The sequence below is a fragment of the Ranitomeya imitator genome, chromosome 2 (genome assembly GCF_032444005.1).
Source record: "Ranitomeya imitator isolate aRanImi1 chromosome 2, aRanImi1.pri, whole genome shotgun sequence".
Taxonomy (NCBI): Eukaryota; Metazoa; Chordata; class Amphibia; order Anura; family Dendrobatidae; genus Ranitomeya; species Ranitomeya imitator.
Window position 1 is genome coordinate 125779065 of NC_091283.1, and position 72089 is coordinate 125851153.

The following is a 72089-nucleotide window of genomic DNA, read 5'->3' on the forward strand; positions in this document are numbered from 1 at the left end:
CTGACAGAGTTCAGGCCACAGATGTAAAGATCATGAACCTGAAACACTGCTGATGACTATAGTTTCGAGTTCCAGCAGTGGTCATCTGAAGTTTTGTGGAATGATACTGCTCTCAAGTACTAGTTCCCCAGAGGTCTTTTTGATACTCTTAATGGCGCTCTGGCTCTGCATACTCTACTTTGTTCCCTGGGGAAGGCCATGAGTCAGGCCATTCGAATGGATTGAAGAATTTAGGAGTGAGATGATGAGTGACAAGGAGTTTCAGTTATTCTTCCCAAGTCTTTCCACTTATTTGAGGCGGAACCAATGGAGATTTACAGCTTCCAGCTGTTGGTCCATTGAGAGTAGACGTCGGCACGATCTCGGACTCTGCCTTTATTGTGGTAATGCTGGACATTTCTTGTTTGGTATGCCCTCAAGCAAGCAAGCCGACAGCAAATGCCAAAGTCTGGGTGATTGTTGAGGAGGTCACCCATACTCCCAAGTAACTTTTTACTCCTCAAACAAAATACTGATAAATGTGAAACTACTTTTTAACAACCAATGGTTATCTCCGTTAGCTTTCATTGACTGTGGGTCTGCTGCCAATTTCATTGATTCTGGGCTGCTTCTGAAAGTAGGGTTAGGGATAGTTAGGTTAGAAAGACCATTCAAATTTTTGCCATTGACAGGACACCGTTACTCCAGAATCTTGTCCAGATGGGAATGGTGGAGTTCACATTTAGAGTAGGAACATTTCACTCTGAGTCCATCTCCTGTAATGTGTTGGACAATTTACCTGCTGGGTACTGGGTCTTTCATGGCTGTTTATTCACAATCCTGTTATTGATTGATGTTGGATGGATATTGTTAAGTGGAGCCCCAATTCTCATGAAATTAAAATGTCTTAGTTCTATTCAAATATGGTCCGCTAGCCTGGAGTGTCTGCCGAGGTACCTGAAAGACTTCAGAGATGTGTTCTTGGAAAAAGAGTCAGAGATTTTACCTACTCATCGTCCTTATGATTGCGCTATTAACTTTGTCCTTGGTGCTAAATTACCTAAAGCTCGTTTATATAATTTGTCAGGACCTGAACGCATTGCCATGGAAGAAAATTTAAATGAAAATTTAAATGAAAGTTTATGGACGGGTCATATCAATCCCACCTCCTCGCCAGTGGCTGCTGGATTTTTCTTTGTAAAAAAGAAAGATGGAGTCTCTGTCCTTGACTCGATTTCTGTGAATTACACAAAACTATGGTTAAAAATACCTACCCACTTCCACTCATCCCTAACCAATATAATCAGCTTGTGGGGGATAAATGGTTTTCTAACTTGGATCTTAGACAGGCTTATAATTTGATACACATCCGGGAGGAGGATGAGTGGAAGACAGCGGTTTTAACATCTGAAGGCCTTTTTGAAAATATTAAACAATCTCACTTTGCTCCATTAGGGTTACCAAAGTTCTGACTTTGGTCTTGATAAAACACAGTGGACCTACACCAGCAGATGACATGTCTCCCGAAACCATCATTGATTGTGGATAATTCACACTAGACCTTGGAAATTAAGGTCCCAAAGTCTGGAGGAAGAGTGGAGAGGCCACAATCCAAGCTGCTTGAGGTCTATTGGGAAGTTTCCACAATCAGTGATGGTTTGAGGAGCCATGTCATCTGCTGGTGTAGGTCCACTGTGTTTTATCAAGACCAAAGTCATCGCAGCTGTCTACCAGAAACAAGCTTTTTGGGGACAGAATTTTCATTCTCCAGCAGGTCTTAGCACCTGTCCACACTGCCAAAAGTACCAATACCTGGTTTTAAATACAACAGTATCACTGTGCTCGATTGGCCAGCAAACTTACCTGACCTTAACCCCTGTGATGCAGCAATCACTAATGGGTTTGGGGAATGCTCGCTTGGCAGCGATATAACACACAGCAAAACCGTGTATTCTTTCAAAGTTCAACTGGGTTGATTACTCCATAAACCCCAGCAGCACACACACAAAATAACAGCCTTCAGATCTGGCAAAACAAAGTAACAGTGTTCATAACATGGCTCTGCTCGATCAGGACTGTGACTACTTGGTAGAGTCCAATATTAAGGCTCGTTCTGGAGCCAAACACACACAGTCTGGATTACCTGCTTTACAGCGTTGGAGGTTTTCACCAGCTGGCATCACACAGGTCCTGACCTCTGGAAAAGCTGACTTACGGGGATCACCAACTTTCCTGGCAGGCACACATTAGTCAGTTCCAGACGCACCGAAGGATGGTAGCTTTCCCAACACAGTAGGCGTCTCCGGCTCTGTAGATCCATGGCCTCACCTCGTGATTATTATTTATTTTATTATTATTATACATTTTTATAGCGCCATTTATTCCATGGCGCTTTACATGTGAATACGAAGCAGATATAGATAAATACATTACACACAGGACTTCCCAAAACAGAGGCCACTCAGGATCACGGCTTCACCAGGTGCTCTTCAGGGATCTGGTCCACACACGGGACCTCCGAACACCCAGGCCTTTCCTCTCACAGGACCTTACAGCCAAGAACCATTCAGATCCATACACAGGAACTATGTGACCCACACCCTGGTCACATTACATACTTGTAACTACTCCCATAGGTGGGAGGTGTGTGTGGTGTTGTGAATTCTGTTGTCGAACTCCCTCCTGTGGTCGTGAGTGGTGCTTCGGCGAGTTCTGTCCATGGGCTCCCTCTGGTGGCTGTGAGTGGAGCTGCTGCTTCTGAGGTTCCTTCCACAGGTGACGTGATTTATCCTTTGGTTGGCTGCTCTGTTTAACTCCACTCAGATCGTTACTCCATGCCAGCTGTCAATGTTCCTGCATTTGTTCAGTTCGCTCTTGGATCTTTCTGGTGACCTGTCTACTCCAGCAGAAGCTAAGTTCCTGCCAGTTATTATTTGTTCATTGTTGCCTTGTCCAGCTGGATATCATGATTTTGCCTTACTAGCTGGAAGCTCTGGGATGCAGAGTGGCATCTCCGCACCATTAGTCGGTGCGGAGGTCTTTTTGCACGCTCTGCGTGGTCTTTTGTAGTTTTTTGTGCTGACCGCAAAGATACCTTTCCTATCCTCTGTCTGTTTAGTAAGTCTGGCCTCCCTTTGCTGAAACCTGTTTCATTTCTGCGTTTGTGACTTTCATCTTTACTCACAGTCAATATATGTGGGGGGCTGCCTTTTCCTTTGGGGAATTTCTCTGAGGCAAGGTAGGCTTTGTTTTCTATCTCTAGGGCTAGCTAGCTCTTAGGCTGTGAAGAGGCGTCTAGGGAGAGTCAGGAACGCTCCACGGCTATTTCTAGTTGTTGTGATAGGATTAGGGGTTGCGGTCAGCAGAGCTCCCACATCCCAGAGCTTGTCCTGTGTCAGTTTAACTATCAGGTCGTGCCGGGTGCTCCTAACCACCAGGTCCATAACAGTGTGGTTAGCCAGACCTGCCCAGCTCTCTAGCTAACCCTGCAAGCTTCCCTTTAAAAACTACACAAATAGTTGTGTTACTACAGGTCCCAGAGCAATATTACTTCAGGCCTACAGCGCAGATTATCTTCCTCTGTGACACACATACCGGCCGGACGTTGTCTCATCACCACAGTTATGCCTGCGACTGCCATACATTCCCATGGCCTCAATACACCTCCGTACATATTCTGAGGAGACCATGCAGCGCCCCCTACCTGTAACAGGGCCACTGCATCACACACCATAGAGAATATATGGAGTATTGTCAAGAGGAAGATGAGCGACATCAGACCCAACAATGCAGACGAGGTAAAGGCTGATATCAAAGCAACCTGGGCTTCCATAACACCTCAGCAGTGCCACAGGCTGATCGCCTCCATGCCACAACGCATTGATGCAGTAATTGATGCCAAAGGAGCCCCGACCAAGTATTGAGTGTATTTACTGAACATACATTTCAGTAGGCCAACATTTTGGATTTTAAAATAATTTTTTCAAGCTGGTGTTATAAAGTATTCTAATTTACTGAGATAATGACTTTTGGGTTTTCATTGGCTGTAATCCATAATCATCAACAATAACAGAAATACAGCATTCTGTAATGACGCTATATAATATATATTTCACTTTTTGTATTGAAAAACTAAAATAAGTTAGCTTTTGATGATATTCTAATTTTGAGAGATGCACCTGTATTTAACCCCTTTCTGACATCGGACGTACTATCCCGTCCATGTGGGGTGGGCCCCTATGACCATGGACGGGATAGTACGTCCAGCGCGATCGGCGGCGCTCACGGGGGGAGCGCCGCCGATCGCGGCCGGGTGTCAGCTGCCTATCGCAGCTGACATCCGACACTATGTGCCAGGAGCGGTCACGGACCGCCCCCGGCACATTAACCCCTGGCACACCACGATCAAAGATGATCGCGATGTGCCGGCGGTGCAGGGAAGCACCGCGCAGGGAGGGGGCTCCCTGCGGGCTTCCCTGAGCCCCCCGCAGCAACGTGATGTGATCGCGTTGCTGTGAGGGTCTTACCTCCCTCCCTCCCTGCTCGAGCCCCGGATCCAAGATGGCCGCGGATCCGGGTCCTGCAGGGAGGGAGGTGGCTTCACAGAGCCTGCTCAGAGCAGGCACTGTGAAGCAGCCTGCACTGCTCTCAGATCGGTGATCTGACAGAGTGCTGTGCACACTGTCAGATCACCGATCTGTATTGTCCCCCCCTGGGACAAAGTAAAAAAGTAAAAAAAAATTTTTTCAAATGTGTAAAAAAAAATAAAAAAAAATATTCCAAAATAATGAAAAAAAAAAAAAATATTATTCCCATAAATACATTTCTTTATCTAAATAAAAAAAAAGAAAACAATAAAAGTACACATATTTAGTATCGCCGCGTCTGTAACGACCCGACCTATAAAACTGGCCCACTAGTTAACCCCTTCAGTAAACACCGTAAGAAAAAAAAAAAAAACGAGGCAAAAAACAACGCTTTATTATCATACCGCCGAACAAAAAGTGGAATAACACGCGATCAAAAAGACAGATATAAATAACCATGGTACTGCTGAAAACGTCATCTTGTCCCGCAAAAAACGAGCCACCATACAGCATCATCAGCAAAAATATAAAAAAGTTATAGTCCTGAGAATAAAGCGATGCCAAAATAATTATTTTTTCTATAAAATAGTTTTTATCGTATAAAAGCGCCAAAACATAAAAAAATGATATAAATGAGGTGTTGCTGTAATCGTACTGACCCGAAGAATAAAACTGCTTTATCAATTTTACCAAACGCGGAACGGTATAAACGCCTCCCCCAAAAGAAATTCATAAATAGCTGGTTTTTGGTCATTCTGCCTCACAAAAATCGGAATAAAAAGCGATCAAAAAATGTCACGTGCCCGAAAATGTTACCAATAAAAACGTCAACTCATCCCGCAAACAGCAAGACCTCACATGACTCTGTAGACCAAAATATAGAAAAATTATAGCTCTCAAAATGTGGTAACGCAAAAAATATTTTTTGCAATAAAAAGCGTCTTTCGGTGTGTGACGGCTGCCAATCATAAAAATCCGCTAAAAAACACGCTATAAAAGTAAATCAAACCCCCTTTCATCACCCCCTTAGTTAGGGAAAAATTAAAAAAATGTATTTATTTCCATTTTCCCATTAGGGCTAGGGTTAGAGTTAGGGCTAGGGTTAGGGCTAGGGTTAGGGCTAGGGTTAGGGCTAGGGTTAGGGTTAGGGCTAGGGCTAGGGTTAGGGTTAGGGCTAGGGTTAGGGCTAGGGTTAGGGCTAGGGTTAGGGCTAGGGTTAGGGTTAGGGCTAGGGTTAGGGCTAGGGCTAGGGCTAGGGTTAGGGCTAGGGTTAGGGTTAGGGCTAGGGTTAGGATTAGGGTTAGGGCTAGGGCTACAGTTTGGGTTGGGGCTAAAGTTACAGTTAGGGTTTAGATTACATTTACAGTTGGGAATGGGGTTGGGTTTAGGGTTAGGGGTGTGTCTGGGTTAGAGGTGTGGTTAGGGTTACTGTTGGGATTAGGGTTAGGGGTGTGTTTGGATTACGGGTTCAGTTATAATTGTGGGGTTTCCACTGTTTAGGCACATCAGGGGCTCTCCAAACGCGACATGGCGTCCGATCTCAATTCCAGCCAATTCTGCGTTGAAAAAGTAAAACAGTGCTTCTTCCCTTCCGAGCTCTCCCGTGTGCCCAAACAGGGGTTTACCCCAACATATGGGGTATCAGCGTACTCAGGACAAATAGGACAACAACTTTTGTGGTCCAATTTCTCCTGTTACCCTTGGGAAAATACAAAACTCGGGGCTAAAACATATTTTTTGTGGGAAAAAAAGATTTTTTATTTTCACGGCTCTGCGTTATAAACTGTAGTGAAACACTTGGGGGTTCAAAGTTCTCACAACACATCTAGATTAGTTCCCTGGGGGGTCTAGTTTCCAATATGGGGTCACTTGTGGGGGGTTTCTACTGTTTAGGTACATTAGGGGTTCTGCAAACGCAATGTGACGTCTGCATTCCAAATAGCGCTCCTTCCCTTCCGAGCTCTGCCATGCGCTCAAACGGTGGTTTCCCCCAACATACGGGGTATCAGCGTACTCAGGACAAATTGGACAACAACTTTTGGGGTCGAATTTCTCCTCTTACCCTCGGGAAAATACAAAACTGGGGGCTAAAAAATAATTTTGGGGGGAAAGATTTTTTTTTTTAATTTTCACGGCTCTGCGTTACAAACTGTAGTGAAACACTTGGGGGTTCAAAGCTATCACAACACATCTAGATGAGTTCCTTAGGGGGTCTAGTTTCCAAAATGATGTCACTTGTGGGAGGTTTCTACTGTTTAGGTACATTAGGGGCTCTGCAAATGCAATGTGACACCTGCAGACCATTCCATCTAAGTCCTCATTCCAAATGGAGCTCCTTCCCTTCCGAGCCCTCCCATGCGCCCAAACAGTGGTTCCCCCCCACATATGGGGTATCAGCGCACTCAGGACAAATTGGACAACAAATTGTGGGGTCGAATTTCTCCTGTTACCCTTGGGAAAATACAAAACTGGGGGCTAAAAAATAATTTTTGTGGGAAAAAATTTTTGTTTTATTTTTACGGCTCTCCATTATAAACTTCTGTGAAGCCCTTGGTGGGTCAAAGTGCTCAGCACACATCTAGATAAGTTCCTAAGGGGGTCTACTTTCCAAAATGGTGTCACTTGTGGGGGGTTTCTACTGTTTAGGTACATTAGGGGCTCTGCAAACGCAATGTGACACCTGCAGACCATTCCATCTAAGTCTGCATTCAAATGGCACTCCTTCCCTTCTGAGCCCTCCCATGTGCCCAAACAGTGGTTCCCCCCACATATGGTGTATCATCGCACTCAGGACAAATTGGGCAACAAATTTTGGGGTCCAATTTCTCCTGTTACCCTCAGGAAAATACAAAACTGGGGGCTAAAAAAATAATTTTTGTGGGAAAAAAATTTTGTTTTATTTTTACGGCTCTGCATTATAAACTTCTGTGAAGCACTTGGTGGGTCAAAGTGCTCACCACACCTCTAGATAAGTTCCTTAGGGGGTCTACTTTCCAAAATGGTGTAATTTGTGGGGGGTTTCAATGTTTAGGCACATCAGTGGCTCTTCAAACGCAACATGGCGTTCTATCTCAATTCCTGTCAATTTTGCTTTGAAAAGTCAAACGGCGCTCCTTCCCTTCCGAGCTCTCCCATCCGCCCAAACAGTGGTTTACCCCCACATATGGGGTATCAGCGTACTCAGGACAAATTGTACAACAACTTTTGGGGTCCAATTTCTTCTCTTACCCTTGGGAAAATAAAAAATTGGGGGCGAAAAGATAATTTTTGTGAAAAAATATGATTTTTTATTTTTACGGTTCTACATTATAAACTTCTGTGAAGCACTTGGTGGGTCAAAGTGCTCACCACACCTCTAGATAAGTTCCTTAGGGGGTCTACTTTCCAAAATGGTGTCACTTGTGGGGGGTTTCAATGTTTAGCCACATCAGGGGCTCTCCAAACGAAACATGGCGTCCCATCTCAATTCCAGTCAATTTTGCATTGCAAAAGTCAAATGGCACTCCTTCGCTTCCGAGCTCTGCCATGCACCCAAACAGTGGTTTACCCCCACATGTGGGGTATTGGCATACTCAGGACAAATTGTACAACAATGTTTGGGGTCCATTTTCTCCTGTTACCCTTGGTAAAATAAAACAAATTGGAGCTGAATTAAATTTTTTGTGAAAAAAAGTTAAATGTTCATTTTTATTTAAACATTCAAAAAATTCCTGTGAAGCACCAGAAGGGTTAATAAACTTCTTGAATATGGTTTTGAGCACCTTGAGGGGTGTAGTTTTTAGAATGGTGTCACACTTGGGTATTTTTTATCATATAGACCCCTCAAAATGACTTCAAATGAGATGTGGTCCCTAAAATAAAATGGTGTTGTAGAAATGAGAAATTGCTGGTCAACTTTTAACCTATAAACTCCCTAACAAAAAAAAATTTTGGTTCCAAAATTGTGCTGATGTAAAGTAGACATGTGGGAAATGTTACTTATTAAGTATTTTGTGTGACATATCTCTGTGATTTAATTGCATAAAAATTCAAAGTTGGAAAATTGCGAAATTTTCATAATTTTCGCCAAATTTCCGTTTTTTTCACAAATAAACGCAGGTACTATCAAAGAATTTTTACCATTGTCATGAAGTACAATATGTCACGAGAAAACAATGTCAGAATCACCAGGATCCATTGAATCGTTCCAGAGTTATAACCTCATAAAGGGACAGTGGTCAGAATTGTAAAAATTGGCCCGGTCATTAACGTGCAAACCACCCTTGGGGGTAAAGGGGTTAAAGTACAGGAAATGGTTTTCTTTATGGTTATTAGCACCTTACAAGATCACTAATAACAATCTGCACAATGCGGAAATAATATTCTTTAAGCACTCATTTTTAAAAGGAATTTGTCATAAGAAAATTACCCATTGTTGAAAATTGCAAGATTGCGATTTTTTAATAAATATCAGAATATGAAAAAATATGAATTAAAAAAGTACCTGTAACACTAAAATGTGATTTAAACAATAAGTAATTCTTTTTGATGATAGCTTCCCTTTAACAGGCAGATCTTGTGGGTAACTACAAACATGCAAATGACTTGTGCATATGGTTATATAGTAGAACAATCAAACAATAAATTAACTAATCTAACTAATGATATCAATAATGGTAAATATTATCTGCAAAATGAAAAGTGATAAGTTATCTGGCATTCATTTGTATGAGCTGCATCACTGATTGAGATCAAATGTGACCAGCCTGTATTGGGAGTTGTCAGGATCTGGGGCAGGTTTCCGCAAGCTCGGGTGGTGATGAACATCAGGTGTCTACTGGATTCCACACATCTATTCTGCTAGTCACGAAACACCTGCGTCTCACAGATGGAATAGATCAGGATTACTAGACTGGAAAAATATCTAACACATCGGTGCAATAAAATAATAAAAAGTTCACTCTTCTATTAGAAAACATTGGTGTATCATGTTCTTTAGCATCCTGGAAGATGTGGTCAACCATCATCCTAAGTGACAAAATGTATTCATCACTGCTCTAACCGATACATCTGTCTCCTGTCTGTGGCAATGCTGTGTCTGATGTGACCTAGAACCGTTGAGTATTGTCAGGCCGCCTCTGGCACAGCGCTCTATACCCGGCATGGATGGAATATTTCTACTCACTGAACTGTCCCCCAGAGGCTGAGCGCGCCTGAGATTTATGTCCTGACTGTTATTAGAAGGTCAAGCTGCATGGTTTTATAGGGCATGTGTGGCATGTGAGCAAACTAAAGTCTATTCCCTCAGCAAATAAAATCTATGAGGCAATAAAACATAAAACTATCTTCCAACACATTAAACCCATTAACATTATCATAAGAGCCACCCAATAAATCCAATTACATAATAGTCACTCTGGGATCAAGGCTTTAACCTAACTGACACCGGCTTCCTCTATATATGACTATGTGCGTGCTGTGGTGTGTAATGTGTAATGTGCTGAAAGCACCGTGTGCTCTCACTATTAACACTCTTTTATATGTTTTAATTAGGCTTCATTCACATGGTCATTTTATGTTTTTTTGTAATGGAGCCATAATAGTGCATTCATTGGGACATTGTTAATCTGTCCGGTGCTCGCATTTAGCTGAATGCTGCCGGGAAAAAAATGAACGTTGCGGTTTCAGTCACGGAGGCAGTATCCGCGGGGGTTCAGTCACAGCTCTGAGAATACAGTGCGGTGGGAATAACATTTGACTGACTGCCGGCCATAATGAATGGGGGTTTGGCTACAGCCTTCGCTCTGTATACTCAGAGCATCGAGTGAACCAGCGGCGGTGCCACCCCATGACTGAAACCAGAATGTTGTCGGGAGAAAAAAGTAAGTTTTTCTCCCTGCAGCGTTCGGCTAAGTGCAGGTGCTGAGGTGGTTATTAACACTATTAACCTGCAGATTAACCCTATATCTGTAGGTTAACAGTGTTTTTTTCTGGTGACAGGTTAGCAGCTCTCCTCCTATCAAAATTTTTATTCTCTTTATATAGTTCAGTCATCATATTATATAGCCCTTTGTACTTACAATTGCTCATTTTGCCATTCCGCCCCGCTAATTCTTTTATTTTCCATTAGATCAATGACATTATGTGATTAAAAAAAGACAAGCTGAATCTTTCTAAGCTCTATGTAGAAACAGGAGGTCAATTTTCAATGCATGAGTGATCATTGCAAAAAACCCTGGCAGGGGGTTTGAGCAGCATAGCAACAGCTGGGTGAGCAGTTAAAGAAGGGGATGAGTCATGCAAGAAAAAAGATTTCCTGTTTCTACATAGAGTAGAGAAAAGAGAAGAATTAATTAGGTAGAAAGGCAAAATGAGCAATTGTAAGTACACATTGCTGTACGATAAGATGACTGCAATATATTAAGAGGATACAAACTTTGATGATAGGAGTGCTTCCTTAAATATATGCCTGTGTTTTTGTAATTTGTAATTACTTTTTTATGTTATCACTAGGTATTTTACACTGGGTTTATGGAATAGATTTTCTTTTAGTCTATGCCTGATGAAGAGACCTGCGTAGTCTCGAAAGCTTGCAATTTGTTACCATCTTTTCAGCTAGCCATTAAAAGGTATCAACCACTGAGGACTCTCAATTCTAAATATTTTTCTATCTGCTGGCTAACACAGTACCAAGATATATATCTTTCCTGTATGGAAATAGTTAAGTTACAGTTGAGTAACAGCCCCGTCACTCCCTATTCTTGTTCTCGCACACGCGCCTCACTGCCAACCTCAGAGAAAGTCATGTCTTTAGCTACCTCTCCATCCACCAGTACCACTCCTCTTCTCCCGAGGTCTTTTCTGCAGACCTCTATGTTCATCCATACCACTCCTGCGACTGGGATGGGCAAGTGATTGGCCACCATAAGTTTGATGACAGGGCCCCATTCGGGCCGTAGCGCCTCTGTGAAGTGACGACAGAAATACCTCTCAGGCATGGGGGTCACTTGTGAGCCGGTATCTATCAGGCACCGCAATGCTCTTCCATTGATTTCTGCCCAGAACAGAGGGCACGTGGAAACAAGGCTGTGGGGACGTTTACTACTCCTCCTGTGTTATTCACGCTCCGAGCGGTGCCCCTCGAGCTCAGAGCCACCTTGTTTAAAAGAGGACGCGGGGATGGTCGGCTCTGCCGGGGACACCATCGGGCAATGTGGCTGGGTTCTCCACAGGTGTAGCATGTAAGAGGGCTTCTCCTCCTGGTAGTTTCACCCTCCCTTCGGGGGGCAGCTTCTCTGTCTCGCACCAAAGTGCCGGGTCCTTCTGCCAGAGTTTTTCTGGAGGCCGCCATTTCTTCACGGACCTGCCTAATCTCCATTCTCAGGTCCTCCACCCACTGGGGGATATTGTCTGCGGTGGTAGTTACCTCCCCGCTCCGCACCCTTCCCACCAGCCCCGTCACTCCCTGTTCTTGTTCTCGCACACGCGTCTCACTGCCAACCTCAGAGAAAGTCATGTCTTGCTTTACTCGCACGAGCTCTCGCAGTGCCTGTTTCATCATTGCTTCACGCAGCCCTGTCACCAGCTGATTCCTGAGCACCACATCAACTTCGGTCATGGTCTCCCCCTCGCGTTGTACCTGGTGAAACAGTCGCATGCGAAGTTCCCCTACGTTAGTGAGGTCCCCATGCGTCTCCTCAAGTATGCGCAGCACTTTGTCCAGGGTATCTCTCTCCCAGGGGGACCTATGCATGACAGAATCTCGCGCCTCCCCCTCCAGGGCCATCAATGCAATTTCCGCCTCCAGGGCTGGTGTCATGGGATACATCCGCATCATTTCCCGGATACGCTCCGTCCAACTCCATAGCATTACATTGTTCCCAGTGAACCTTGGCAAATTATTCAACATGGCTTCCAGGGAAATGCTAGACCTGGGAACTTCCCCAGCTGCTTGGTCTGCCTTTTCTGCGCTACCGTGTGACATCCTGCCGACTATGGCAAATTTAATAGTATGCAGGTACTGAGTGTGTCACCATGGAACAGACAGACCAACAGTTGAGGGGTTTATTAACATGAATCAGGTTCTCCTCGCAGGGAGGAAGCAGTGGAATATAACTAACAATAAAACAGTGCAAAAATATTTGAGTCAAAGAGTGTAACAGACAGAAGTAAGCAGGATTTCTTGAGAAAAAGACACTTATCAGTCTGATGAGGACTTGCTTGAAGGGTCGTCTTCTCCAACGTAGGCGCCAAGAAACAGCGGCACTTGTCGTCCCTCTGTTGTCCGTGGGCTGAGTAGCCTCTAGGAACCCGCTGCCTGGGGTTTTGGGAGTTAATGTGATATGCACAGGCTCTGAGACTTTAGCTCTTACAGCACAGCCTATCCCGGGAAAATGATGGTCAGTCTATAATGAAGTCTCTCACCAGGAATCAAGGGATCTGCAATGATACCGTGGGTACCAAGGGTCACAGTCTCTGCACTGATACTGTGGGTACCAGAGGGTCACAGTCTCTGCACAGGCAATGTCTCTGCACGGGTCTCAAGGCGCCCCTCTCCAGTCACAGCAGAGTTCGCTTTCATGTACTCACAAGATGCAGTCTTTCTGGGCAATCTCCTTGTATTTGTCCTCTGACCGGGAGCTCTCTCTCCCGGAGTGCAGCTGCACCCTGCTCTGACCGCTGCTCACGCTGCTCTGACCATTGCTCGCACGCCTTTCCCGCCCTCTGCCCGACTTCCTTCCTGTCCCAGTCTCTAAGTCTGCCCCCTAGGGAACCTGTAGCACAGCTCAATGGTTCCAGGCAAAGAGCCGAGAAGGTAACCGCCCCCGGACTCTTCTTGTGCTTCACCTGCTTACATATGCATGCAGTTTGTATTGTAAAATCTGGTGCAGATCTGCTTTATCTCTCTCAACTCTGCCTGACACTTGATCAGCTTAGAAGAAAGTTCAGGAGAAGAGAGATAAGAGTTACAGACTTTACCATCAGCACCAGGTCACTAAAGAATTCACTGTTAACTAATGCAATATGGTATGCCTTTTAGCCAAAAATGTCCCCAAAAGTGTCCATATGTTTTAAAGAGTAATTGTCGTTTTAATTTTTATTTCATAAATAAATAATAAACATGAAAATAAACAAGTTTGTAATTTATCTTATCAGAGAAATCTGCTTCTTTCTTTGATAAAATTGATCAGTTATTATCAAAATTATCAATTTTGCAGTAAAATCATCTGTATTCAGTGAAGACTTTCCCATTACTGAGATAGGAGATGTCAGCTGCTAAAGATATTTTATCTAGATAGTGGGGGAGGGGGAGGGAGGAGCTCTGTCTCTAGCACCTCCCCCTCCTATCAATATAGGATTGTATTAATACCAGCTGCCATCTCCCATCTCAGTAATGGGAAAGTCTTCACTCAATACAGATTTTACCTTAGAATCGAGAATTTTGATAATGACTGATCAATTTTATCAGAGAAAGAAGCACATTTTTCTGCGAAGATACCGTAACTTTTGGATCATAAAACATACTTTTTTTTCTTTAAAATTTGGGAGAAAATGGGGGTGCATCTTATAATCCAAATATAGCTTACCAGGGGGAACGGCTGAGGTAGAGCGGCGGTGGAAGGAGTGGAGTGATGATGCGGGCCCCAGGCTGAGAAGAAGGGATCTCCCGGCTCTGCAAGGCTGTAGGCCCTGGGCTGCCAGAAAATGTTAGAGTCTCCTCACTTCCCGTTGATTTCCCTGTGGAGAACTAAATGTCCACTGGACAGCCCAGGGTCCAAGCATTGCAGTGATGGAAATTCCCCTCCTCCCAATCCTGGGACCACAGCAGCTACCCCTGCTCCACCACAGCTGCCCCCTAAGCTACCGTAAAATCGGACTATAAGACGCACCATCATTTTATTAAAAAAAAAATAAAATTCCTTCCCAAATTTCGGGTGAGTCTTATGGTGCGATGTATGTTATAGTACGCAGAATACGGTATATCACAAAGTTTCTTATTTTCATGTATACTGCTGATTTATAAAATAAGAATTAATATGACTGTTACTCTTTAACCTGTACACGACATGTAATGTATATTTGCACCGTATATCATGTCCCCAGCTTTGATGTGGGCTTTGGCGCTAAGCCTGCATCTTTCCCCACAAATGACAGCTGATTCAATAAGTTGCCATGTGCCTTTAAGAGCTGTGGGTGGATTGGAGCTCCACCCGCAGCTGTTAACCAGTTAATCCCTGACTTTGATGTGGGCTTCAGCACTGAGCCTGCATCTTTCCCCACACATGACAGCAGATTTAATAAGTTGCCATGTGCCTTTAAGAGCTGCGGGTGGATTGGAGCTCCACCCACGGCTGTTAACCAGTTAAATCCTGCTGTTATTCACTGACAGCTGGATTTATCACGTGCCAGAAGGAAGCACATTACAAATTCTCATGACCAAGGGGGGTGTTGATGGGTTGTCATGACAGCTGAAGGTTTGCAGAAGACCCCTGTGCCTCTTATTGTGAATATCCTGTGAATGCCAGCTCGGGTGAATGCAAAAATGGTAGAAATAAAAACATCAGCTCAGGATGCAAAAAATAAGCTCTCACCCAGCTCGGGATCTTGAAAAATGGAAATGTGGAAAATTGCGACAAACGAAAAAATGTAGCATTTTTTTTGCAAGTTCACGGCACTTGGAGTTTGTTACTTTTTAACCCATTGCCATGTCTCTGACTTTGATACGGGCTCAGGCGCTGAGCCCGCACCTTTCCCCACACATGACAGCTGATTTGATTCCTGTTTTCCAGTACACCACATGGTAAAATCAATGGTGTAATTTAAAGGAACAACTCGTTCTGCAAAAAACAAGCTCTCATATGGCTATATTGATAGAAAAATTAAAACTGTATGGCTCTTCGAAGAAGAATAGGAAAATTTGAAAGCGAAAAAATGAAAAATGTCCGTAGCGTGAAGGGGTTAAGCTCTGCTACTTCCGCATTTTTTTGGGGGGGGAGATTTCAGCAATGTCATACTGCAATGACCTATTTTAACTGTGCGGTATTCTTCTAATACACAGACGTTTGTATTTCCATGCACATGTTATTTCCTCTTCTCTCTACATAAAACGCTGCACTATTTTGGTGCTACTTGAAAATGGAGCCATTAATGGCACAGACATAATGAACTCTGACATAGACGCAACAGCTGGCATTTACTACCAGGAACTACATTTAGAAGCCAAAACTCTGTTTGTGATTTCACTGTTAGGCTGAAATCCTTTTTTTTTCTCCATTTTGCCTTGCTCTAAGCAAAGTAATTACATTTTTATTTGAGAAGTTTTATCTCCCTGTAACATATCCATCAATCACTGCTGAATGAGTGAGGTTGTCACAATATTGCTTATGGAGAAGAATTATGAGGGAAGCTATTACAAAGAATTGTGTATAGAAATCAGCATTTTATATATGTTACACAGAATATTAAGCAATCTAGCCGTCTAACGAAAACTCTAAGGGGATGTACCCGAGGGACTACCTACATGTGGAATCCTTGTGAAATGCAGATTCCTTACTGCACATTTCACCGCTTTGCATGGCAAAGATTGAATTCTGCAATGATATCTGCCCAATAAATTGACATGCTGAAAATCTTAGGATTGAGATGTTGTCTACAGCATGTTAAAGAGATTTTCATCTATTTTTCAAATTCGACCTGCAAGGACTAAAAGGTGCTAGAGTTTGTCCGAGGCTTGTACCGGTAATTTACCTCCTGGAACTGAAGTGTTTATTTTTGAAGGAACTATACTTCACCGTAACTTCAGACTAAACGAGAGAGGAAAACACAAGTGACACATGCCTGAAGCAAACACACGCGACTGTGTGAACGACACAATTTTACCCTGTTACATGGGACTAGCGCAGGTCTCTCCCCCGCCTCGAGGAGCGTCTCCAACTCCATTCTTCACCTCTCACTTCTTGCATAAGAGTGCAATCTGTGTGACATACCGTACAGCCAAACTGAGCTCACCTCGAGGCAGCACAGGCTGCTTATTATTGCATTACATGCAGGTTTAATCATGTGTTCCAAGTCTACATTCATTCATAATACTTTGTATTAGTGGTTAAGGACAGAACACAACCTCATGGCTCAGAGAGACGTCTATGTTCTTAGAGGAATAGACTTAAAGGGAACCTGTCAGCAGGATTTTGCACAGTAACCCACACACAGTGTCAGGTCAGTGCCGTTATACTGATTAAAATGATACCTTGGTTGATAAAATCCGTAATGATATGTTTGTGCTCCAGGACGGCCAGGAGAGGGTCTTCATATGGTGCTCTGATTAGTTATTCACCAGTATGGCTTCTGAGAGGTCAGATCCCTCAGTGTGATCACATATGTAATGTGTATATAATTCATTTGTTTGATGTTCTCCTGAAATTCATAAAAAAACAGTTTGCTGGTAAACAAGCTGCTAGAAAATATACAGGTGCTTCTCACAAAATTAGAATATAATCAAAAAGTTAATTTATTTCAGTTCTTCAGTTCAAAAAGCGAAAGTCATATATTATATAGAGTCATTACAAACTGAGTGATCTATTTCAAGTGTTTATTTCTGTTAATGTTGATGATTATGGCTTACAGCCAATGAAAACCCATAAGACATTATCTCAGTAAATTAGAATAATTAGCAAAAAACCTGCAAAGGCTTCCTAAGCGATTAAAAAGGTCCCTTAGTCTGTTTCAGTAGGTTCCACAATCATGGGGAAGACTGCTGACTTGACAGATGTCCAGAAGGCAGTCATTGACACTTCACAAGGAGGGTAAGCCACAAAAGGTCGTTGCTAAAGAAGCTGGCTGTTCACAGAATGCTGTATCCAAGCATAATAATGTAACTTGAGTGGAAGGAAAAAGTGTGGTAGAAAAAGGTGCACAAGCAACCTGGATAACTGCAGTCTTGAAAAGTCCATTCAAAAATTTGGGGGAGATTCACAAGAAGTGGACTGCTGCTGAAGTCATTGCTTCAAGAGCCACCACACACAGAAGTATCACGGACTTGGGCTACAAGTGTAGCATCCCTTGTGTTAAGCCACTCATGGCCAATAGACAACACCAGAAGCGTCTTACCTGGGCCAAGGAGAAAAAGAACTGGAATGCTGCTCAGTAGTCCAAGGTGTTGTTTTCAGATTAAAGTAATTTTGCATTTCATTTGGAAATCAAGGTCCCAGAGTCTGGAGAAAGAGTGGAGAGGCCACAATCCAAGCTGCGCAGCCATCTACCCGTAAATTTTAGATCACTTCATGCTTCCGTCTGCTGACAAGCTTTTTGGAGATGGAAATGTCATTTTCCATCAGGACTTGTCACCTATCCACACTGCCAAAAGTACCAATATCTGGTTTAAAAACAACAGTATCACTGTGCTTGATTGGTCAGCAAACTCACCTGACCTTAACCACATAGAGAATCTGTGGGGTATTGTAAAGAAGAAGATGAGACACCAGACCCCACAATGCAGACTAGCTGAAGGCTGCTATCAAAGCAACCTGGGCTTCCATAACACCTCAGGAGTGCCACAGGCTGATCGCCTCCATGCCACGCCACATTGATGCAGTAATTGATGCAAAAGGAACCATGACCAAGTATTGAGTGCATTTACAGAACATACATTTCAGTAGGCCAACATTTCGGATTTTAAAATCATTTTTTCAAGCTGATGTTATAAAGTATTCTAATTTACTGAGATAATGACTTTCATTGGCTGTAAGCCGTAATCATCAACATTAAGAGAAATAATCACTTGAAATAGATCATTCTGTTTGTAATGACTATATAATATATGAGTTTCACTTTTGTATTTAATAACTTAAATAAATTAACTTTTTGATGATATTCTAATTTTGTGAGAAGCACCTGTAAAAAATGTACAAGAATCCGAGTTTCTTGATGCAGGGAGTAATATGCGGTTTATTCTCAATGTGTTTTAAAGTCTATCTGACTTTTTTCTCAGGAGAACCACAAATGTTGCACTGGTCTCCTGATGAAGAAGTCAGAAAGACTTTGAAACACGTTGCGAATAAACAGCACAATTCCTAACATCAAAATATTCTGATTTCTTATTTATTTGCCAGCAACGCAGCACATCAACTTCTCCCCTTTTTAGCTTGAGCCCTAAATATTCGTAGATCTCACAGATCCAAACCATAAGACGTGTCTGTATGTATCCCTTTTATTTTTCATAATGCTCTTACCTTGAGTATATGTCTTTTTGTTATTTTATCTTTTTGTTATATTAAAGGGAACCTGTCACCTGAATTTGGCGGGACTGGTTTTGGGTCATATGGGCGGAGTTTTCGGGTGTTTGATTCACCCTTTCCTTACCCGCTGGCTGCATGCTGGCTGCAATATTGGATTGAAGTTCATTCTCTGTCCTCCATAGTACACGCCTGCACAAGGCAAGATTGCTTTGCGCAGGCGTGTACTATGGAGGACAGAGAATGAACTTCAATCCAATATTGCAGCCAGCATGCAGCCAGCGGGTAAGGAAAGGGTGAATCAAACACCCGAAAACTCCGCCCATATGACCCAAAACCAGTCCCGCCAAATTCAGGTGACAGAGTCCCTTTAAAATCTAAAATTTTATGCATGCTCCTCAATGCTTTAAATGCCCATAACCTCGAAGAGGGAAAGTAAAGCCTGTTTGTGTTAACCTGTGTATTTCAGAGTGGAAGTAGTGTATCTGTAAGGTGCATGGGAAAGCTGGGCCTAACAAATCGGCAAGTGGTGGCAGGAAGAATTGTGAGAAGATTTGTGAACTGGCTGTGGACTTGGTTTTTCTAATTGTCAGCACTAATCCTATTCAGGCACTTTGCAAGTTACTCTTAAGGTACCATCACACTGAACGATATCGCTAGCGATCCGTGACGTTGCAGCGTCCTGGCTAGCGATATCGTTCAGTTTGACAGGCAGCAGCGATCAGGATCCTGCTGTGATGTCGTTGGTTGCTGCAGAAAGTCCAGCACTTTATTTCGTCGCTGGACCTCCTGCAGACATCGCTGAATCGGCGTGTGTGACGCCGATTCAGCGATGTCTTCACTGGTAACCAGGGTAAACATCGGGTTACTAAGCGCAGGGCCGCGCTTAGTAACCCGATGTTTACCCTGGTTACCATCGTAAAAGTAAAAAAAACAAACACTACATACTTACCTACCGCTGTCTGTCCCCGGCGCTGTGCTTCTCTGCACTGGCTGTGAGCGCCGGCCAGCCGGAAAGTACAGTGGTGACGTCACCGCTCTGCTTTCCGGCCGCTGTGCTCACAGTCAGTGCAAGAAAGCACAGCACCGAGGACAGACAGCGGAAGGTAAGTATGTAGTGTTTGTTTTTTTTACTTTTACGATGGTAACCAGGGTAAACATCGGGTTACTAAGCGCGGCCCTGAGCTTAGTAACCCGATGTTTACCCTGGTTACCGGCATTGTTGGTCGCTGGAGAGCTGTCTGTGTGACAGCTCTCCAGCGACCAAACAGCGACGCTGCAGCGATCGACATCGTTGTCGGTATCGCTGCAGCGTCGCTGAGTGTGAAGGTACCCTTACTTATTGGGGACGCGTCGTAGTTCTTTTCATTATTGTGGCGGTCCAAGAAGGCTGAGCCTAAATTATATCTTATTGATAATCCACCACTTGCTAAAATCGGAAAACCTCTTTATCTTGAATTTTTCTATCTCAAAATTCTCCTACATATCCGATAGAACTATGTGTCGCCCCATGTACAGTATTTTTACATACAGTAGCCATGCTATGGGACTATAATTGCAAGGCTATCTTCTCTTTAGTATTTCTTAATTTACAGCTATGAATTCAGCACTGGTATAATAAATATAGTGCTATTTTTAATATTTTCATTATAGTAGAGGTTAAATGATCAAGCAGATTTATTGTGTTAGCTCTAAATAAACACATGGCAGAGAGACTTCCTACTCGTACAGGCTAAGGGTGAGTCAAAAGAACAGGAAAGGGGGATACGAAAGAGCAATGAGGAGGAGGGGAGCAAGACAATGATTTTCCAAAAATAACCATTCTCTAACTTCACAACATACTTAATCCTCATCATCAGCTGTGAACAAAGAACAAACCCTGATACAGATTTAATCATTTCTCAATCAATGTTCCTACAAAATGTTTTAAATAGAACTCTACTATAATTGTAATGAATGTCATGTAATACTATATAATGTGTAGGTAACTAAGAATACATTCAGAAATAGATCATGTGTATAAGTGCGCTCCCACAAATTCCTCCGTACGGGTTTATTCTCATCATAAAAAGTTATCACAAATCCAAAGGATAGGTAATAACCTGCAGATCATTGAGGGTCCGACCACCACATTGGAATTGGATGTCGCCCTGCATCTACACCACCGCTCCATTCATCATGTGTGCAACTGCAAGAAAAGAGCAGAGGACTGTACTCTCCAGTAACTAACAAATAAAGTAGCACTCTGTAGCGTTATAGCATGCAAAAATGAAATATATAAAATTGCAATTACATTATTATTCTAGAAAATAGGAAAAAACAAAGATACTTAGTGCAAAATTTGGCCAATCCATGTGGACCAAGCAACCACAACAAAGCGATCCTCTTTGCTGGGAACCAAATCTAATGTGATTCCTCTACTGGGCTGCTAGCCTACATTTATATGTATACTCTTAGTATGCATCTGTTCACACCTGTTTCCTGTTTGGACGTGACGGTAAGTCTTTGATATTTGTACTCACAGTAGATTGCTCTCGGTGGGAAAAGCAAAATAATAATCTTGTAGTTACGATACATTCTAATGGCTAACAAAAATAAAATAAGTGATGTTGCAAAGCAAGCTTTCCAGACTACTTGGGTCTCTTCATCGGGCACAGTATAAAAAAGTATCTGAACAAACTCAAATGTATTCACAAAAAGAGCAGAGGCATGGCATAATAAATGGACATTTAAATTAAAAAAAGAAACTGAGCTTAGAGAGTGAATCCTTAATTAGAATAGATAAGTGGTGTGAAAGTGTTTATTGTCCAAATATCCATGTAAGATCAGAGACCTGGTGCCCTCACTGTCTCTGGAGCAGATTCCTCAGATACTGGAGTGAATCATAAATCCTCCTTACAGATTTAGTCCTGTGTGGAGGGAATCAAAGACTCTGATAAGTTTTCATTCCCAGACTCTTCAATGTTTTTGTGATTTGAAGTTGCCTTTTAACATGTCAACTTTCATATTGTTTATGTTGGGTCCTGGACCACAGAAATGTTTGGCCACAAGTAATTTTTTTTGTCTGTAATTGTGTGGCGATGAGAACCCATACTTGCTCTCAGTTTCTGTCCTGTTTCTCCAACGTAGAGACCTCCAATAAGACATATAGTACTCAGAATTAAGTACACCACATTGGAAGAGGAACATGTGAATGTCCCGAGAATATTATAGTCCTGCTGTACATTGGGGATCTGTATCCTGTCTTTAGTCTCTACATGAGTGCAGATTTTGCAGCTCTTCCCATTGCACAGATAAGCTCCTCTTATCTCAAGGCATTGAACTTCAGATCATGATGTTTCTTACATTAGGAGGTTGCCTGTAGCATAGCAAGTGAAGGTCGTTGAATATTATTTTTAGCCGGTTATCTTTGTGTACTATATGGTGAAGTTTTCTAGCAGGTTTTCTTAGTACCTGCTCCAGAGACAGGAGGGCACCAGGTCTCTGATCGTACAGGGATATTGGGACAATAAGACATTCACACCACTAATCTAATTAGGGATTCACTCTCTGAAATGCTGGCACCTCCGGCGAGGAGTTTTGTGTATGCAGTCAGGGACCTGGCTGAAATAAGCCCCTAGAATGCTGGCACCTCCGGCGAGGAGTTTATGTCTGAATTCAGGGCTGGCTAATAGCCATTAGACTTCCGGCTCCACCGGAGAGGAGCTGCGTGTTGGTTGGACTTCATAACCACTGCTGGCTCTACACAGTAGCTGTGTCCCCTGTGAGCTAAACAGGGCACAGCGTTCTCTTTACTACGGGCTCTGTGAAGTAACAGAGTTCGTTTGTACTAATTTGCTTCGCCGCCTTGCTTAGCAGCAGGTTCTTTCCTGCACGGTGGATCCCGGGTTGCGAACGCACTTATCTCATTTAATAAATATATTCGGTGCGTTCCGCCAACCCTAAGGGTATGTGCACACGTCCGGATTTTTAGCGTTTTTTTGCGGAATTTCACCATAAAAACGCTATAAATCCGCTAAAAAAACGCTAACATTATGCATCCTATCATTTATAATGCATTCCGCATTTTTTGTGCATATGTTAGCGTTTTTTTCCGCAAAAAAAAACGCATACCGCAAAAAATCCGGACATGCTCTATCTTTTTGCGGATTTTCTGCGCATTTCCTATCAAAATGGACATTCCGGAAAAATCAGCAAAAATTCCGCAAAAAATCAGCGCAAAAAACGTGTCAAAAACGCGCAAATTCCATGAGAAATCCGCGCGAAAAAGCACGCGGATTTCTGGCAGAATTCTCCAGATTTTGTCAGGAAAAAATCCTGACATGTGCACATACCCTAACAACTGGGACCCCTAATAATCAGTTCTTATCTTTATGGGATCCAAGAGCAGGGGTTTAATGCCTCTGCAGCACTAATGAAGGAGAAATGGAGCGTTACACAGTGCCCACTAGGGCTGATAGACTGTCCATTTCTTGCATCGATGTGACGGGTCATCCTTAGGAACAAACTCTCTTTATTCTGATGGTTAGAGTGGTGCATTTGTTGTTTCAGGTATATGGCTGCAAAGAGTTTATTGTTGGGTTACCTACATGTCATTTGTGGATATAGGGTGCATTGTATAAATAGGGATCTATATACATATCCCGTTTATATTGATGGTGTGCAGATAAAAATACAAGTCACCCTTTTCCATTGTGCTTTCTAACAGCCATCATCAACATCTCATTGTCTGATATGATTGTAAATTCCCAGAGAACTCATCTAAAGATCCCTTCATCTTGTGTTATTATTGTACAATACTGTGGCTGTCACGTTACCTGTGTATTTTTCCCAGATGGCATTAACAGAAGTTATTGAATTTTGCCTCCCTTGTAGCAATGCTATTCATAGCCAGTGTTGCCTCCCATTGCACAGTGTCGGCTACAACAGGAAGTTGTCACATTGTCTGCAGAAGAATGGACATCGTGGAGCGGGGCAGAGCACACAGCTTGTTTGGTTTGTAGTATTCCTGTAATTCCAACATCTTCAGTCTCTCAGGGAATTCTGTTCTTTCATGTGTGTCTTTTGTTGTCTGCCATTTCCAGTATCTGACATTGTGAAGCCTGTTTGGAGAAATGGGGACCTCCGGACAATATAGATGGTAAATATAGACCAAACAATAAGAATTATATACACTGGACAATAGGAATTATATAGATTCACTATGACAATGTAAACTACTCCAAAAAATTAATGGAACATTTTCACATCATGGTTAAAGTCCACGAAACCTCAGTGATATTAATCTGTCCAATTAGGAAGCATAAGTCAGATGCAAAGTTAGGTTTTCCTGCAACCAGGGCAAATATTCAGTTTGTTGCCCCTCCTTTACACAGTTTAAGTGGTTTAAATAGTTGTCATGGGACTGCTGTAAGGATTCACACTCAGCTGTAAGCACTCAGCACAGTCACAGGTCTTAGTTCAAAGCAAGGTGAGGTTTATTGCATTCCTCCGCACTCCAAATGAAAATGCTTTCTCCAGAATAAGAACATCACAACATAACAGCTCTTCTTGAGCCCAAAATGTATAACAAACCACACAGTCCTTTTGTCAGGGAAGGCACAGTACAGTAACACAGTTGTACTCACACCACACATCAGTTGTCACAGAGAAGTGTTCACCATCCAGACAGCTCACAATTGCTGGTCACTCAGAAGACAATGGTACAAGATGTACCCCTTGAACCTGACTTTGACCCCTGTTCTTTGGGCGCCTGGGTGGTTTTGAGCTCCTTCTTTCGTGTATCCCACAAAGATGACCTCAAGCTCCCTTGTATGCTCAGGGTCTTCTCCATAGCCAATTATCTTACCACAAGGCTCACAAGGTCAACTATACTCTTGGGATCTCCTTGGTCAATCCAATTTTGCATAGACTTAGGTAGTGAGTGGATAAATCGGTCCAAACAAAGAAAAAGGTATGCAAAAAAGCGGGATCACCAACACAATAGGATACTGATTAATGTTAAGTTTATTACATGGAGAACACACAACAGACTTTTAAAAACATTTAAAAGGCCTCCACCACATAGGTAGAGGTGGCGGGTCCACACTTACAATGTAAACAAGAACACAATATTGCACAAAAGGTACACTGATGGGTCATACAAATTAACAGTAAGCAATAGTAACAGTTACAATAAGCAACCTAGAAATCTAGTGGGTATACAAGCCACACAATAATTCAATATACACAAATATAGCGGCCAAAAGAACTCTAATGCCAGGAAGTAACCTGAATTAGCAGGGCTCAGCAATGTGAAAAAAAGAGCCTATATAAATGTGGTATAATCTCCTATCAGATCAAAAATGGCCAGTCACTCGTTATCGGACATAGACCACCACTAATATTTAAAGTATAACTATAGCAACCTACAAACGCTTGAGCAGGCTTGGTACTCTCAAATAGAAAAGTTCAGGCTATAAGTCCCTCATGGTATCTCACCCATAGGCCTATAGGCTTTTTTGTTGTGCCGGGCATAATGTATCCCTAGGTCCCATCAGTGTCCTGGACCGACGCGTATCGACGCACAAAGCGTCTTCCTCAGGGTCAGAGCATACATTCTCAGTGTGTTCCCCCTATTTTATACAATAAACCTTTGATAGATAACACATACCAGGTGTGGGTACAGGTGACGGAGCCGCGGCCGCGTGTCAGCGTTCCCAGCGGTTACCGGTGCCGAAACCGGAAGTCGTAAACCGGAAGTGTGATGATGCCGTGGTTACTGTCTCTGGGTCTCGTTGCCTAAGCAACTGACCCCAACGCTTGATCTGCGCACGCGCAGATCTAAGCTCCCGAACTACTGCGCAATAGTTTCCTTCACTGCAATGATGTTCTTTTATCAATTTGGACAGCACGGAGCAAAGTGCTGTATCACTGGTGCACAAGGCCTCCGGAAGAGGCACAAATAGCAGCCCACATTCATATGTGCATGCCCGGTCACCATTAAGGAAGAGTAAATACGAACGGCGCCTACTTAGTTGTTACATCTGTCACAGCAGCTTATATTCATACAATTACAGAGAAAGAAGAAAAAGAAATACAAATACAACTCCCAATTGGTGAGGGTTCTAGCGGCGCACACAAGCGGAAGCAAAAGAGCTGTAATATTTCCTTAATACATAATATTCCTCTCATACGAGCTGGCATCACCAAATGACAGGGGCAATAGTATGCCCCCAGTAGTCACAGGAGTTCAGAAGAAGATCCTCCCGCGACTGCCCAAAAGGCACTCGGGTCCAAATGTTGACACATGGTCTGCCCACCAATACCCATATATCAAAGTATATAAAAAGGTGAATTAACCAAGTATTGGAGTAGAGCCCAGAAAGCCACACTTGTGGGCATGCACCACAAGCATGGCACCGGACACTAGTACCTGACATAATACGTCAGGTCTAGCCAATACTGGTAAGATCCTTTGAGATAATGGTCGGACCATGGGTACATGCAAGAAGTGGTGCACACCTATTGATGTAATCAAAATAAATAAATACAAATACTTTTGCCTATCAGAAAAACCCAATATCTCTTAGTAGAGGCTATATATTGTAGACAACCCTGCTGTAGTCCAAAGCGGGAAACGTCACCGCTCCTACCTAACAGACGGCATATTTGACATGACCTAAACACGAACCAAAGAAGTGTATGTGCCCCAAGAACAAGGTGCACTCCAATCATGGAGATAGTATATCATACAAACAACTCCACATAGATATTTACAAAGTCTATATGAGCAAATATGGGGGAAATCCCCCAGATGGGTGGCTAAACCAAAGTTCAGAATGAACAACAGTAAGGATCCCGACCCCATCTTCATGGTTCATATCGTTTATTTGCAGTGTTACACCTACACCACTCCTGAACATGTGGTTTCAGGTGCTAGAAACAAAGGAAAAAAAAAAAAAAGGAAAAAACAGAGGAAAAAGGGGGAAAAAAACAATGCAATTCATACCCCAGTATCAACATTCCCCACCAGTTTCCGCAAATGACCATATTCACGTCACCGACTAAAGACAGTAGGGACACCTCCTTATAGTCTTTTATAGAACCCAGTATACAATAATTCCTTGTTTAATCCAACTGGTGTTAAACTCTTGAGATCAAAGATCCAACGAGACTCTTTTCTTAGTAATTCATCCACTATTCTACCCCCCCCTAATACTGGGGGTAACACCTTCCAAGCCCATCACTCGGAGAGTTCTTAGGTTACCTTGGTGTTTTTCCAAAAAATGGACAGCTACAGAAGTCAGTTGTTTACCCTTCTCCCTATCAACTCTGGCCATAGTAATATTTGAGACATGTTGTTGAACACAGCGCCGTAACTCTTGTGTTGTTTGACCCACGTATATCTTATTACATCCACAAATCAGTGCATATACCACATTACATGTTCGACAGTTAAAGAAAGACCTTGACTTAATCTGGAATGATATGGAAGGTATCCTGATGCCCGCCTCTCCCAACATCATGGGGCATACAGAGCATCTTCCACACGGAAAGGAGCCAATGATTTTATTACCTGCGCATGTTTTTACCGTGGCTCGCTTAAAATGACTCCTGGACAAGCAATCTTTTAAGTTCCTAGCCCTCCTCGCTACCACCCTTGGTCTCTCAGGAATAATAGTTTTAAGTCTTGAGTCACTTAGCAAAATGTCCCAGTTCTCGTTCAATATATGTCGAACTTCACCCCATTGATTATGAAACTTTGTTATCAAACTCAATTGGTTATGCGTGACTCTCTGACGTGTTTCCAAAACCTCGTCCCTAGATCTCTGGTGGGCTTGATTAAAAGCCCTGGCTATAATTTTGTGGGGGTATCCGCGTTCCTGGAACCGGTTAGTAAGTGACCTTGCTTCCATCTGAAAGTCCGACATGGTACTGCAGTTCCTGCGAAGACGCAGGAATTGCCCCTTGGGGATGCTGTTCCGAAGGTGGCTTGGGTGAAAGCTTGAGTAGTGAAGTACATTGTTTGTGGCTGTGCTCTTCCGAAACAGGGTGGTGTTAATCCTATTATTCCGGACCATTATCCTCAAATCCAGGAAATCAACTGATGTGGTGGAGTAGTGCGATGTCAGACGGATATTCCATTGGTTCATATTTAGTTCCTCCACAAAGTTCTCCAACGACTCAGTTGTACCTGTCCACAAAACAATGATATCGTCAATGAATCGGTACCATTTAAGTACATGATCTCCAAAGTACCGATTCTTGAACACCTGCGTTTCTTCCCACCACCCCATAAAAAGATTTGCATAGGGGGGTGCGCACCTTGACCCCATAGCTGTGCCCGATACCTGTTTATAAAAAACCCTGTCAAACACAAAATAGCTTTTCTCAAGAATGGTTCTCAACAGATCTAAAACAAAAGAATCATGGCCCCTATTCCCTGTTGAATATTTGTCAAGGAAATACGTCACAGCTGCTATACCTAGGTCGTGGTTGATGTTGGTGTAGAGTGCCTCCACGTCCAAAGTGGCCAAAACAATGTCCTCAGGTAGTGTCAATGGGTCCAATTGTTGAATCAAAAATGAAGAATCTCGTATGTAGGAACTCAATCTAAGAACCAGGGGCTGCAAGAAAAAGTCAAGATAAATGCAAGCCTTTTCATATAGGCCCCCGATGCCCGAGACGATAGGTCTCCCCGGAGGCTCCGTCACAGATTTATGCACCTTTGGTAACATATAAAAGGTCGGGATGACTGGGTGCTTGACCGTAATATAATCCAGCTCTTTCTTGTCAATGATGTTACGTACTAACGCATTACCCAGAAGTCTATCAAGACTTGCCTTAAAGACACTTGTTGGATCCGAGGGTAGGGTAACATAGTGCTGTGTATTACCCAACTGTCTCCTTGCCTCCTTGCAGTATAGTTCTTTGGGCCACAGCACTATGTTACCCCCCTTATCTGCCTCCCTGATCTCAAAAAGATCATTCGATTTGAGGCTGGCTAGGGCTCGTTTTTCTTCCTTTGAAAGATTATTCTGTCCAAATTTATCAACTTTCAATTTTTGGATGTCCTTGCTAGTTTTTTCAAAGAAAATTTGAACCGCCGGAAATAGGGTAAATGATGGAGTGACCTGTGAGGGTATTCTCCCAATAAATTTGCACCTACCTTGGTAGTTTTCGTTCTCCTCCAACAGGTCAGTCAAATCTCTCAGCAAGAGTCTATCCGTCTCTGAGACCCCATCCATAATTGAAGGATTCTGGTATAACAATTTAAACGTTATTTGTCTACAGAATAGATACAAATCTTTGGTCAGTTCGAACTTGTCCAGTACGTTCATCGGGGAGAAGGACATGCCCCTAGATAAAAGCTTAATTTCAGCCTCAGATAGTTTATATGGGGATAGATTAATGATGTTCAACTCACCCCTATCTGACATTGACGTCGGATCCAGTTCTACCGTCTGCGGTTGTTGTAGCGTGTCACCCGCTTGGAGCTCGGTGACCATTCTCTGTATCGTCCCATCCTCTTTTTGTGGCCTACTGTGGTTCCTTCTCCCCCGTCTGTGCCGCTTTCTCGATCGCTGGTATCCGTGGATAAAAAATCACTCGATGCCACCTCACGATCTCCATTTTTGGTACCAGTACTGGGGAATTGTGATCTGCTAAATCCCGGTCTTCTATTGCCATAGTGTGACCACCTAAAGGCCCTGCTCTCAGCATAATCTAACTTATCCCTCTGAAACTTCTCCTTCTTTCTCCTAATTACATCCTTTTCAAACCGCTCAATGATAGTTTTAAGATGTTCTTTGAAGGGCACAACTTTCTCTTTTTTATCATATGAATCTAATTCTGACTCCTTGATCTTAATCTCCTCCTTCAAACTGGCCAACACCCGTTGATCATGTTCTATATGTAGATCAATCAGTATATAACAACATTTGTGCAAACCTCTTTCCCATGCGTCCTTAAAGCTGTTGTCAACTTCCCATGTGGGAAAAATCTGAGCCCTCAACCCTCTTGGTGTTAGATTTTGTTTTTTATACTCCTCAAGTGTTTTGGTGTTCCACCATGTCTTGGTGAGGTTTTTGTGTAAATTAATGATCTCAGAAGACAGGGAATCGGTCCATTACCACTCTTTCCATCATCTGTGTTGGAGAACAGTTATTTTTGCAACTGGTGTAATAGGTGAAAGATCCGGGACCAAGGTGATTTGTCCCTTTGGTAGAGCCAAGGGTGCAACCAGTGCGCCCGGACTGTCAGGGTTACACCCAAACATGCCATAATTTCAGCTTTATGCACTCCTTGGCAACCTGTAGGGCAAGGTCGTAGTACGCTTTTTGCAGTTCTCCAGTGAGGTACAGAGCTAGGACCTCTTCCCATTGCTCTGGGGGCTGTTTCTCCCTGTCTGACACCTCAAATACAGTCAAGAAAGTCTCCACGTCATCCTCCAGAGTAATTTTCTGCAAGGCCTCCCGTACTGTTCACCTCACATGGACACCGCTCCTTAGGCTAGTGGAAAGTGCTGTCTCCCTGTCTTGGACAAATTCTGTCAGGAGAGTCATCTGCTGCTGAAACTATAGCTGCTCCTGATGCTAATGCTGCTACTGTAACTGCTGATGCATCTGGACCAATTGCTTAAAAAGCTCCTCCATGATTTCAGACTGTGTTTGCAATGATGTACCTGCCTTTACCCAGGATGTTCAGCTTTAAACTGTAATTATCTGTGCTCTTTGCGACTGTGCCCACATTCTCCACCAAATGTAGGGATTCATGCTCAGTAGTAGGCACTCACTTAGCACAGAGACAAGTCTTGGTGTAAAACAAGGTTAAGATTTATTGCGTTCTTCTGCACTCCAATTAGAAATCTTTTCTCAAGCGTAAGAAAAAATCAAAACATAACAGCTTTCCTTTACCCCAAAACGTATGATAAATTATAAGTCCTATTGTCACAGAGAAGTGTTCACCTCCTAGACAGCTCACATTTGCTGGTCACTCACCAGCTCCAACACACAGACTGCTCAGCTTCCCCAGGTGACTGACTAACCATGAACACAATGGCTCTAGACATAGCTAGCCAAGTGAACCTGATCAGGACTCTAGTGCTAGGATTGAAACCTGTCCTAACTGGCTTTCCTACACCACTCATGCGATTTGCACACTTGCAATCGCATGCTGACAAGTTTCTCTTTCTAATTCTCTCAATGTTCAGTTAAAAACTACAGCCCCTGCTTCATTGAGAGGAGGAAGAAAAGTTAGTAGTCATGTAACTATAAAGGTATGTTCACAAGACGTCTTTTAGATGCCGGCATGCCCACCGAGCTTTCCAAGGCAAAGTCACTTCAGGAAAGCACAAGAGCTGTTTTTCATGAAGCATTTTCATTGGTGGTTCATTCATTGTTTTTGACCCTTTTTTTATGTTATGTAAACTATAAATAGCCAGCCGGTTCCAAGCCGCCCAAAGAGCGAACATGTGTTTCTTTCTGACTGCTTCCTGGCTAAGCTTGAAGCAGTTAAAAGAAATGGCAACAGACAAAACTTACGCACAACACATCGTTTTGACATTGCTGAGCATTATATTCATTCTTTGCAGTATTTTTTAGCACTTTTCAGGTGGGTCCCAGGTGGAATCTTCTTGGAAAATACATCTTTTGCATATACCGCAAGTATGAAAATTGCATATGACTGGTCATGTGATGACTGCTGGCAATGTTAAGAAAAGACAAATCCTGACAGTGAGTATATTACAATGTTAAGATTTGGCATGCTGTAGTGCTTAAAAGGAACCAGTCTTGTTCCTAAATGCTATTAACCTGCAGATATAGGGTTAATTTGCAGGTTAATAATGTTGTAGTGCTGTCCGACCACCTTACTAAAAGAGTGACTACTGGTAGAAATTGAGGTTTATTGCTCCCAGGAACCATCGACTTTCATAGAGATGTTCATGAGGCGGCTACAGTCACCACTCACAGCATTGGGAAGGGCGATAATTGACAGATCACTCTGCAGATGCAGACCCCACAAGAACTACATGGCTGATTACACGCAAGCTGTAGCACAGATAAACATTTACATTTAGGGACGTTACAGATGAGATCTTTTCTGACTAGATTTGTTCTCTTTCTTTTCTTCTCCATCTTGTCCAGTTGCCATGATGACTTCAGTAACTTTAGTTGTTTTCCCACTTTCCGGATGCCCTGTATCCTGTATAGATCCAGCATTGAGTCCTATATTCTTCTATGGCAATCCGTATATCTGAAGAAGGTCTAAACTGAGACCGAAACGTCATATATATTCACTGTGATTGCAAATAAATCATCTTTTTTCTACATCAATTGAGTGCCAAGTTCTTCATAGATATTATACTATGGACTGGGCTCCTACTTGTGCACCTGCTGTCAGGAGAACTAAGCTATACTACTACTTAAACATAACAGTGTCATCATAATGTCCCTGAATAAAAATATGTGCCCTACTCTATGTCCAAAATAATTGCCCCTCACTGTGCGTCCTCCACAAAATATTACTCACTCACTGTCCCTTTAATGGTACATAGCCTCCTCACTGCCCTCTCCTATAAAATATTGCCCACATATCAACGCCCTTATGAACTATACCAGCCACTGTCTGTCCTTATTAGCTATAACTGCCACTATTTGTCCTTATTAGCTGTAACTGCCACTGTCCGTCCTCATTAACTATAACTACCACACTGTCCGTCCTCACTAACTATAACTAACACACTGTTGGTCCTCACTAACTATAACTATCACACTGTCTGTCCTCATTAACTATAACTACCACACTGTCCGTCCTCATTAAATATAGCTATCACACTGTCTATCCTCATTAACTATAACTACCACACTGTCTGACCTCACTAACTATAACTATCACACTGTCCGACCTCATTAACTATAACTACCACACTGTCCATCCTCACTAACTATAACTAACACAATGTTCGTCCTCACTAACTATAACTATCACACTGTCTGTCCTCATTAACTATAACTAACACACTGTCCGTCCTCATTAACTATAGCTATCACACTGTCTATCCTCATTAACTATAACTACCACACTGTCTGTCCTCACTAACTATAACTATCACACTGTCCAACCTCATTAACTATAACTACCACACTGTCTATCCTCATTAACTATAACTATCACACTGTCCGACCTCATTAACTATAACTACCACACTGTCTGTCCTCATTAACTATAACTATCACACTGTCTGTCCTCATTAACTGTTATGTTTGCTAATGACAGGTGTTATGAAGGCAATCCAGAAACACAATGTGCTTAGCGATCAGAGCGCACACAGTGATCTGACAAATACCCAAAAATACAAGAACGAGCTCTGAGACGTGGAAACTCTGTAGACTGCACACCTGATCCTATCCTAAACACAACTAAAAGCGGCTGTGGATTGCTCCTAACAACTACCTAGGCAACTCGGCACAGCCTAAGAAACTAGCTAGCCTGAAGATAGAAAAATAGGCCTGACTTGCCCCAGAGAAATTCCCCAAAGGAAAAGGCAGCCCCCCACATATAATGACTGTGAGTAAGATGAAAAGACAAAACGTAGGGATGAAATAGATTCAGCAAAGTGGGGCCCGATATTCTTGGACAGAGCGAGGACAGTAAAGCGAACTTTGCAGTCTACAAAAAACCCTAAAGCAAAACCACGCAAAGGGGGCAAAAAAAAAAAACCCACCGTGCCGAACTAACGGCACGGCGGTACACCCTTTGCGTCTCAGAGCTTCCAGCAAAACAAAAGACAAGCTGGACAGAAAAAAAGCAACAAAAAAGCAAAAGGCACTTAGCTATACAGAGCAGCAGGTCACAGGAACAATCAGGAGAAGCTCAGATCCAACACTGAAACATTGACAAGGAGCAAGGATAGCAGCATCAGGCGGAGTTAAGTAATGAAGCAGTTAACGAGCTCACCAGAACACCTGAGGGAGGAAGCTCAGAAGCTGCAGTACCACTTGTGACCACGGGAGTGAATTCAGCCACAGAATTCACAACAGTACCCCCCCCTTGAGGAGGGGTCACCGAACCCTCACCAGAGCCCCCAGGCCGACCAGGATGAGCCGCATGAAAGGCACGAACAAGATCGGAAGCATGAACATCAGAGGCAAAAACCCAGGAATTATCTTCCTGAGCATAACCCTTCCATTTAACCAGATACTGGAGTTTCCGTCTAGAAACACGAGAATCCAAAATCTTCTCCACAATATACTCCAATTCCCCCTCCACCAAAACCGGGGGAGGAGGCTCAACAGATGGAACCATAGGTGCCACGTATCTCCGCAACAACGACCTATGGAATACATTATGTATGGAAAAGGAGTCTGGGAGGGTCAAACGAAAAGACACAGGATTGAGAACCTCAGAAATCCTATACGGACCAATAAAACGAGGTTTAAATTTAGGAGAGGAAACCTTCATAGGAATATGACGAGAAGATAACCAAACCAGATCCCCAACACGAAGTCGGGGACCCACACGGCGTCTGCGATTAGCGAAAAGTTGAGCTTTCTCCTGGGACAAGATCAAATTGTCCACTACCTGAGTCCAGATCTGCTGCAACCTATCCACCACAGAATCCACACCAGGACAGTCCGAAGACTCAACCTGTCCTGAAGAGAAACGAGGATGGAACCCAGAATTGCAAAGAAAATGGAGAAACCAAGGTAGCCGAGCTGGCCCGATTATTAAGGGCGAACTCAGCCAACGGCAAAAAGGACACCCAATCATCCTGGTCTGCAGAAACAAAACATCTCAGATATGTTTCCAAGGTCTGATTGGTTCGTTCGGTCTGGCCATTAGTCTGAGGATGGAAAGCCGAGGAAAAGGATAGGTCAATGCCCATCCTACCACAAAAGGCTCGCCAAAACCTTGAAACAAACTGGGAACCTCTGTCAGAAACAATATTCTCAGGAATGCCATGCAACCGAACCACATGCTGAAAGAACAAAGGTACCAAATCAGAGGAGGAAGGCAATTTAGCCAAGGGCACCAGATGGACCATTTTAGAAAAGCGATCACAGACCACCCAAATGACTGACATCTTTTGAGAAACGGGAAGGTCAGAAATGAAATCCATCGAAATATGTGTCCAAGGCCTCTTTGGGACCGGCAAGGGCAAAAGCAACCCACTGGCACGAGAACAGCAGGGCTTAGCCCTAGCACAAATCCCACAGGACTGCACAAAAGTACGTACATCCCGTGACAGAGATGGCCACCAGAAGGATCTAGCCACTAACTCTCTGGTACCAAAGATTCCAGGATGACCAGCCAACACCGAACAATGAAGTTCAGAGATAAGTTTATTAGTCCACCTATCAGGGACGAACAGTTTCTCTGCTGGACAACGATCAGGTTTATTCGCCTGAAATTTTTGCAGCACCCGCCGCAAATCAGGGGAGATGGCAGACACAATGACTCCTTCCTTGAGGATACCCGCTGGCTCAGATAAACCCGGAGAGTCGGGCACAAAACTCCTAGACAGAGCATCCGCCTTCACATTTTTAGAGCCCGGAAGGTACGAAATCACAAAGTCGAAGCGGGCAAAAAATAACGACCAACGGGCCTGTCTAGGATTCAAGCGCTTGGCAGACTCGAGATAAGTCAAGTTCTTATGATCAGTCAATACCACCACGCGATGCTTAGCTCCTTCAAGCCAATGACGCCACTCCTCGAATGCCCACTTCATGGCCAGCAACTCTCGATTGCCCACATCATAATTACGCTCAGCGGGCGAAAACTTCCTGGAAAAGAAAGCACATGGTTTCATCACTGAGCAATCAGAACCTCTCTGTGACAAAACCGCCCCTGCTCCAATCTCAGAAGCATCAACCTCGACCTGGAACGGAAGAGAAACATCTGGCTGACACAACACAGGGGCAGAACAAAAACGACGCTTCAACTCCTGAAAAGCTTCCACAGCAGCAGAAGACCAATTAACCAAATCAGCACCCTTCTTGGTCAAATCGGTCAATGGTTTGGCAATGCTAGAAAAATTACAGATGAAGCGACGATAAAAATTAGCAAAGCCCAGGAACTTTTGCAGACTTTTCAGAGATGTCGGCTGAATCCAATCCTGGATGGCTTGGACCTTAACTGGATCCATCTCGATAGTAGAAGGGGTAAAGATGAACCCTAAAAATGAAACTTTCTGCACACCGAAGAGACACTTTGATCCCTTCACAAACAAAGAGTTAGCACGCAGGACCTGAAAAAACATTCTGACCTGCTTCACATGAGACTCCCAATCATCTGAGAAGATCAAAATGTCATCCAAGTAAACAATCAGGAATTTATCCAGATACTCACGGAAGATGTCATGCATAAAAGACTGAAACACAGATGGAGCATTGGCAAGTCCGAACGGCATCACTAGATACTCAAAATGACCCTCGGGCGTATTGAATGCAGTTTTCCATTCATCTCCTTGCCTGATTCTCACCAGATTATACGCACCACGAAGATCTATCTTAGTGAACCAACTAGCCCCCTTAATCCGAGCAAACAAGTCAGATAACAATGGCAAGGGATACTGAAATTTAACAGTGATCTTATTAAGAAGGCGGTAATCAATACACGGTCTCAGCGAACCATCCTTCTTGGCTACAAAGAAGAACCCTGCTCCCAGTGGTGATGACGATGGGCGAATATGTCCCTTCTCCAGGGATTCCTTCACATAACTGCGCATAGCGGCGTGTTCGGGCACGGATAAATTAAATAATCGACCTTTAGGGAATTTACTACCAGGAATCAAATTGATAGCACAATCACAATCCCTATGCGGAGGTAGAGCATCGGACTTGGGCTCTTCAAATACATCCTGATAATCAGACAAGAACTCTGGGACCTCAGAAGGGGTGGATAATAATAATAATAATTTTATTTATATAGCGCCAACATATTCCGCAGCGCTTTACAAATTATAGAGGGGACTTGTACAGACAATAGACATTACAGCATAACAGAAATACAGTTCAAAACAGATACCAGGAGGAGTGAGGGCCCTGCTCGCAAGCTTACAAACTATGGGGAAAAGGGGAGACACGAGAGGTGGATGGTAACAATTGCTTTAGTTATTCGGACCAGCTATAGTGTAAGGCTCAGGTGTTCATGTAAAGCTGCATGAACCAGTTACCTGCCTAAGTATGTAGCAGTACAGACACAGAGGGCTAATACTGCATAAAGTGTATGAGAACATGATGCGAGGAACCTTTTTTTTTTTTTTTTATTATAAATAGGCCACACAGGGATCGTTAGGTTAATGCATTGAGGCGGTAGGCCAGTCTGAACAAATGAGTTTTTAGGGCACGCTTAAAACTGTGGGGATTGGGGATTAATCGTATTAACCTAGGTAGTGCATTCCAAAGAATCGGCGCAGCACGTGTAAATTCTTGGAGACGGGAGTGGGAGGTTCTGATTATTGAGGATGCTAACCTGAGGTCATTAGCGGAGCGGAGGGCACGGGTAGGGTGGTAGACTGATACCAGGGAGGAGATGTAGGGTGGTGCTGAGCCATGGAGTGCTTTGTGGATGAGGGTAGTAGTTTTGTACTGGATTCTGGAGTGGATGGGTAGCCAGTGTAATGACTGGCACAGGGTAGAGGCATCGGTGTAACGGTTGGTGAGGAATATGATCCTGGCTGCAGCATTCAGGACAGATTGGAGCGGGGAGAGTTTTGCAAGAGGGAGACCGATTAGTAGAGAGTTACAATAGTCCAGACGAGAATGAATAAGTGAAACAGTCAGAGTTTTTGCAGAGTCGAAAGTAAGAAAAGGGCGAATTCTAGAAATGTTTTTGAGATGCAGGTAAGAAGAGCGAGCCAGTGATCGGATGTAGGGGGTGAATGAAAGGTCAGAATCAAGGATGACCCCAAGGCAGCGGGCATGTTGCTTTGGAGTAATGGTGGAACCGCACACGGAGATGGCAATGTCAGGCAAAGGTAGGTTAGTAGAGGGAGAGAACACGAGGAGTTCAGTTTTTGACAGGTTTAGTTTCAGATAGAGGGAGGACATGATGTTAGAGACAGCGGTAAGACAATCACTGGTGTTTTCTAAAAAGGTCGGTGTGATATCGGGAGCAGAAGTGTATAATTGGGTGTCGTCAGCATAGAGATGGTACTGGAAACCAAATCTACTGATTGTTTGTCCAATAGGGGCAGTATACAACGAGAAGAGTAGGGGGCCTAGGACTGATCCTTGAGGAACCCCAACAGTAAGGGGAAGGTGAGAGGAGGAGGAACCAGCAAAACATACAGTGAAGGATCGGTCAGAGAGATAGGAGGAGAACCAGGAGAGAACGGTGTCCTTGAGGCCGATGGAGCGGAGCATAGTGAGGAGGAGCTGATGATCCACAGTGTCGAATGCTGCAGAGAGATCCAAGAGAATTAGCATGGAGTAGTGACTATTAGATTTAGCTGTTAGTAGGTCATTAGAGACTTTAATGAGGGCAGTTTCAGTAGAGTGTAAAGAGCGGAAGCCAGATTGAAGAGGGTCGAGAAGAGAGTTATCTGAGAGATAGCGGGTAAGACGGGAGTGGACCAGGCGTTCGAGGAGTTTAGAGATGAAGGGAAGATTAGAGACAGGTCTATAATTAGCGGCACAGTTTTGATCGAGGGATGGTTTTTTAAGTAATGGATGTATGATGGCATGCTTAAATGAGGAGGGAAAAATACCGGAAGTGAGGGAAAGGTTGAATATTTTTGTTAGGTGAGAGGTGATAGCCGGGGAAAGGGACTGGAGGAGATGTGACGGAATGGGGTCACTGGTGCAAGTGGTCGGGCGAGAAGATGCAAGGAGCCTGCTTACTTCTTCTTCTGTAACTGCTTCAAAGTCAGAGAGTGAACTAGATGCAGTGGGGGAGGGAGGACAGTGCATGGTATGAAGAGATTGGGAGATGATTTCCTGTCGAATGTGGTCAATTTTTTCTTTGAAGTAATTGGCCAGATCGTCAGCACGGAGATCCGTGGTTGGGGCCTGCTCTCTTGGGTTGAGTAGGGACTGGAACATGTCAAAGAGACGTTTAGGGTTATTGGACAGGGAGGTGATGAGGGTGTTGAAGTAGGTTTGTTTGGAGAGGTGAAGGGCAGAATTGAATGTCTTTAGCATGAACTTATAATGGATGAAATCTTCGGGTAGATTAGATTTTCTCCACAGACGTTCTGCGCACCTGGAGCACCGCTGCAGGAAACGTGTTTGCAGCGTGTGCCACGGTTGTTGCCGTCTGTGCCGAGTTGTTTTATGTATAGGAGGAGCAGCTTCATCCAGAGCACTTTGCAGGGTTTCATTGTAATGCTTCAATGCAGAATCAGGACATGAGATGGAGGAAATAGGGGCCAATGAGGACTGCAAGTTCTTCATAAGTTTCTGGGTGTTAATGGCCTGTATGTTTCTATAGGTGTGGAAAGTGGGGGTGACCTGAGCGGGATGGCAGTTCTTGATAGAGAATGAAAGAAGGTTGTGGTCAGAGAGCGGGAGAGGAGAGTTTGTGAAGTCATCCACTGAGCAAAGTTGGGAGAAGACCAAGTCAAGGGAGTTTCCATCTTCATGTGTTGGAGAGTTAGTATGCTGCGAGAGGCCAAAAGAGGAGGATAGAGATAAAAGGTGAGAAGCAGATGGGGAGAGGGGAGAGGCAATGGGGATGTTGAAATCACCCATGATAAGGGTGGGGGTGTCACAGGAGAGAAAGTGTGGAAGCCAGGTGGCAAAGTGATCCAGGAACTGATGAGAGGGGCCGGGAGGACGATACACCACCGCCACTCGCATGGAGAAGGGGACGTAGAGTCTGACCACATGGACCTCAAAGGAAGGGAAGACAAGTGAGGGTACTTGGGGGATAACTTGGAAAGTACATTTGGGTGAAAGGAGCAGACCAACGCCTCCACCTGCTCTGTTGTCTGATCTTGGGGTATGAGAAAAGTGTAGTCCACCATATGAAAGAGCAGCAGCAGCGGTGGTGTCTGACTGCTGGATCCAGGTTTCAGTAAGAGCCAGGAGATTAAGAGAATTAGAAAGGAAGAAGTCATGAATGAAGGAGAGTTTATTACACACAGAGCGAGAATTCCAAAGGGCACAATTGAAAGAGACAGCAGGCATGCAGGGAATATTAATAAGGTTAGAGGGGTTTCTGGGTGTAGCAATTGGGAGGTTTGACTGGCTATAACTTGGGGGGCCGGGGTTTGGAGATATGTCTCCAGCGACTAGGAGAAGGAGGATCGAAAGAGTGAGCAGATGGTTAAGTGATTTGTGAGAGCGTCTCTTGTGTTGGATGTTGGGACTGAATGGATCTGGGTGGATGACGAAATCGACAAAAATGGAACATCACCATGTACCCCCTGACAGCCCCAGCTGGATACCGACATGGAATTCCAATCCAATACTGGATTATGGGTTTGTAGCCATGGCAACCCCAACACGACCACATCATGCAGATTATGCAACACCAGAAAGCGAATAACTTCCTGATGTGCAGGAGCCATGCACATGGTCAGCTGGGCCCAGTATTGAGGTTTATTCTTGGCCAAAGGTGTAGCATCAATTCCTCTCAATGGAATAGGACACCGCAAAGGCTCCAAGAAAAACCCACAACGTTTAGCATAATCCAAATCCATCAGATTCAGGGCAGCGCCCGAATCCACAAACGCCATGACAGAAAACGACGACAAAGAGCATATCAAGGTAATGGACAGAAGGAATTTGGACTGTACAGTACCAATGACGGCAGACCTAGCGGACCGCTTAGTGCGCTTAGGACAATCAGAAATAGCATGAGTGGAATCACCACAGTAGAAACACAGACCATTCAGACGTCTGTATTCCTGCCGTTCAACTCTAGTCATAGTCCTATCGCACTGCATAGGCTCAGGTTTAACCTCAGGCAGTACCGCCAAATGGTGCACAGATTTACGCTCGCGCAAGCGTCGACCGATCTGAATGGCCAAAGACAAAGACTCATTCAAACCAGCAGGCATAGGAAATCCCACCATGACATCCTTAAGAGCCTCAGAGAGACCCTTTCTGAACAAAGCTGCCAGCGCAGATTCATTCCACTGAGTGAGTACTGACCATTTCCTAAATTTCTGACAATATACTTCTATATCATCCTGACCCTGGCACAAAGCCAGCAAATTTTTCTCAGCCTGATCCACTGAATTAGGCTCATCGTACAGCAATCCGAGCGCCAGGAAAAACGCATCGACACTACTCAATGCAGGGTCTCCTGGCGCAAGAGAAAATGCCCAGTCTTGAGGGTCGCCGCGCAAAAAAGAAATAATAATCAAAACCTGCTGAATAGGATTACCAGAAGAATGAGGTTTCAAGGCCAGAAATAGCTTACAATTATTTTTGAAACTTAGAAACTTAGTTCTATCTCCAAAAAAACAAATCAGGAATAGGAATTCTTGGTTCTAACATAGATTTCTGATCAATAGTATCTTGAATTTTTTGTACATTTATAACGAGATTATCCATTGAAGAGCACAGACCCTGAATATCCATGTCCACACCTGTGTCCAGAATCACCCAAATGTCTAGGGGAAAAAAAAAAGTGAACACAGAGCAGAAAAAAAAAAAAAAAATGATGTCAGAACTTTTTCTTTCCCTCTATTGAGAATCATTAGTTTGGCTCCTTGTACTGTTATGTTTGCTAATGACAGGTGTTATGAAGGCAATCCAGAAACACAGTGTGCTTAGCGATCAGAGCGCACACAGTGATCTGACAAATACCCAAAAATACAAGAACGAGCTCTGAGACGTGGAAACTCTGTAGACTGCACACCTGATCCTATCCTAAACACAACTAAAAGCGGCTGTGGATTGCGCCTAACAACTACCTAGGCAACTCGGCACAGCCTAAGAAACTAGCTAGCCTGAAGATAGAAAAATAGGCCTGACTTGCCCCAGAGAAATTCCCCAAAGGAAAAGGCAGCCCCCCACATATAATGACTGTGAGTAACATGAAAAGACAAAACGTAGGGATGAAATAGATTCAGCAAAGTGGGGCCCGATATTCTAGGACAGAGCGAGGACAGTAAAGCGAACTTTGCAGTCTACAAAAAACCCTAAAGCAAAACCACGCAAAGGGGGCAAAAAAAAAAACCCACCGTGCCGAACTAACGGCACGGCGGTACACCCTTTGCGTCTCAGAGCTTCCAGCAAAACAAAAGACAAGCTGGACAGAAAAAAAGCAACAAAAAAGCAAAAGGCACTTAGCTATACAGAGCAGCAGGTCACAGGAACAATCAGGAGAAGCTCAGATCCAACACTGAAACATTGACAAGGAGCAAGGATAGCAGCATCAGGCGGAGTTAAGTAATGAAGCAGTTAACGAGCTCACCAGAACACCTGAGGGAGGAAGCTCAGAAGCTGCAGTACCACTTGTGACCACAGGAGTGAATTCAGCCACAGAATTCACAACAATTAACTATAACTACCACACTGTCCATCCGCATTAACTATAACTACCACACTGTCCGTCCTCACTAACTATACCTATCACACTGTTCGTCATCACTAACTATAACTACCACACTGTTTGTCCTCACTAACTATAACTACCAAACTGTCCGTCCTCTTTAACTATAACTACCACACTGTCTGTCCTCATTAACTATAACTACCACACTGTCTATCCTCATTAACTAAAACTACCACACTCTCCGTCCTCATTAACTATAACTACCACACTGTCTGTCCTCATTAACTATAACTACCACACTGTCCTCATTAACTATAATTAACACACTGTCTGTCCTCATTAACTATAACTACCACACTGTCCTCATTAACTATAACTACCACACTGTCCGTCCTCACTAACTATAACTATCACACTGTTCGTCATCACTAACTATAACTACCAAACTGTCCGTCCTCATTAACTATAACTACCACACTGCCTATCCTCATTAACTAAAACTACCACACTGTCTGTCCTCATTAACTATGAATACCACACTGTCCGTCCTCATTAACTATAACTACCACACTGCCTATCCTCGTTAACTAAAACTACCACACTGTCTGTCCTCATTAACTATAACTACCACAGTGTCCGTCCTCATTAACTATAACTACCACACTGTCCGTCCTCATTAACTATAACTACCACACTGTCCGTCCTCATTAACTATAACTACCACACTGTCTGTCCTCATTAACTATAACTAGCACACTGCCTATCCTCATTAACTAAAACTACCACACTGTCCGTCCTCATTAACTATAAGTATCACACTGCCCGTCCTCATAAACTATAACTACCACACTGTCTGTCCTCATTAACTATAACTACCACACTGTCTGTCCTTATTAACTATAACTGCCACACTGTTCGTACTTATTAGATATAGCCACCATACTGTCCGCGCTTTTTAGCTATAACCATTATGCAAACTGTTCCCACCACTCTGCCCCCATTCCATACCGAGACCTTTCTTTGCGTATTACCCCCTCTTTATATTTTGCCCCACAACATGCTCTCATAGTGTGTCCTATACTGGATAATCATCCATGCACATTGGATGAATGCTAGCAGAACATGATTATTTTAGTTTGACCATCTAACGTGCATGTTACTGTCTTGACTGTTCCCAAATAACAGATAACTGAGGAAAGAAGAGTCAGGCATGATGGAATTCAACACTCCCCTCAACCTCATTGACATCTGCAATCCTTTTGTTCTTAAGAAAGACAAGCATCTATCAAAGATACAGTATCTACCAGCACCTTATGCTTTTCTCATTGCGTTAATGGCTTCAGTTTAAAGCATAACGAATATGTTAAGTTTAGGATGTGGAGCACGCAGCACCCCTTACCAGTAGACTAATGTGGGACCCATTTATTGGATATATTTATGCATTATATCAAAATGTACCTGTTACACAGATGCCCTTATAGCCTTTGAATGACAGATGCAATTGTTAGGCATATGCAAAAAAATATACATAAACAACAAGGTAGAGTAGAACTGTCCAGATAAATTAAGTTGTATATAATATATATTCCAGAAGAACGCGTTTTGAAAACAGTATGTCCTGATAAAGAGAACATCATTCTCGAAACACGTCCTAGAATAAATGTTTGATGCTCCTTATTTTATCTGGACGCTCCTGGTTCTCATTTCCCAGCACATTTTACTACATATTGTTGCTTATTTCCATTTTATACTGTGATATTTTGATAGATTTCATCTACTGGAGTATTGTCACTGCTCAAGAATGTTAATGAGCCACCTTATGATGGTTGAAAAGTTGTCACAATCCTCAAAGGAAAACATTCAAGTTACTGTTGTGTCAATGCATTGGTTAGACTTTGAAATGCTGGCTACCAAATGTTGCCATAAAGCCAGCTAGCCAGAAATGTGTCCTTCAATTTATTTCATTTGTTTTTGTTAGAGGTAAGCAAATGTTTTGATATTGCAGTTCATCAACTTTGCAGAAATGTTCCCAAAAATTCAATATGCTGCAAATGATGGAGCTAGAGTTCAAGTGTCACGGGGCAGAAATATGAAAACAGGAGATGAGGAATCTGGGCCCCTGAACTTCCCCTCAGGCTAGGGGAAGCCCTGTCTTTCCTTAACTTGGGGGTACCCTTGAAGGTAGGGAGGCCCAAGTCACCGACCTGTCCCTGTCTCCTGTTAAACACTGAACTAAACCCCCAACCCCCACCCGAGGGGGTGAACAGTGTAAACAGCACCACAAAGCAAATAAACAAGATGAGAGTGAGGGGAACACAATACCAAAAGGTGAATGCGCAAACTACAAAGTAACAAAACTCAGAACTTAGCTTGTGCACGCCGCTGCTGACTCCACAACACAGATAGTACAGCAACTGAGCTCCAAACAGCAGACTTGGCTGACACCAGGGAGCTGCTACTGCGAGGTTGGTCTCCTGAAAGGAACTGTATAACCAACAGTCAGCTGATGCACCAGGTGACCTTATAAAGGATGATGGGAGTGGTCACAAACATCAGCTGACCCAGCAGCAATGCAATAACACCAGCGGCCACCGGGGGGGGGGGGGGGGGACAGCAGGAAAAAAGGTCATTCTCTGTCCTCCATAGTACACGCCTGCGCAAGGCAATCTTGCCTTGTGCAGGCATGTACTACGGACGACAGAGAATGAACTTCAATCCAATATTGCAGCCAGCATGCAGCCAGCGGGTAAGGAAAGGGTGAATCAAACACCCGAAAACCCTGCCCCTATGGCTGGAGATTGTTCCCTCCAAATTGAGGTGACAGAGTCCCTTTAAATCAGAGGGAAACCTGATCTGCCACAGATCCAAACATGAGTCGTGATATCAAGTCTTCTTCCTCTCCAAAGAGGCAATTTGCTTAATTAATTTCCCTGAGGAGCATTGCATGACTTATAAGTCTCCTCACAATGGCGAGCTAGGCATGTCACACTCCATAAGGAGATACACAGACTTAGAAATGCCAAAGTGACATCTACATGTATGTATTCGCATGTTTAATAACATACTGCACTGTTGTACTTTTCAAAATATAAATTTGGTCCAAAAAAAATTCCTTTTCGCGGTAGATGAAACCCATGGAAAAAAAACCAAAAGTAATCTACAGCAAGTTTATCAGTAAATGGTATATAGTACATGTAAATAGGGTGTTTAGTTAACACTATTTTGAACAAAAAAACATAAAAATCAGGAGGGTATGTAGTACCGTATATACTCGAGTATAAGCCGACCAGAGTATAAGCCGACCCCCCTAATTTTGCCACAAAAAAACTGGGAAAACTTAATGACTCAAGTATAAGCCTAGGGTGGGAAATGCAGCAGCTACCAGTAAGGGTATGTGCACACGCTGCGGATTTTGCTGCGGATCCGCAGCGTTTCCGCAGCTGCGGATCTGCTGCAGTTTCCCATGCATTTACAGTACCATGTAAAGCAATGGGAAATGAAATCCGCAGTGCACATGCTGCAGAAAAAAACGCGCGGAAATGCAGCGGTTTATTTTCCGCAGCATTTCAATTCTTTCTATGGATTCCGCTGCGGGTTTACCCCTGCTCCAATAGAAATCTGCAGGTGAATACCCGCAGAGGAAACCGCAAAAGAAACCGCGGTAAATCCGCAGTAAAAACCGCAGCGGTTTTTCACTGCGGATTTTGCAAATTCGCTGCGGAAAATTCCGCAATGGAATCCGCAGCGTGTGCACTTAGCCTTAATGTCAAAAGTAAAAATAGATACCAATAAAAGTAAAATTAATTGAGACATCAGTACTGTAGGTTAAGTGTTTTTGAATATCCATATTGAATCAGGAGCCCCATATAATGCTCCATAAAGTTTATGATGGCCCCATAAGATGCTCCATATTAAAATATGCCCCATATAATCCTGCATAAAGGTTAATAATGGCCCCATAAGATGCTCCATAGACACATTTGCCCAACATAATGCTGCACAAATGTTGATTATGGCCCCATAAGATGCTCCATAAAGATATTTGCCCCATATAGTGCTGCACAAACCTTGATTATGGCCCCATAACATGCTCCATACAGACACTTGCCCCATATACCGTAATGCTCCACAAACATTATGGCCCCATAAGATGCTCCATAAAGATATTTGCCCCATATAGGGCTGCACAAACGTTGATTATGGCCCCATACAGACACTTGCCCCATATAGTGCTGCACAAATCTTATGGCCTCATAGATGCTCCATTCAGACAATTGTCCCATATAATGCTGCACAAATGTTATGGCCCCATAGATGCTCCATACAGACACTTGCCCCATATAGTGCTGCACAAACGTTATGGCCACATAGATGCTCCATACAGACACTTGCCCCATATAGTGCTGCACAAACGTTATGGCCACATAGATGCTCCATACAGACACTTGCCCCATATAGTGCTGCACAAACGTTGATTATGGCCCCATACAGACACTTGCTGTTAGGGCTAGCTGAACGCACCAAATAATAAGAAAGGTAGAATAAGGTGCTTTCGGGGTCCATCGTGCAGAGATGGAACCTGCTGCCAAGTAATGACGGACTATATGGCGGTACAATGTGAATACACACACGGGTTAACTTCACCCTGTGTGAAGGAAGCGATCCCTGTTAAGTTACAGGACCGCGGTACCGCACACAAGAGCGCAAGCAAGGAGTCTCCGAGCTCAGTCCCAAGACTTGGGATCCGAGTCCGTCTAGACTACTTGCGCTCGACACCGCTAATGGGGTGTCAGCGTAACCAAAATAATAATAAAAGATGCACAAGAGTGCATGCGGTGCCGCACTGGCGGACGCCACTAACCACCCAGGCTTGGGTCAGGAAAGCGCTGTGAAAGCGCACGGCGCCGCACTGGCGGTCACAGCAATTAGACGCTGTATGGTGTGTTACGTGCTGGTGGCTAAGTCGGGCGCTAGATAGCAATCATCCACTTTCCGCGAGCAGTCATCCAATAGGGAGGGGATTTTAAAGAATGACTTTCACTCACAACACACACTCGTTTACAAATGTACACTAGCGCATGGCCGTGCAGCAAGTAAAAGACCTTCCTAGAAGGACCAATGAGAGACTGCCATACCTGAGCATGGGACCCTAGGCCCTGGGCATGCTCAGTGTGTGCAAAGCAAGACTTAGTCCTAGCACCTACAGGACCTTCCTGAAAGGACCAATGGACTTAGCTGCAGTATCTGACCATGTGACCCTCGATCTCCACTGAGAGATCTCACTCTGGGCATGCTCAGAATGAGAAAAGCGTAACTTAGGCCCAGAAGCATCTGCTCGCCGCTGCCCAGCACTGGCTTCAATGGCAGAAGCAGGAAAAGCAGCAGTAACTCTTTGTACAGAGTGGGAGTGAGCAAGACGCTGGGACCAACGTCTCCGCTGAGCAGACTCCACTGCGGCTGGAGAAGAATGGGAGACCGCAACAGAGATGGTTCGAGATTCCCCCTGTGCAGAGGCAGGAACTCGACACTTAACACTTGCCCCATTATAGTGCTGCACAAACATTATGGCCCCATAAGATGCCCCATACAGTCATTTGCCCCATATAGTGCTGCACAAATGTTATGGCCCCATAGATGCTCCATACAGACACTTGCCCCATTTGATGTTGCTGCAATAAAAAAATCACATACTCACCTCTCCGTCGCTCAGGCCCCCGGCACTTTCAATATTCACGTGACTTTGTTCCGGCGCCGCTCCATCTTCAGCGTCTTCTGCACTGACGTTCAGGCAGAGGGCGTGCACTAACACGTCACCGCGCCCTCTGACCTGAGCGTCACTGCAGAAGACGCTGAACACGGAGCGGTGCCCAGAATGAGGAGCAGATGACTATCGCGCAGCGCTGCGCTCCCCTCCCTGTTATACTCACCTGCTCCTGGCGCTGTGCAGTCCCTGCTTCCCCGACTCTGCATCTTCTTCCTGTACTGAGCGGTCACCGTTACCGCTCATTATAGTAATTAATATGCGGCTCCACCCCTATGGGAGGTGGAGCCACATATTCATTACAGTAATGAGTGGTACCATGTGACAGCTCAGTACAGGAAGAAGCTGGGGTGCTGGGCAAAATGGGCTGAAAATCTCGGCTTATACTCGAGTATATACGGTAAGTTCACACAGGGCGTTTTTGCTGCATTTTTTAATGCTAATTTTCAGCTGCATTTTACAGTACCAGCAAAGCCTATGAGATTTCAGAAATGTCATGCACACATTGCTTTTTTTTGTCATCAGTATTTTGTGCTTTGCATGATTTTTTGGACATAGAGCATGTCACTTCTTTCAACGTTTTTCATGCCTTGATTTGAATGGGTGGTGAAAAGACGCACTAAAAACGCGTCAAAGGTATCATATTTTGCAGTGTTTCTTGTGCCAAAACCTGATTCTATGGAATAGGACTTTTTTCAACACTAAACTTTATCAGCATCCACAAGAGACAAATCTTGCATGTCAAAACTGTCGCAAAAACGCAGCAAAAATGCATCAAAAAGGCAAGAGAAGCCAAGGAAAACATACTCTTTTCTTCAGCTTCTTTCTTACTTTGAAATCAGGTTTTGCTGCAGAAAAAAAACACGCTGAAAAAACACCTAGTGTGAACTTATACAGGAGCCTGATGATTTTTCTGAGGCACAGCAAACTATACACTTTTTGGCAGCTGCTGCAGGGGGCACATTGTTTGCATGGCGACTTCAGGGCAGCTCAGGTTATCTAACCATACTTGCAGGCATGATTTATCTATTGTTACTATTTATTCCTGCTTAAGACAACCTTTGGACAATGTCATACTGGCTGTGTGTTCACAGATCGGTTCTAGGGTTCTAGGATGAGCTTCACTCATTTAATTCACACACTACAAGATCTTATCTTCATAGAGTTGAGCTGGTCCAGTACTTATACAGCATACATATATATATAATATAATACATTCCATGAACACCATAGATAAGTATTTTTTAATGTGTCTAAGCTCAGTATTTCTTTTTTAAAGAAATGTCATCAAAGTACCCTGAAGGCTGCAATCACCAAAAACCACAACATGAAGATGAAGAACAAGTGCTCGAGAAATGACATGTATCCCCTAGGGTGCATGTTTTGCAGGTTGAGTCGTAGATAACCACCCCCTAGGGGTATATCCACTTCCATTCCTTGTTAACCAAGTTGTACTTTTTATGCTATGGCCATTACTCTAGTTGACTAATTGGTGTTCAAGTGGTTTGCCTGAGATCCTGCACATATGATCAGCTCAACACTTTTGCAACATGAAAAAAGTTGTTAGGTGTTATTCCAGAAGAATAAAAGCCACGTCCTCTCGCTCCCCTACTGACATTGTGTCAGCACTACAAAACAGAAAAAATAGGGCTCGCACACCTTTAGTATTAAATTAATGTACAGGTGCACAAAGATGATATATGGTCAATCTATACATACCCATGGATCAGCACACTGCAACTAACAAACACATGAACTCAACTATTGCTGTAAGTGTTGAAAAATGAAAGGTACTTAACATTTTGTGATCAAATAGCAGAAAAGCCATCCAACCATGTCAAGGTGACATTTTATATGGATGGTCCCTGAATACTATTGACCAACCTCTCCATGTACCAACCTAGCTTCATCTGAATGGGTGTGAAAGGAAACCAGGCATAGCTATAGATAAGGATTCTGTTTTCTGCGGGATTAGCCCCCTAGGTTCCCATATAGACGATGAGCCTAGAGAAAAAAATCTGGGCTAACAATTATATAGACCCTGGTCATTTATATCAGTAGACCAGCACACGGTCGACAAAGAAAGGAGACCGATTGACAAACCATTTGATAGGAGCAGGCAGAAGATAGCAATAACTATTAATAATTGATTACAGGCTTTTACTTTTTTAGACAGCATCATGGGACAGAGCCATCCGGAATTGTGTTCGGAGTTATTCATATACCAAGACATGATATACACCTCTTATAAAGCCCATGGAGTCTGATGGCTATTTAATGAGGGACACTGCCATTTCTTTGGGATATGTATGTACAAGCATGAATGTTCTTCCTGTGAAGGAGCTCATCCCGCAGTCCACTGTCCCCGCCCTTCAAGTAAATTACCAGTTAAGCCCCCTACCTGCGAGAACAGGGACCGTAAGGTAACCTAAAATTGTCCTCCATGGAAGTGAGGTTATCTATTAACATCCAGGGTTCAGGAAGAGGAGCTTTGGAAAGCCCATGGAGTGGAGGTTCATTGCAGGCCAATGGCGGCAAATATAGTCCCAGCTGAGGATCTAGCCGCTCCATGGCTCAATAAACAGCTGATCCAAAGGACCGGGTGAACATATCTGCGATGGTCCATTGGTTAGACCTATATTCTAACAATGTTGCTGCGGATCAACTCTGTTTCGGTTTCACTTACGGTTTACTTAGCCTCCTTCGCCATTTAGTTCTTAAATGTTTACTTAAAAATATATGGTTTAAGGCCCGCTATGTTCCAGGAATTGAAAATAAAGATGCTGATGCTTTGTTGCGTTTTAATTGGTAGGCTTTCAGAGAGCTCCTAGAGGGTTTGCTTTGCCCCTCTTGGCTATGGGGCCTAGCGGCCTACAGTTGATGCTGTTAGTCCGTTCCTTTGTGGCTCCTTCTACTTGGCAATCCTATGGTAAGGCTTGGGAAGGGTCATGCTGCTTGATTAAAGGAACACCAGTTCACACTTGCTGCCAGGCTAGACTTGAAGTAACAATGTAATTTTTGATGCTACTTTTCAATTCAAAGGTTTCGGGTTTTTTCGGCCCAACACTGATTAATTGGCTTGGCTTTTTGTTTCCAATTATTATGCTAGCCGGATGTTACAAAGCCCTTTATGGTTAGGCAGGCTCTTAAAGGGTGGAAAAGGTCACAACCTAGTAAACAATGTAGACGTCCTATTTCTCTGTCCCTTCTAGAAATGATTATTGCCTTTTCGCCCTTAATTTGCTCTCCTCAATTTGAATCAACCCTTTTCTCACTGCATACACAATTTCGTACTTTGGCGGCTTGCGTATTAGTGAATTAATGCCAAAGTAAAAAAACTGGTTAGGAGGGGGTTGTTATTTGAGGATGTGGTTGCCGGCGAGAATGCGATATTTCTCCATATTCGCAAATCAAAAACTGACCCCGTGGGCAGGGGTACCTGGATTCCTTTAAACCCAGTTCCAGGTCCAGTTTGCCCTGTTAAGATAGTTTCTAATTATTTGGATTGCAGATGTAGTGGAAAATGTTTCTTATTGCATGCGGATGGTTCCTGTTTAACTAAATTTCAATTTCAAGATTCGGGAGTGGAGCCGGAGGACTAAGAGAGTCATTCTTTTCGAATAGGGGTTGCTACTGAGGCCGCAAGGATGGGCTTGCCTGAGGCGAAGGTTCAAAGGATTTGGAAGGTGGCATTCAGCTTGTTACACTAGGTACTGTATATCAGTCTGGATTTACTAATTTAATTTTTCTTTTCTAGTTGTTTAGGTTCCCCAGGCCAGGTGTGGCTTCTATGCCACGCTTAAATCTTATGGGCAGCTTAGCTGGTCAAATGCCACCCAAGCAGAAGAATTCATGGCTTTTGGGAAGTAAATTGAAGAGGTATCAGAGGTCTGAAATGGCCTCAGATATTACAAGAGGAGGTTGACATAGAGAGGGATGTGTTAGGAGTCGAGTTTCCTCTGCTGCACAGGGTGAATCTTGATCCGTCTCCGCTGCGGTCTCCCATTCTCCTCCAGCCGCAGTGGAGTCTGCTCAGCAGGGACATCGATCCCAGCGTCTCGCTCAGTCTGACTCTGTGCGAAGAGTTGCTGCTGCTTCTCCAGTCTCTGCCATTAAAGTCAGTGCTGGTCAGCAGCGAGCGGACTTCTCTGGGATTAAGTCCTTGTCTGCACGTATTGAGCATGCCCAGGGTAAGATCTCCCGTTGGAGATCGAGGGTCATGTGCTCAGGCTCTGCAGCACATTCCATTGGTCCTCTTGGCAGGTCTTGGAAGGGCAAAAGTGCTGTAGCCACTTCCTGTGCTGCAACTATATAAACTGCGCATGACCGCACGGCCATGCGCTAGTATTGTCTCATAATGTTATATGTGTGTGTGTAGATGAATGTATGTCGATGGATGAAAGCTCCTAAATATCCCTCCCTAGAGTTGTTGTCTGCTCGCGGATGTTGGTAGCTATCTAGCGCCCGACTAATCATCTGCACGATACACACATTACAGCGTCCTCTTGCTGTGTCCGCCAGTACGGCGCCGTGCGCTTGCCTTGCGCTTTCCATACCCAAGCCAGTGTGGTTGGTGGCGTCCGTCAGTGCGGCATTGCTCGCACTCCTGTGCATTTATATATTTATACTTAGTTTCCTTACACACCCAGTTGTGGTGTAGTGCCAGCGAGGGTCTAATCGGACTTCAATCCCAGTTGGGGTTAAGTACGCTGACTACTCGCTCACGCTTTAGGTGCGGTACCGCGATCCTGTGACGCAACAGGATCGCTCCCTTCACGCTGGGTGAGGTTGAACCCACATGTATATACTTTAGTGTACCGCCATATAGTCTGTATTTACTAGCAGCAGGTTTTCACCTGCACGGTGGACCCCGGACTGCGAACGCATCTATATCACCTTTCTTGGTGCGTTCCGCCAGTCCTAACAGAATACTAGCGCCAGGGTCTGGCTAGTAAATGATGGACGATCAGTGTTCACAGCGGTACATCCAGCAGCTGGAGGGAAGGTTGGCGGCTCTTGAGCGTTCAACTTCAGCTGTGGATGTCACTGCTGTCGCTGTTCAGGCTGCTAGTGTTGCTGCAGCCACCTTGTCCACTGCCGCTCCTGTCCCGACTCTAACTCGCCTCCCGCTTCCAGAGAAATTCTCTGGTGACAGTAAGTCTTGTAGAGGTTTCGTGAGTCAGTGCTCTATCCATCTCGAGCTTCTGGCCTCTCGTTACCCTACAGAGCGGGCTAAGGTGGAATTTATAGTGTCTCTTCTGTCGGACAGAGCGTTGCAGTGGGCTACGCCGCTATGGGAGCGTAGCGATCATGTGGTGCAGAGTGCTCCGTTGTTTCTGAGCACTCTGAAACAGGTCTTTTTAGGACGTCGTTTCACCCATGATACGGCGCTCCAATTGTTGGCATTGACTCAGGGCTCGTCCTTGGTCAGTCATTTTGCCGTCCACTTCCGCACCTTAGCTTCTGAGCTGGAGTGGTCGGATAAAGCCCTCATTCCAATATTTTGGAGGGGGCTGGCTGACCACGTTAAGGACGCCCTGGCCACTAGGGAGATTCCCGCCACACTGGAGGAATTAATTACTCTATCCACTCGTATTGATCTCCGTTTTCACGAGCGGAGGTTAGAGCGAGCCCAGTGTAGGCAGAGGTTTCGGCTGGCTCCCACCTTCGCCAAACCTTTGGAATCTCCAGACCAGGCTCCTGAGCCCCATGAGCCTGTGGTAGAGTCTCGAGCAGGATCTAAGTCCCGGACCGCTCGTGCACTCCAGATTTGTCATCTTTGCCAACAGTCTGGACATCTTGCCTCCAGATGTCTCCAGCGGTCGAGGAAACGTCAGCGTCTAGTGGTAGTTGGTGGAGGTGCACTAGACACGGCGACGTTTGCCTCCAAATTGTCCTTTAAGGGGACAATAACATTGGGCTCATCCTCTCACTCGGTGGAACTCTGCGTGGATTCTGGGGCGGAGGGCAATTTTATGTCTTCAGCCTTCGCCCAACGTCACGCAATTCCTCTGGTCATGCTATCTCAACCAGTAACGGTACGAGTGGTGAATGGGTCGACACTGCCCACACAGATTACACATCAAACTATCCCTTTTACTCTGTCCATGTCACCATCTCATCAGGAGATTATATCTCTACTCGTCATTCCTGAGGGAATTGATGAGGTTCTCTTGGGGATACCTTGGTTACGGTACCACTCTCCTCACATCGAGTGGTCCTCAGGCAGAATTCTGGGATGGGGTGAATCTTGTGGGAACAGGTGTCATCAAGAGTGCGTTCAGGTTACTACTACAGAGGTACCCGCAGATCTCTCCTCTCTCCCCAAGCAATATTGGTCTTATGCAGACGTATTCTCCAAAAAGGCAGCGGAGACTCTTCCGCCCCATCGCCCCTATGACTGTCCTATTGATCTCTTGCCTGGTGCTGAGCCTTCCCGGGGTCGAGTCTATCCATTATCTCTCCCGGAAACGGAGGCAATGTCTCAGTACATACAAGAGAATCTGGCAAGAGGGTTCATCAGGAAGTCAGTGTCACCTGCTGGGGCAGGGTTCTTTTTCGTGCAGAAGAAGAATGGAGAACTACGTCCATGCATAGACTACAGGGGTCTTAATGCTATCACAGTTAAGAACAAGTACCCTTTGCCGTTGATATCTGAGCTTTTCGATAGGCTTCGGGGAGCTAGAGTCTTTACTAAACTAGATCTGCGGGGTGCTTATAACCTGATTCGCATCCGTGAGGGGGACGAGTGGAAAACGGCATTTAACACCAGAGATGGGCACTATGAGTATCTGGTGATGCCCTTCGGGCTCTCTAATGCACCTGCCGTTTTCCAAGACTTTGTCAACGACATCTTCCGGGATATGCTTTCCACCTCGGTTGTAGTCTATCTGGATGATATTCTCATCTTTTCTCCAGATATTGACTCCCACTGGAGAGATGTTGGCAGAGTCTTCGACCTCCTACGGGCAAACTCTCTTTACGCAAAGTTGGAGAAGTGTGTGTTTGAGCAGGAGTCCTTACCTTTCCTGGGCTATATCATCTCCACCCAGGGATTGGCTATGGATCCTGCCAAACTACAGGCTGTGATGGACTGGCAAGAGCCCCATTCTCTTAAAGTGGTGCAGCGCTTTATGGGGTTCATAAACTATTACCGCCAGTTCATTCCCCACTTCTCAACCCTGGTAGCTCCCTTGGTAGCCCTCACCAAGAAGGGAGCGAATCCCAAATTGTGGTCGGAAGAGGTCTCTAAGGCCTTCACTTCTATTAAGTCCCATTTTGCTAGCGCTCCCATCTTACATCGTCCCGATGTGGATAAGCCATTCCTACTGGAGGTGGATGCCTCGTCCGTTGGTGCTGGAGCAGTCCTCTACCAAAAGGATGCTCAAGGTCGGAAGGATCCATGCTTCTTCTTCTCCAAGACCTTCACGCCAGCGGAGAGGAACTACTCCATCGGGGACAGGGAGTTGCTAGCAATGAAGTTGGCCTTTTCGGAGTGGAGACACCTTCTGGAAGGTGAGCGGTTTCCCTTCCAAGTTTACACGGACCACAAAAATTTGGTCTATTTGCAGACAGCTCAGCGGCTAAATTCTCGCCAGGCCAGATGGTCCCTGTTCTTCTCCCGGTTCCACTTTTCCCTTCATTATCTCGCCGGGGAGAAGAATATCCGTGCTGACGCTCTCTCTCGCTCCCTTATGTCAACTGAGGAGGAGGAAGAGGAGCCTCGGCTTATTGTCCCTTCCGAGAGCCTGAGAACCGTGGCGCCGGTTTCGCTAGAGTCTGTGCCTCCGGGCAAGACTTTTGTGCCCATTAATTTGTGACCGGAGGTTCTCTCTTGGGCTCATTCGTCCAGGGTGGGTGGACACTTTGGGACAAAGAGGACATCTGAGCTACTGGCGAGGACGTACTGGTGGTCGCATATGGTCCAGGATGTCAGGGATTATGTTCTGGCGTGTGTCTCCTGCGCCAAAAATAAATCTCCGCGTCAAAGGCCAGCTGGTTTGCTCTATCCCTTGCCGGTGGCAGATAGGCCCTGGGAGATGGTCGGGATGGACTTTGTTGTGGGTTTGCCCAAGTCTCGCAGCTGTACCATCATTTGGGTCATCACCGATTATTTTTCAAAAATGGTGCATTTGGTGCCGCTACCACGGTTACCTTCTGCACGGGCCTTGGCAGCGTTGTTCATTAAGCACATCTTCCGCCTACATGGTATGCCAGACAAAATTGTCAGTGACCGGGGTCCCCAGTTTGCGTCTCGGTTCTGGAGAGAGCTCTGTCGTCTTCTCAGTATTGAGTTGAATCTCTCTTCCGCTTATCATCCCGAGACGAATGGGTTGGTAGAGAGGGCCAACCAGACCTTGGTCACATACCTGCGACATTTTGTTTCAGCCAGGCAGGATGACTGGGCATCCTTGCTATCATGGGCAGAGTTTACACTGAACAACGCCGTAGCCGACTGCACTGGACAAACCCCATTCCTCCTCAACTATGGTCAGCATCCACGGGTACCTGTGCCTATGCCCGTGTCTTCCGCCGACTCCAGGGTGGCATACTGGGCTGTGGAGGCACGGGATATTTGGGACCGCACTCAGGATGCCATTCGGGCCTCTAAGGAGAGAATGAGGTCCTCCGCCGATGCTCATCGGCGCCCCGCTCCGACCTTTGCTCCTGGCGACTTGGTGTGGCTCTCCGCCCGTAACATCAGGCTGCGAGTTGAGTCCACTAAATTTGCTCCTCGCTACTTGGGCCCATTCAAGGTCCTCGAGCAGGTTAATCCTGTGGTCTATCGTTTGGCCCTTCCGCCACGCCTGGGTATCATCGGGTTCGTCTACGGACGATTATGAGGTGAACGCTATTTTGGGGTGCAAGGTGGTGCGTGGTAAAAATTTTTATTTGGTAGACTGGAAGGGTTATGGCCCCGAGGACAGGTCCTGGGAGCCTGTTGAGCACATTCGGGCTCCGCAGCTCATTTCTGCTTTCGAACGTAGCGAGGCCCAAGGAGGGGGGGGGGGGCCCTAGGAGGGGGGATAATGTTAGGAGTCGAGTTTCCTCTGCTGCACAGGGGGAATCTCGATCCATCTCCGCTGCGGTCTCCCATTCTCCTCCAGCCGCAGTGGAGTCTGCTCAGCAGGGACGTCGATCCCAGCGTCTCGCTCAGTCTGACTCTGTGCGAAGAGTTGCTGCTGCTTCTCCAGTCTCTGCCATTAAAGTCAGTGCTGGTCAGCAGCGAGCGGACTTCTCTGGGACTAAGTCCTTGTCTGCACGTACTGAGCATGCCCAGGGTAAGATCTCCCGTTGGAGATCGAGGGTCATGTGCTCAGGCTCTGCAGCACATTCCATTGGTCCTCTTGGCAGGTCTTGGAAGGGCAAAAGTGCTGTAGCCACTTCCTGTGCTGCAACTATATAAACTGCGCATGACCGCACGGCCATGCGCTAGTATTGTCTCATAATGTTATATGTGTGTGTGTAGATGAATGTATGTCGATGGATGAAAGCTCCTAAATATCCCTCCCTAGAGTTGTTGTCTGCTCGCGGATGTTGGTAGCTATCTAGCGCCCGACTAATCATCTGCACGATACACACATTACAGCGTCCTCTTGCTGTGTCCGCCTGTACGGCGCCGTGCGCTTGCCTTGCACTTTCCATACCCAAGCCAGTGTGGTTGGTGGCGTCCGTCAGTGCGGCATTGCTCGCACTCCTGTGCATTTATATATTTATACTTAGTTTCCTTACACACCCAGTTGTGGTGTAGTGCCAGCGAGGGTCTAATCGGACTTCAATCCCAGTTGGGGTTAAGTACGCTGACTACTCGCTCGCGCTTTAGGTGCGATACCGCGATCCTGTGACGCAACAGGATTGCTCCCTTCACGCTGGGTGAGGTTGAACCCACGTGTATATACTTTAGTGTACCGCCATATAGTCTGTATTTACTAGCAGCAGGTTTTCACCTGCACGGTGGACCCCGGACTGCGAACGCATCTATATCACCTTTCTTGGTGCGTTCCGCCAGTCCTAACAGGATGTTTCAGTAATATTAGTATTAAATGACTGTGGTAATGACCTATGTTCCTATAAAATATCTGGGCTAGTTACCATGATGAGGTCGAACCTGGAACGATTTCTTAGTTTTTTCCCCAAACTCCTACTGGATTGATTGGAGATAGTTCTGTGAGCTGTGTGGCAGGGAGCTCGTGACGCGATGGTGGTGGAGTGGACCAGACACATCATGAACACACGTATGTCCATGTTCGTTTGGGATAAGACATCGCTTGCTAGAAGGCGACAACTCATCTCTTTTAAGATCAGATGGTGTCCACCTTACAGACAATGGTCTGGACATTTTCTTGTCTGGTCTTCAAGATGGGATAGAGCAAGCTTTGTGTCTGATGGGTTGGTTTCGGAGTCCTCCTTAGCTGTTATTAATGAAAGAAGCACCGAAATGTTGCAACTAAGTAGTCTGACTTGCCTGTAGATGGTTTAGAACATTTGGCTAGAGGTCTTTTGTTAAGCTTTAAGTGCTTCCTTTTTATTGTTATATTTCTATGAAAAAATTAAATTAAAAGCTGTGACAGACCTTCACCCATCAATTCTGTATGTTTTGTTAGATGGGATGTTCAGAGAGGAGGAGGGGATTACTCAGGAATGTTTGCAGGGGTTGCTGCAGTCTGGATGGCAGGACACTGATTAAGGAATGTGCCAATGACTGCAGCACCCTGCTCCCTCATCATGTTTGGTTTGTCTCTCTTCCCCCCTCTCTGTTATACTGAGTGTGGTCTGCCCCATTTTAATATAGTCAATGAAAGCCCATTGGGGCTAAGTTCAACCCTTTTCCCTTGATTTACATATGGTGAAGGAGCTTGTCTCCTCCTCTTCCCCTTTCGGTTCTGGAGGTGCTCGACCCACTCTTCCTCCCTTGTTTGAGTGTATTTTAACACTTGTTATTTTATTTTAAGGGGTAACATTTTTCCTTATGGAGAGTGACTTACCAGCCGGCTTGTCAAGGTAAGGAGGCTTATTCGCTGTGCCATGCTCCTTTGGGAAATTAAATATGCAAATTGCCTCTTCTGAGAAAAAGAGGACTTAAACTCTATAGCGCCACCTGTTGGAAGTAGCTATCCTACAAGTCACAATCAACCCTTTAACGAGTCGTGCAATATGACTTAGGATAAAAGCCAAATCAGTATCTCAATTTGCAGACACTAAGGGGTAGACCTCAGTCCAGAGCCTCTCACCTAGCCAAATCAATTCTCATGCTTCGCACTGACGAGGGCCAACAGCCCGAAACACCGTGTCTGCGAATTGAGATACTGATTTGGCTTGGTCATATTGCACGACTCGTTAAAGGGTTGATTGTGACTTGTAGGATCGCTACTTCTAACAGGTTGCGCTATAGAGTTTAAGTCCTCTTTTTCTCAGAAGAGGCAATTTGCATATTTTATTTTAGAAATTCAAGCCACAGTGGCTGTTATTAATGACAGAAGCACCGGAATGTTCGCCTAAGTAGGCTGACTTGCCTGTAGATGTTTCAGGGCATTTGGCTACTGGTCTTTTGTTAAGTTTTAAGTATTTCCTACTGTTATATTTCTATGACAACTTTAATTAAAGCTGTGACCGACCTTCACTCACCAAATTTGTGTATTTGTCTCGTTATTGTTAGATGGGGTAGTTGGGGAGAGGGATTATTCAGGAGTGTTTGCACGGGTCACTGCAGTGTTCTCTAATAAGGTCCCAGTGCCAGATGAGTATGTGGTGCTCCGTGTTCTCCTAATAATGATTTTCTCGGAATAGCTAATCCTTGATGTCCGTTGATCTTCTTTTACATATAGAATAACATTTATAGCACATAAACATTTTTACAACATTGATACATTGAATAATTTTATTGCGAAACGGAGCACTTAAGTTGTGTAATAATAATAGAAGGTCACATTAAGTGTTCACATGATTATTATGAGAGGAAAAACAGTGAGTCAGGATATCATTCAGAGGAAAGTGCTTGTTGTTGAGTTTTATAGGCTTCACCTATTTTGGCACATTATGATTTGGAATCAGGGTGAGGTAAATCGTACAGACACTATGCCAGGTATTGCAAGATCCCTGTCCCAATGCCGGAGGTGCCCAAGCTATATCATAAGGTGCCATGCATAGCAGAAATTACAGTGACACACCTTACTCTATACCCTTCCTTCAGGTGCCTCCTGCCATTATTGTTTGGAGTGAAATGCTGAGTAATCTCGTCCAGAAGAGGCGAGAGACGTGTGGGCTGCCTGGGATTCTTCTGTTATACTGAAATAATGGAGTCCTGTTTATACTAATGTACTGACTACAGCTCAGACTGATAACATGGAATAGTGTACATAGCTGGCAATGGCACAACGATAAGCTCGGATATGACCTTCCTTTTATGTGAACTTTGTATAAAGCAAAATATATAGACGATAAATACCAAACAAGGGTCATCAGAACAACTGTGTCTATTGGGACATTACTGTACTTATGTCGACAATTCTGCCTATTTGGGAGGTAAAATATAGTTGGTACGTCAGTTCATGTACCTGAAATAAGAAAATAAATCAATGGATCCAATTATAGACAAAACCCACTTTTAGAGATTTATGGTCAACGAGGCTTGGAAGTTATAGTCAATTGTGAGCCAATTTGGTGTTTTGGGAGAATGGAACAAATAAGTGGCATGAAAATAAAAGATTATTTGATCCTTCAAGCCTTTATTGTGTTTAGAGGGTCTCTTCAGAGGGAAACTTGAGATTATTTATGTCTTGTAATTCTGCAGGTACCATTCAGTAACTGAGTAGCATGGGAAAAGGCAGATAAGGTAAATTATAATAAATATGTCGGAGCCCGATGGCTGAAAACATAAGATAATTCAGATTTATGGCATCCATTCACAATCACAGTCAGATGCGATTATATCATTATAGTCCGTTCAGGTATCTCATAAAATGTTTTCTTTGAAACTATCGCAGTTTATGTTCCTTCCCAATACAGGAGATACAGTAGAATAATCCTTCGGTGCTAGTAGTATAAGAAAAACACATCAAATAATAGTATAAAAAAGTAAGGATTGACTTATTAGGTCCAATGTATTTTTCTCATAGATAAAACAATCCTTCAAAACAAAGTAAAACCCCATAAAACCTCTTGTTATGTGTAACTTGCTATATCCATGGTTTCGCCTATCCAGCTTTGTCCAGTGCATCACGAGTGAACTTTAATTTTTTGGAGGAAAATTATAACATAAATAAGTAAAATAATTAACAAAAAAAAATGCAGATCTCTGTAAACAAAATTAAAACATTTATTTATTCCTTTTAAAAATGTATTACCTCCCTAAACAGCACATAAAGAATCCAAAAAGCAAACACAATACATAATCTCATATTGCACTATTTCTTAATATTCATTTGGATATTACAGGACAGTCGTATATAAGAATACTTATTGCGTTTAGATTGTTCATGCGCCATATAGTGATGTCATTTTTTTAATATTAACTTAACACACAGATGTTCTTATTTCATTGCGTGACCTTTGTCTGGTGATCTAACAGAGATCTGGTGTGTTTTTCTTGTTATCTATTTTCCTTTATTTCCAAATGCTAATTACTCAAAATCATTATGATTTGCGTAGATGCGGCCTTTACTGCAAACAGTTTTTCATTCGTAAATCATCAGTATAGTCTCCCTTTAAGCATGTTGGTTAGTTTTTCGAGCCGATGCACAAGATATTGCCCAGTTGTCTCATTATTTGATTTATTCGTCGATCTAAGGAAAATAGAAATCTAGTAACTCAGGAACAAAATGGGAAATTGTAGTAATCTGAATGATTTCTTCCATATTTGATCCCCAAATATAAAATCATTACTAGTATGTTCAACCAACTCCTCAGAAAGGCAAATAAATGTCACAATCCTTTTATATAACAATCACTGATCAATAAATTTACGTCTTTGAACATGTCTGCTCACATTTTCTAATGAATCAAATGATTTTGTTTGAGTAAATAATTATTGTTCCCACTGTTATGATGACTTTCAGTCTTACTTTTGGGTCCCCTTGGCGTGAGAACCTGTATGGGTCTCGCGCTGACTCTGGAGCTGCATTGCAGCAATCAAGGGGATGTCCCCCAAAGTTGTGTAGAGGGGGAAACAAACACTTGCCCTTTTGTTCTGGGGGCAAATATTTCCACCATAATGGTTGTAATTTAGGTCTGTCCTATGGAGCCTCCTTACTCAAGTATGCCACTATTACTATAGCGTTAAGGCCGGTTTCACATTTGCGTTCCGGGGCTTTGCGGAGGGCTGCATACGTCCTCTGCTAACCCCCTCCTACTTCCTCATACTTCTGCATGCGTCCTGCGTACCTATCTTTAACATTGGGTACGCAGGACATGCGGATGTATGCAGATGTGTCGTTTTGACGCGCCTGCTGTCCACACAAAACGCAACTTGTTGCGTTCCCGTGCGGTGAGAGGGCGCGTCAAAACAACGCATCCGCATACATCCACATCTCTTGCGTACCCAATGTTAGAGACAGTTACACAGGACGCATGCAGAAGTATGCGGAAGTAGGCGGGGCTTAACAGAGGACCTACGCAGCCCTCCGCAAAGCCCTGGAATGCAAATGCAAACTTAGCCTAAGCCCTTGGCTTAATTTTCTTAAATAGAGATTTACTGAGATACATACCGCTTTCTATGCAAAATACTAGCGTACAAAGGTGGCAACCATGAGGACTAGCAAGTTATGCGCAGCCCTGGGCAGTGGCAGTCTTTCTACTTGTGGTTCACTTGCAAAACCATGCAGACATTATGATGGCTTTTAACCTTGGCAGCTTTGTGTCTCTGTAGTTAAAAGCCACAGTATGGCTGCTGCGTGTGAACGCAGCCTAAGGCCCTAAATCCATCCAAGAATCCACAGGGAAATCTGCAACACAAATCTTCATCATATTTTATGGATTTTGGTATAATTTTTTTGTGAACTTCTGTAGTGGATTCCAAAGCCTGATGCATAATATAAAAAAAGCTGTATATTCACCTTAGGCTATGTTCACACCTAGGAAGGGGGCTGCGGGTTCTCCCGCGGGTTTTCCCGCAGCGGATTTGATAAATCTGCAGGGCACACCCGCTGCGGTTATGCCTGCAGATTTATCGCGGTTTGTGTTGCGGGTTCCGCTGCGGGATTTACTCCTACTATTGATGCCGCATATGCAGCAATATGCAGCATCAATAGTAATGTTAAAAATAATAAAAATAATGATATACTCACCCTCTGACGTTCCGATCTCCTCGGCGCTGCAGGCGGCGGTCTGGTTCTAAAGATGCTGTGCGAGAAGGACCTTCGTGATGTCACGGTCATGTGACCGCGACGTCACCGCAGGTCCTGGTCGCATAGCAAACCTGAGACCGGATGGCCGCGTGCAGCGCTGAGGAGGTCGGGACGTCAGAGGGTGAGTATATCATGATTTTTTATTTTAATTCTTTTTTTTTTTTTTACACAAATATGGTTCCCGGGGCCTGGAGGAGAGTCTCCTCTCCTCCACCTCGGGTACCACCCGCACATTATTTGCTTACTTCCCGCATGGTGGGCACAGCCCCATGCGGGATGTAAGCGGATCAATGCATTCCTATGGGTGCAGAATCGCTGCGATTCTGCACAAAGAAGTGACATGCTGTGGGTTGTAAACCGCTGCGTTCCCGCGCGGTTTTTCCCGCAGCATGTGCACAGCGGCTTGCGGTTTCCATAGGGTTTACATGTTACTGTAAACGCAATGGAAACTGCGGAGGACCCGCAGCGGCAAAATCGCCGCAGTTCCGCGGTAAAAACCGCAAAGTGTGAACATGGCCTTACTAGTGTAAGAAGAATGCATTCATGATCCTTCCTGCCGATCCCTGTTTTTATAGCTCCAATGATGTTTTGTATCAAGGACATGTTATCGACAGAACCCTGATAGCAAAGACAATTTGGTACCTGGGAAGTGTCTGAGGTTACGCTACTTTACATTTTGAATTTTTAAAGTTTAGATAGTTGTTTGCAAGTGTGGATTTGCCTGTGAATTTAAAAGTCTGCATTGCAGTTTAGTTCCTGCTTTGCAAAATTTCCTTCATTCATCGGCTTCTTTTTTCCACTTCAGATTTCACCTCTGGAAATCCTTAACTAAAGATCCACCTAAAATCAACTAAAATATGAGAGTCCTCAGTGGTTGATACCCTTTAATGGCCAACTGAAAAGGTGGTAACAAATAGCAAGCTTTAGAAATTACTTAGGTCCCTTCATCAGGCATAGAATAACACAAAATCTGAAGATTCCCATATTTATACACAAGAGGACACGGGAATAATGCAATAGATAAGACAAGTGATGTGAAGCGTGACGTGCTTGATGCCACTTGTCTTATCTAGCACATTATTCCTGTGTCTTCTTGTGTATAAATATGTGATTCTATGCCTGATGAAGGGAGCTAAGTGGTTTCTAAAGCTTGCAATTTGTTACCATCTTTTCAGTTAGCCATTAAAAGGTATCAACCACTGAGGACTCTCAAATTCGAATAGTTTTCTATCTACTGGCTAACACGGTACAAAGATATATGTTTTTTGTAAATCCCACAGCATTCTGTACCCTAATTATATTTGGAGTGAGATCCCCATGTAGGGGCTGTGCTGTACATCCTGCGAAGTAAGAAACAGCTATTGAAAAGTCATCTTGCAGAAAACAATGACCGACAGTAGCCGTGGTGTCACCAGCCTAAAATGTAAAAAAAACAAAGCACATGAGCTTATTCTTTGGAGAGGAAGTTTTGACTGTGCAGTTGGAGATTCCTGATTAGGGCCTGATGACATACTCAGCGCTGGGCGCTCTGCTATTGGTGAGGTGAGAGCAGGCTAGGCTCAGTGTCTGATCTCAGAGCAGCAGCCCTGCCCTGAGCTTGGAAACCAGATACATTTCATGTCAGGCAGCTCTCATCTCCACACCCCTGGCTTGAACTCCCACTCCTGCTCCTCATCCCAGAGCCAGAGCTCCTGGCTGAAAACACGTGGATTCCTCTCCCTGGATTACACTTATTATTCATTCATCTCTTCTGACCGTCTTACTTCTAAATCCCTATTGATATCGTTTGGACATTTTTTTGCATTTCTTTACGTCTAAAGTTGGTTCACATGCAGGATTGTTGTATGGATTAGAAGAAGAAAACTTTTTGGTGGCAAATTTGGAATTCCCAGAATGATGCAGTGCAGTTGATGGTGTTGGCAGTGCTGGTCAAGCATTGATTACAGTCTCAGACATGCTGGAGCTGCCAGTCTGTGATTGACAGCAAATATGCAGACCTATCCCTGACAGTGAGTGGCGGAGCTGCTTCAGCTTGCATCTGGTGAGGTAATATGTATGTGCGTATGATGATTGAGTCTTATTACAGCTCTTCCCCTGCCAGGAGAGAGTCCTGGTTACCCTGCTCCCATATGAGTAGGACAATTCAAGCACATTCTATCGAGTTTGGAGAGTTCTGACCAGAATTCACTGTCAATGTATCGTTTACAGATGTGGACATGGGCTATTCCGGCATCTGATCACAAACACCAGGAAGACTTTTGGGGTCATGCATCAATGCTGCCGTTCCTATGAACTAAAGCATTTATTTAATCTATGGCTTTCACTGTTTGTTTGTGCACAGCATTATTTAAGCTATATTTATATATTATTATATAGGCATGTTATGGATCAGACTTGTGTGACGGAACCATTCTTTTATTATTAAGTGATTCTTATATAGCTTATATATTCATCATATTCCGCAGTGCTGTACAGGCATTATCATCGCTGTGCCCATTGGAGCTCACAATCATAATTTCCCTATCACTATGTATTGGGAGTATGGGAGGAAACCGGAAAACACGGTGGAAGCCCATGTGAACACATACAAACTCCGTGCGGATGTTGTTCTTGGTGGGATTTGAACCCAGGACACCAGCGCTGCAAGGCTGCAGTGCTAACCTCTGAGCCACCTTGCTGCCCTTTAATCCTTTGGTCATTAGCACTTTCTCCCATAGCGTTAGGTCTGAATGTCTAAATAGGTCCTTTTCAGTTAAAAAATAAGGAAAATGTTATTGTTGTTTTTAGGCGTTATAGTAAATGTAATTGTTGTTTGTAGGAGCCATAGTAAATGTAATGGTTTTTGGTATTTGGAAGGAGCCATAGTAAATGTCATTGTTGTTGGTAGGACCTATAGTAAATGTCATTGTTGTTGGTAGGAGCCTTAGTAAATGTCATTGTTGTTTGTAGGACCCATAGTAAATGTCATTGTTGGTACAAGCCATAGTAAATGTCATTGTTTTTGGCAGAAGCCATAGTAAATATCATTGTTTTGATAGGAGCCATAGTAAATGTCATTGGTAGGAGCCATAGTAAATGTCATTGTTTTGGTAGGAGCCATAGTAAATGTCATTGTTTTGGTAGGAGCCATAGTAAATGTCATTGATTTGGTAGGAGCCATAGTAATTGTCATTGTTTTTGGTAGAACTCATAGTAAATGTCATTGTTTTTGGTAGAACCCATAGTAAATGTCATTGTTTTGGTAGGAGCCATAGTAAATGTCATTGTTTTTGGTAGAACTCATAGTAAATGTCATTGTTTTTGGTAGGAGCCATAGTGAATGTCATTGTTTTTGGTAGGAGCCATAGTAAATGTAATTGTTCTTGGTAGGAGCCATAGTAAATGTCATTATTTTTGGTAGGAGCCATAGTGATTGTCATTGTTCTTGGTAGGAGCCATAGTAATCGTCATTGTTCTTGGTAGGAGCCATAGTGATCGTCATTGTTCTTGGTAGGAGCCATAGTAAATGTCATTGTTGTTTGTAGGACCCATAGTAAATGTCATTGTTGGTACAAGCCCTAGTAAATGGCATTGTTGTTGGTAGAACATATAGTAAATGTCATTATTTTTGGTAGGACTCATAGTAAATGTCATTGTTGGTACGAGCCCTAGTAAATGGCATTGTTCTTGGTAGGAGCCATAGTAAATGTCATTGTTTTTGGTAGGAGGCCTAGTAAATGGCATTGTTTTTGGCAGGAGCCCTAGTAAATGGCATTGTTTTTGGCAGGAGCCCTAGTAAATGGCATTGTTGGTAGAATCCATAGTAAATGTCATTGTTCTTGTTTGGTGTAATAGTAAATGTCATTGTTGTTGGTTGGCACCATAGTAAATGTCATTATTTTTGGTAGGACTCAGTAAATGTCACTGTTGGTACGAGCCCTAGTAAATGGCATTGTTCTTGGTAGGAGCCCTAGTAAATGGCATTGTTTTTGGCAGGAGCCCTTGTAAATGGCATTGTTGTTGGTAGAACCCATAGTAAATGTAATTGTTTTTGGTTGGCGCCATAGTAAATGTCATTGTTTTTGGTTGGCACCATGGTAAATGTTAACATTTGATTATAAATACACATAAATTGTTTATAAAAAAACAAAACTAACACTGAAATGCATTATAGGGGATAAATGTATGAATGCTGGTGGTCAACCACTGGGGTCCCAGCCATCATTAAAGCAGGGTCTCAAATTGCCCTGTGATGATGGAATGCGCATGCCTGACTATATCTCCCATCAATGTGTGGGCGATCGGTGGTCATAAACACACTACCACTTTCAATAGACCCACTGAAGTGAATCTAGCGGTGCTCATGCTTGTGTGCTCTCTAACTCCATTTACACAGGAGACTTTTGGACGTCTTTTTCACAGTTATACGGTCTCAGAGATGGGATCATACATCTGTCACCTGTATTATGGATATATTGCATTCGTTTTAATGGGGCAACCACGTTAATTAACTTATTACTAATTTAAAAAATAATGAATAATGTAAATCTAATTTACTAACCACACTAAACAGTTTCATATTCGATAAGCGCGTAAATATCAATATTTCACAGTAGAAATCTCTTCAGTCATTGACTATGGTGAGGACTTTATTACATTTAAGTGAGAAGCAATTCTAACATTATAAGAGGAACATGTCACAAGTATTATATTAGCCATTTCTTTTACATTCCGGGTAGCACATATTGTAAAAGCAAATTATAGAGACCGGCCCTGTTAATCTGGGTGTAGCATTAGTCATTGTGAATGAAAATTGTCATTGTGAAATTTTTTTTAGCAAAGTTAAGCTGGCTAAAGCTTTAATACTATGTATCTGAAATCCATGTGATAGATCCCTGTCTGCACCTTGTAATGGTTCTACACAAAACTGGCACGCACAAAAGAGACGGGCATGAATAGCTACTTCACTTGTTGTAAATTTGGACTCGGAGAGAAGGGCTAGACTTTTTAATGCAGGTTTAATGACTCTCTAAACAAAAAAAAATACAGGGTATATACAAAATCAATAAGATTTATGGTTCCAGTCAATCAAGTCAAAAAGACAGTTAACTTTTTCATTGAGCCATGGCAGATGCCCATTCATCTACTCACAGAATGGATTGCATTTGTTACCCAGTTCCTTTGTTCCTAAGTCTAACCTTAGTAGAGAGTATACTTATAAATCAATGTTTGTAGAAGGGGGAAAAATAGTTCTTATTTTACATTTTTTTTTCAAAAAATGATTTGCAGGAACTTAATAAAAACAGGAACCAAGACAAATCCCGTTACACTGGTGACCCTTTCATCCTTTGTTGGATGATTAATGTCTAGGTTCCTTCAGTGGCTACTGTAACAATGATATGATATTTTTGTAACATAGTAAGTGTAATTTTAGACTAGTTAAAGATTAATAAAATATTTTGTTCTGCTTCCCTAAATTGCTTACCTGCATTCGAATGACTGTGTGAAGAACTATATGTTATATGCGCTGAACTTATAACACTACAACATGAGTTCCTTCCAGCGTTGAACACAAAGACTTAAATCATTAGTGGAGGTTGTTATTAATGTCAACAAAGACATTTCGAGCTGTCCTCTCCCAACCGGCTTCCGTTTTCCAGGGTACGTGAGCATGCAGCACTATTATAACTGTAAGCAACCTTGTACTCTTGTCAGCAAACAAGTAGTTAATACTAAAGGCCTTTAAATGGGAAACTGAACAATAGGTCATAAACTTATTTCCCCTACCGATTATAGAGGAATGCCACCCAATAGTATGGCTTACAAGATTGATCAAATATGTTGCGTAATAAAGTAGCCAGTGGCAACATTATACTCATATATTGTTATATTATTGTTTATATTTTAGTGTCCGCAATGTTTAGGGTTTGTGAATTCTTTTGTGGTGTAAGAGATGATTCACATTGTGTCACTAACTAAGGGGCAACAGCAGGGACCTTGGTCCGTCATATTAGAGGGCACTATGATGCATCTTCTATGATGCATCTGATGTAAATACATCATTGTAAATACACACCTGTACTTTGTATCTCCCCCACCTCATTGTAGATTGTAAGCTCTCACGAGCAGGGTCGTCTTATTTTGCTTTAATTATTGTATTGTTAACGTTGTTACTTATGACTTTTGTGTTTGAAACTGTAAAGCGCTGCGGAATATGTTGGCGCTATATAAATAAAGATTATTATTATTATTATTATCTTCTGCTCTTTTCTCTTTTGATGCTCTCAGTAGGTTGAGATACAAAACAGAAAGGAGATAGCTGCATACTTATTGTTAATCTATGGTATGTTCACTAGAAAAAAGATATGTATGTAGCTTTTTTTATTTTTACCTTTATTACCATATAGTAAAACGTCACTTAAATTGGACTTTCGTGGTAGCTCACGTTGACCATCTCAAGTGAAGTCTTCCATCCCAGACACAAAATTTGCTCATACTTTGCAAATGTCTGGTGCCATCCTTTTTATTGGCACTGGCACTGGTGTTGTGAATTCTGTGGCCAAGCTCCCTCCTGTGGTCGAGAGTGGTACTTCGGCTGGTTCTGTCTATGAGCTTCCTTTGGTGGATGAGAGTGGTACTGCGGCTTCTGAGTTTCCTTCCTCAGGTGATGAGGTTAAGTCGTTAGGTGCTGCTCTATTTAACTCCACCTGGTGCTTTGATCCTGGCCTAGGATTAGGGATTGCGGTCAGCAGAGTTCCCACGTCTCAGAGCTCGTCCTTTGTTTTTGGTAATTGTCAGGTCACTTTGTGTGCTCTGAACTTCAATGTCCATTGTGGTTCTGAATTACCTGTTCATAACAGTACTGGAGGCCCAAAGTACTAATGCTTCTCAATAGAGGGAAAAGAGAAGTTCTGAGACCATTTTTTTTCCTTTGCACTGTGTTCTGTCTTTCTTTTCCCCTTTACATCAGGGTGGTTCAGAACACAGGTGTGGACATGGACATTCAAGGTCTGTTCTCTTTGATGGATAATCTCGCTATAAATGTACGGAATATTCAAGATTTAGTGGTTCAGAATCCTATGTTAGAACCTAAGATTCCTATTCCTGAGTTATTTTCTGGAGATAGAGCAAAGTTTTTGAATTTTAAAAATAATTGTAAACTATTTCTGGCTTTGAAACCCCGTTCCTCTGGTGACCCAGTACAACAAGTTAAGATCATTATTTCTTTATTACGTGGCGACCCTCAAGACTGGGCATTTTCCCTTGCGCCAGGAGATCCTGCATTATGTAATATTGATGCGTTTTTTCTGCCGCTCGGATTGCTGTACGACGAACCTAATTCAGTGGATCAGGCAGAGAAAAATTTGCTGGCTCTGTGTCAGGGTCAGGATGAGATAGAGATTTATTGTCAGAAGTTTAGAAAGTGGTCCGTGCTCACTCAATGGAATGAATGTGCGCTGGCAGCTATTTTCAGAAAGGGTCTCTCTGAAGCTCTTAAGGATGTCATGGTGGGATTTCCTATGCCTGCTGGTCTGAATGAGTCTATGTCTTTGGCCATTCAGATCGGTCGACGCTTGCACGAGCGTAAATCTGTGCACCATTTGGCGGTATTATCTGAGCATGAACCTGAGCCTATGCAGTGCGATAGGACTTTGACCAGAGCTGAAAGGCAAGAACACAGACGTCAGAATGGGCTGTGTTTCTACTGTGGTGATTCCACTCATGCTATCTCCGATTGTCCTAAGCGCACTAAGCGGTTCGCTAGGTCTGCCACCATTGGTACGGTACAGTCGAAATTTCTTTTGTCCGTTACTTTGATCTGCTCTTTGTCTTCCTATTCTGTCATGGCATTTGTGGATTCAGGCGCTGCCCTGAATTTGATGGACTTGGAGTTTGCTAGGCGCTGTGGGTTTGTCTTGGAGCCCTTGCAGTGTCCTATTCCATTGAGAGGAATTGATGCTACGCCTTTGGCCAAGAATAAGCCTCAGTATTGGACCCAGCTGACCATGTGCTTGGCTCCTGCGCACCAGGAGGATATTCGCTTTCTGGTGTTGCATAATGTGCATGATGTGGTCGTGTTGGGGTTGCCATGGCTACAAGTCCATAACCCAGTATTAGATTGGAAATCAATGTCTGTGTCCAGCTGGGGTTGTCAGGGGGTACATGGTGATGTTCCATCTCTGTCTATCTCATCATCCACCCCTTCTGAGGTCCCAGAGTTCTTGTCTGATTACCGGGATGTATTCGATGAGCCCAAGTCCAATGCCCTACCTCCGCATAGGGATTGTGATTGTGCTATCGATTTGATTCCTGGTAGTAAGTTTCCTAAGGGTCGACTGTTTAATTTGTCTGTGCCTGAGCACGCCGCTATGCGGAGTTACGTGAAGGAGTCTTTGGAGAAGGGTCATATTCGCCCGTCATCGTCGCCATTGGGAGCAGGGTTCTTTTTTGTGGCCAAGAAGGATGGTTCGCTGAGACCTTGTATTGATTACCGCCTTCTAAATAAAATTACGGTCAAATTTCATAACCCCTTGCCGCTGCTGTCTGATTTGTTTGCTCGGATTAAGGGGGCTAGTTGGTTCACCAAGATAGATCTTCGTGGTGCGTATAATCTTGTGCGTATTAAACGGGGCGATGAATGGAAAACAGCATTTAATACGCCCGAAGGCCATTTTGAGTACCTGGTTATGCCATTCGGACTTTCTAATGCTCCATCAGTGTTTCAGTCCTTTATGCATGACATCTTCTGAGAGTACCTGGATAAATTCCTGATTGTATACTTGGATGATATTTTGGTCTT

General features: G+C 43.8%; 1 protein-coding gene and 1 long non-coding RNA gene across 4 annotated transcripts in view; both read left to right on the forward strand.

The window, feature by feature from the left end:
• The first annotated feature begins 16648 nt into the window (after positions 1 to 16648).
• Positions 16649 to 44019, forward strand: LOC138667232 (uncharacterized). 3 transcript variants are annotated; one of them, XR_011318665.1, is made up of 5 exons: positions 16649 to 16760; positions 23651 to 23770; positions 23860 to 23915; positions 31360 to 31491; positions 43394 to 44019. It is a non-coding gene; the product is annotated as an uncharacterized lncRNA (long non-coding RNA). The 3 variants fall into 3 exon arrangements; XR_011318664.1 differs by lacking the exon at positions 43394 to 44019 and adding an exon at positions 31903 to 32047; XR_011318663.1 differs by lacking the exon at positions 43394 to 44019 and having other exon boundaries at positions 31360 to 32047.
• A 20924-nt stretch (positions 44020 to 64943) lies between these two features.
• The window catches only part of ARHGEF9 (Cdc42 guanine nucleotide exchange factor 9), a 626906-nt gene continuing 619760 nt past the window's right edge, over positions 64944 to 72089 (forward strand). The window contains exon 1 of the mRNA XM_069747208.1: positions 64944 to 65351. The gene's annotated coding sequence lies outside the window, so the exon portion shown is untranslated. The remainder of the gene's footprint in view (positions 65352 to 72089) is intronic.